The 72,089-nt window shown below is 39.2% G+C and overlaps 1 protein-coding gene across 1 annotated transcript; it reads right to left on the minus strand.

Moving 5' to 3' along the window:
• Positions 1 to 9,560: 9,560 nt before the first annotated feature.
• On the minus strand, positions 9,561 to 39,184 carry RAD21 (RAD21 cohesin complex component). Its single transcript, XM_045861414.1, has 14 exons — positions 39,063 to 39,184; positions 31,720 to 31,894; positions 26,316 to 26,445; positions 25,077 to 25,176; positions 23,165 to 23,271; positions 22,278 to 22,484; positions 21,768 to 21,893; positions 21,033 to 21,155; positions 18,780 to 19,003; positions 17,499 to 17,658; positions 16,914 to 17,062; positions 13,531 to 13,680; positions 11,973 to 12,056; positions 9,561 to 11,273 (listed from the first exon to the last, which is right to left on the minus strand). The coding sequence occupies exons 2-14, from the start codon at positions 31,861 to 31,863 to the stop codon at positions 11,082 to 11,084; spliced, it is 1,896 nt and encodes a 631-aa protein (XP_045717370.1). The 5' UTR covers positions 31,864 to 31,894; positions 39,063 to 39,184; the 3' UTR covers positions 9,561 to 11,081.
• Between the last annotated feature and the right edge of the window lie 32,905 nt (positions 39,185 to 72,089).

Below are 72,089 nucleotides of genomic sequence, written 5' to 3' on the forward strand. Positions count from 1 at the left end.
TTGCAGGGGTCCTGTTTTAATGTGCTGTTAGTACCTAGCGTGTGTCTTGTGTCTGATACATGTTTGTCGAGATGAAAATCTCCCTCTTCATGAAGACTGCAACAGAGTTTCAAAAAGTTTGGGGAAAGTTGTTTCTTCTGCCCTAGGGTCTCATCGAGAAATGCCTGAAGTGCTGAAATTTCTTTAAATTTTAAGTTCATAAAACTTAAAATAGTTACTCTAAGACATCAACCTTAACTATGAGGTCTCCTCTTGCCTTGCTAAAGTTGACTTTTGGATTAAGGCCTAACATTATCTCCATCTAATATGGTATCTCTTCTTCTCAGGGAAGCTGTCTTACTATCTTAGTACATTCGTGAAGCTTTCCAGATTGCTGAGTATGTGCACATACATGACCCACCCCCCCACCAGTGCTCGCCATGATCAGGGGCTTGCTAGTGTAGGGCCTAACATTTCATAGGCCACTGCTCTAATCAAGCCAGTACGCAGTCTCTCCTATGTCAGCCGAGTTCATCTAAACACCTTTAGGACTGGGAACGAAACTCAGGATTTATTAGCTGCTAATATCTTTCAAACAGCACAAAAAGGTGGCATTCTCATTTCCTCGAAAGCAGTTTCACACCAAGAATTATTGTGGGGATTTGGAATCCCAGATCAAGTATTCTCTCATGTTTAAACTAGAAGAGACTCTCTTCCTAACTAGTCAGTAAGTTATTACCTGAATCTAAGGTGTTTGGCTCTTTGCTTTGATCCAAACACCTCTGCAAGGTGGGCTCTGAACCAACTTTGCAAGAGCAAACCCACCCGAGGCTCCAGACCCAGCCTGGGGCTTCTCCACAGCAGGCGAGCAGGACGCCTGCGTGCCAGTCCCCGAAGGGGTGGGTAGTCGATGTCCGATGAATTATTCTCCCTTCCTGGGTGGTTTTTCTCCCTTCCTTGTTTTTCAAGACAAGGTAACAAGCCTTAAAAAAATGTAAGAATTGATATTCTGTTCTTAAGACTAACATCCACATGAGTTTCATGAGTTATTTTATTTCCATCCTTTACCATTGGTGACGCTGAATACAGTAAAAAAGTATCACAGTCACTCATTAGACTGAGGAGTCTGAGGTTACAGACAAGTCCTCCAGAGTTCCTAGTCAAGTAGTCAAAGAAGCACAAGTAAGCAGGTAAATTAAAGCACATTGTGATAAGTTGCATAATCGAGATAAAATAAAATATTGAGGAAATGAAAAAAGATAGGCAGAATAACTTCACTGGAGTGGGGTTATTTCTTTGGAGAAACTCCTCCGGTGCCCCTGACCTAATAAGAAACGTAGCTCCATGGGGCCAGGACCCCTGTCTGTTTTGTTCCCATCAGTATGCCCGGCCGCAGAATCACACCTAGCTTGGGGTAAAGCACTCAAGTATTTCTGGCCTGAGTAACAACTAATAAATACAGAGCACTTACCGTGGGCCAGATGCTATGCTAAGTGCTTCTTGCATTACCGTGGGCCAGATGCTAAGTGCTTCTTGCATTATGTTATTTAATCCTCACAGGAGCCTTATATAGAGTTTTTGCCAAAGAGAACCAAGACTTAGTGAAGTTAAGACATTCGCTGTGGTTTCCGGTTAGGGGCAGGGCTGATACTGAACCCACCTTTCTCATAGTCCATCCCCGTTCCTTCACCACTGGGCCAAACTAACTCGATAAAGAGAATCCGTGGCTGTTTGCTTATTGCTATTGGGATTATCATCCATCTGTTGGCTCTCTTACCCATTTTCTAGCCCATAGGACACTGTCAGCAGCTGGGATAGTTAGAATGGGAAGCGAGAACCCCTTTGGCCAGATGCCTCGGGGAACAACACTGTACCCGTTTGCTCAACCTGGAGAGCTTCATCCCATCCTTGAGTCGTATGGGAATTTCCCACTGAACAGTTCTTGGCCAACAGAGAACTAATTGGGCTCAGAGCTGATCAGGAGGACTCTTCCTCCCGCCAGTGGGCTCTGGAGGATGGCTCAGGGCTCAACGTGGCCACTCCGGGAATAAGGTGGAAGTGTGGTATGTGAAGATGTCACTGGAGGCGCGCCTGCCTCAGAACCTCAGGAACACATGCTGAAAATGCGGGTTGCCAGGCCAGTGTTCAAGCCTGCAGCCTCACAGTCTCCCACGGGACTCCTGTACTCTTAACTCTTGAGAACCACTGAATTTTCTGGCTTTGGGGGATTTGAGGGCATGCAGCTTTTGTCTTGAGGTTTACATATTTCTAGCCCTGCTTTCAAGCAGAGGTTTCCATTAGGTTATATGCTTGTGTGATGCTTATACAGCAGTTATCACACAAAATATTATTAGCAGAGCATGGCCTGAGGCATAAAACTCAAGAATTCTCCCTGTGGGCCTGACGAGTCAAATACAGGCCTTGTGGAAAAATAAAGATGGTGTTTTTCAGATGGCAAGCAGCCAGGCTCAGGGGTTTGAGGCAGCGACGGAGAAAAAGTGCAGGAAGTCTTGCTTCAGTGATATAAAATTGCTTTCCTTAGAGTCATCACGCTTGGCCCAGCAGAAGCCAAAGACCTGAGACGGATGCACTGAATCTGTCTGCAGACATCCGGCCTGCCTGACATTGAAAACAACTTTGAATCGTATATCACATTCAAAAATCAAGTCTACTCATGTAAGAATCTGGATTCCTGGTCTCCCCTGGTAAACCCCGCCTGTGGCAGCGCTATGGCCTCCCTTCTGAACTAGCAGTTGCTGAGATTTTCACATGCACTGCTCCCCCCATCCCAACCCCCCACTCCATTTATCCAGCCCACCACTGTCCTCCCCTCCCCTCAACTGCTGTGCACCTGGCCACTCCATGCCTTTCCGTCACCTGCCTCAGCATTTCCACTTATGACGGAAGCAGGAAGAACACAGAGTGGGGAGCAGGTGGTCCTGGAAGCAGGCTCTTGATATAAGAACCTTCTGTCTTGCCCTGGCTGGTGTGGCTCATTCGGTTGGAGTGTTTCCCTTCCACCAAAATGTTGGGCATTCCATTCCCAGTCAGGGCATATGCCTAGACTGTAAGCTTGATCCCCAGTCAGGCACCTGTGGGAGGCAAGTAACTGATGTTTCTCTCTCACATCCATGTGTCTCTCTGTCTCTGTTTCTCTCTCTCTCCCTCCCCTTACTCTGCCTCTAAAATCAAACTCATTTTTAGAAATTCAAAAAAAAGAAACTTCCATCTATTTTCAATGTCTATTTTCAAACTCTTCCCACTATTTTCAATGTTCTTAGGTTAACTTGCTAGTTGACAATACTGTAAGATTATTTCGAGGAAGCAGCAGGAAAGCTAGATTATAAGGAAGGAGGAAAGGTGGTCCACATAAATTTCTGTTTTGAAAATTGCCCCGTCACCCGCTCATGTTGGTTGCCCCTGGTGCTGGACTGGGAGGTGCCTGGAAGAGGCTGAGCTGCACACTGAGGCTGGCGGCTGCCGGTGCTGGGCTCGGACCGCTTAGCAAGTAAGTGGTGCAGACAAGTACAGATGCTGCTTGCTTGCTTGGGGGTTTGTGAACCTTTGAGAGATTTTACAAATGTCCACAGCATGAGCCAAGACAGGTCATTTCTTTTCTTTTTAAAGATTTTGTTTATCTATTTTTTTAGACAGAGGGGAAGGGAGGGAGAGAGAGAGGGAGAGGAACATCAATGTGTGGTTGCCTCTCACATACTGCTTACCGGGCACCTGGCCTGCAACCCAGGCATGTGCCCTAGACTGGGAATCAAACCAGCAACCCTGTGGTTTGCAGGTCAGCACTCAATCCACTGAGCCACACCAGCCAGGGCAAGGCAGGTCATTTCTATGGAAAAGGCACTGGGCTTGGGCAGGCCCACGAATTGGGTGGGGCAGTCTCAGGGAAACACCAGGGCAGGTGAACAGTGTTAGCCAGGTGATGGAGACTCAGATATAATGCTCAGCACCTGCCCGGCAGGCTGGGTAGCTCGGGAAGACTCAGCAAAGGAACTATGGCTTCTGCTATCACTCTGTCTGCGACATGGCCACCCCTGCAGCCCTCACCCCGAAGCCAGACAATTCCTTTCCTCCTCTACGTCCCAGCACTTTTTGAGCTGCTTCCCCCGTGCAGCAGCTCAGAGGAGGTGAGTCCACCCAGTAAATCCGAGCATGGGCCCTTTAAGAGGAATGCTTGGGACTCCAGAAGCTCTGTCTCTTAGCCACCATCCCCCCTGGTTTTCACAGCCAGAAGTTATGGGGGCTTTTCTTCTTGGGTGGGTGGGGAGGGAGCCTGGTGTGGTGTGGGGCTGGCACCCCTTGCCTCATGGGGGGGCATTCACAGCCAAGATATTTCTCCTGATTTTTAACTGCCACATGTGGGTGTGGGACCAGCCCATTCTGTGTCTCCACACCTCCCACCTGTCTCAAACGGCCACTGCGCTCTGTTCAGCTGGACGTCAGGCATCTCTCACAGGTGTTTTTCTGTAGTTTAGTTGTGTTTTTGATGCTGTTCTGGGAGAAGACGAGCAGTGTTTACCTACTCTACCACCTTATCAGAAACCCCGTGTTTCATTTTCTTTATCCATTCATCCACTGATGGGCACTTACGTGTCCATATTTTGCCTATTGTGAATAATGCTGCATAAGTACGAGAGGGCAGCTCTTTTCAAGATCCGTTTTCCTTTCCTTTGGATTATGTGCCCAGCAGTGAGATGGGTGATGCCTATGGTAGTTCCTTCTCACGTTTTGAGGAAACCCCACACTGTGACCACAGTGGTTGGCCGATGTACACCCACCTGCCATGAACAAGAGCTGTGCTTTCCCACCTGCCCTCACGTGTCGCCCTTGTTCTCTCTCGCCGTTTTGGTGACAAACATCCTGACGGACGGGCCAGACGGGACGGGTGTGAGCTGATACCCCATTGGGATTTTGATTTGCATTTCCTTGATGATTAAAGATGTTGAGCAGTTTTTCATGCACCTTTTGGCCATTTGTATGTCTTTGGAAAAATGTCTATTTATTATCCATTTTAAAATCAGATTGTTCACTTGCTCTTGAGGCGTAGGAGTTCTTTATATATTATGGATGTTAAGCACTTATCAGATACGTGATTTCCTCCTACTCCATAGATTGCCTTTCCATTTTTTTAATGGTTTTCTTTGCTGTGCAGCTTTTTATTTTGATGTAGGTTGTGGTGTCAGTTATTATATCTTTTTTATTTCTGTATTTATTTATATGGGTCTTCTTTTTTCTTGATGAATCTGGTTAAAGGTATATCCTTTTTTTTTGTTTGTTTTTGAAGAAAAGCATTCTGATTTGGCCCCCACCTGTGCATGTTGGGTGGGAGGAGGGCTCAGCAAAGGAACGACGGCATCTGCCAGCACTTCTGTCTCCAGAGCGAGCGACCCTGGCCCCCGCTCCCCTCCCAGCCCTCACCCCGAAGCCAGTCAACCCAGCTCCTTCCCGTGTGTGTGTCTGGTTCTTTCTGAGCTGCTGCCCCAGCTCTGGAGCTCAGAGCCAGTGAGTCCCTAAGTCCCTGTAAGGACCCATCAAGAAGAACACCTGGACCAGCTGACCTCCATCCCTCATCTGAAATCCCTGCTAGTTTTCACAGCCAGACGTTTTGAGGATTTTTCTTCCATTAATACATCTTTGCACTGATGATTTAAAGTTGTCTTTTTTTTCTTGGTGAGTCTTGCTAAAGATCTTTCCATTTTATTTATTTTTAGAGAATCAGCTGTTAGTGTAATTGATTCTTGCTATTTCTTTAGTTTCCATTTCCTTCTACTAAGTTTAGTCTTCATTTGTTCTTTTGCTAGTTCCTTGAGGTATATACCATTAGGCTGTTTGAGATTTTTCTTGTTTCTTGATGTTGACATTTATCACTGAATTTTTTCCTTAGAATGGCTTTTGCTTCCTTCCATAAATTTTGGTCTGTTTCCTCATTTTCCTTTGTCTCGATATTTTTTCTTATTTCCTCTCCGACCCATCATGCTGCAGTGGCGCAGCCGAGCTCCGCAGTGCATCACCGAGCCTGCTGTGTCCCCCTCCTTCCTTCCTGCCACTGCCCCGCTCACTCGCCGTGTTCTCTCCAGCGTCTGGTCTTGCACGTACGGCCATTTTTGCCCTACATATTTCTTGTCTTAGACACTCTATACATCCTTGTCTAACGTTCCAGCCTGCAGAGAACTTCGTCTTGCAAATGAGGCTTACTCTGTCCATCCTAATTAATACTGCAGCCCATCATTCCTAACATATTAGATTTTTGACTTACAGTTATCATTGTCTCCATGCTAGAAGGTAAGCTCTATGAAGACAAAGAACTTTGCTCTTTTTTTTTTTGCATTCTTGGACCCAAAGCACTTTGCCTAGGTTTAGGAGTACTGATTGTGTGACCTTGTAGTGCTAATATGGTAGCCACTAGTCACCACTGTGTGGCTAGCAGACATTTGAAAGGTGGCTTAACCTGGAGTCGTGGAACACTGGAGACGTGGAAGGCAAAGAAGCCAGTCACCAAGATGAGACATTACAGTACAGGGTGTCAAACTCGTTTTCACTGGGGGGCCACATCAGCTTTGCAGTTGCCTTTGAAGGGCTGAATGTAATTTTAGGACTGTATAAATGTAACTACTTCTTAGCAGTTCTAAGCGAGAGCTCGGTGCTGCCGTGGGGTGGAAACAAGGAGTCGGGCTGGATAAAACAAGGTGGAGGACCAGATTCGGCCTGCGGGCCTTGTTTGGCCACCCCTGCATTACAGGGTCCGAAGGACTAAGTAGAATTAGTGGTTGTAGACGGACTGAGGTGCCGTGTGGTCCAAGTGGAGCTGCCCACATCACAGGACATGCTCTAGGACCGGAAAGGTTAAGAACCTGACCTGGAAACAGTAATGTCATTCCTGTTGTACAAAAGTTAGCTGCTCTTCAAGTTGCATTTCATTAGGCTCACAGGATTTTCACAACTTCTGGAAACAGGTGTGCATGAGCTGATTTTATCTTAGAAGTGGGCCCAGAGAGAGAATCAAGTTTGAATTTTAGGCTCCAAAATCCAATTAAACGAGAAGCTACTCCCAGACCTCTGGCTCCCTTTGGTAGTAGCTCTGTTGGAGGAGGAGATAGGGTTCTCCTTTCCAAGTCTCTGCCTAGGCTTCCATGTCCTAAATCAAATACTCATGGTTCTGCTGTATCTAAAATGAAACCGCTTCACATTATGTACTATGTCAAGCCACCTTTCAAATCTTGGCAAAAGCTTTTTATCACCTAATAAAAATCCCTTCAGGACTACTCCCAGGTACTTTGGCACGCTGTGTTCTAGCGCCCAACATTCTTATATCAGGTTATAAGTCTTTACTACTAGTTTTTGCCATGGGTGGTGAGCCCTCAACCAAAGGATCTTTGGGTCTGAGAATAATTGGTACTTAGTAAAGAGTTTGTCCTATTACAAACAGCATTAAAGTATTCATGGGTTAAGCCCTGATGTGTCTTAGGACACTGAGACACTTCTGGCCAAGATGGAGGCATAGGGAGACACACTGTGCCTCCTTGCACAACCATAAGGACAAATTTAAAAACAAAAAACCAGAACTGACAGAAAATCGAACTGTATGGAAGTCCAACAACCAAAGAGTTAAAGAAGAAACATGCGTCCAGACCGGTAGGAGGGGTGGAGACGGGCAGCCAGGCAGAGAGGACTCACACAAGGCAGCGGATGGCGGACCCAGTGAGGTGGCAGCTGGTGGAGCAGGAGGTCCCACGTTCAAGTGCAGATAAACCAGGAGGAACAAGTGGGGAGCGAGACAGACACACAACCCAGGGCTCCAGTGCAGGGAAATAAAGCCTCAAACCTATGACTGAAAACACCTGTGGAGGTGGAGGCAGCAGCGGTAGAAACTCCCAGCCTCACAGGAGAGTTCGTTGGAGAGACCTACAGGGTCCTGGAACACACACAAGCCCACCCATCTAGGAATCAGCACCAGAAGGCCTAATTTTCTGTGGGTAGTGGGGGAAGTGACTGAAAACCAGCAGAGAGCCAACAGCACTGTTCCCTCGTGGACCCCTCCCCCACATATAGCGCAGTGACGTGGGCTGCCCCACCCTGGTGAACACCTAAGGCTCCACCCCTTGCTATGTAACAGGTGCACTGAGACAAAAAAAAAAAGGCCCAAATGAAAGAACAGATCAAAGCTCCAGGAAAAATACAACTAAGCAACAAAGAGATAGCCAACCTCTCAGATACACAGTTCAAAACACTGGTAAATCGTGATGCTCACAGAATTGGCTGCAAATTAGATGAAAAAATAAAGGCTATACCAAGTGAAATAAGGGAAAATGAACAGGGAACCAACAGTGACGGGAAGTAAACCAGAACTCAAATCAATGCTGTGGACCAAAAGGAAGAAATATCCAGAACAGAATGAAGCAACAAGAATCAAAAAAATGAGGAGAGGCTTAGGAACATGCAGGATATTTTTAAACATTCCAACATCCAAATCATACAGGTACCAGGAGAAGAGCAAGAAATTGAAAACTTATTTGAACAAATAATGAAGAACTTCCCCAATCTGGCAAAGGCAACAGACTTCTAGGAAGTCCAGGAAGCTCAGAGTCCCAAAGAAGTTGGACCCAAGGAGGAACACACCAAGGCACATCATCATTACATTAGCCAAGATTAAAATGAAAGAGAATCCTAGCAGCAGCAAGAGATAAGGAGACAGTTACCTACAAAGGAGTGCCCATCAGACTATCAGCTGACTTCTCAAGAGACCTCACAGGCAAGAAGGGGCTGGAAAGAAGTGTTCCGAGTCATGAAAGGCAAGCACCTACGTGCAAGAGTGCTCTATCCAGCAAAGCTTTCATTTAGAATGGAAGGGCAGATAAAGTGCTCCCCAGATAAGGTCAAGTTAAAGGAGTTCATCACCACCAAGCCCTTATTACATGAAATGTTAAAGAGACTTATCTAAGAAAAAGAAGATAAAAAATATGAACAGTAAAACAACAAACTCATTAAGTGAACCTAAAACAAAACAAAAACAAAAACTACAACAGGAACAGAATCACAGAAATGGAGATCACATGAAAGGTTATCAGCAGGGGAGTGGGAGAGAGGGGAAAAGGTACAGAGAATAAGTAGCATAAATGGTAGGTAGAAAATAGACAAGGGGAGGTTAGAGGAAATGTAGAAGCCAAAGAACTTACATGTACGACCCATGGGCATGAACTAAAGGGGGGAAATGTGGGTGGGAAGGAGTGTGCAGGGCAGAGGAGAATAAAGGAGGGGGGGAATGAGACAAGTGTAATAGCGTAATCAATATAATGTATTAAAAAAAAAAGCTGGGGGGGGGCGGAGACACCAAGACAACCGCATGTAGGTCAAGTCATAGGCTTGAAGGCAAAAGCGGTATATTCCAAGTTACTGAATGCCCTGGCTTTTAGTAAGCTTTTCAGATGGACCCAAGAAGTCTCCAAGACAAACTTATTGGCTAAGTTTGTTTAGGGCCCAAGGGTACACACCCACAGGTGTGGCATAATTTGTATGCACTTGTGTTTTCCAGGGCAGCACCACCAACTGAATAACCAATACTCCAACAATTTACAGCTTGTAACACAACTTTTATTAGAAAAGTTATACATAACATAGCATCAACTATTTTCAGGAACAATATTAAAACCCAATAAGCAACAAAAAACAGACTAACAAAATGTGTAACAAGGAACTAATGACTTTTCTATAATCGAACATTCAATTATCTACAATGTCTTTTTACAAAGGGAGAAAAATGGTTTTACAGGCACATTATATTGAAAATAAAGCTGCAATAGCAATTTTATACAATTACCATTCTCAAGAAAATGAATCATCAAAACAGTAATTACGCGTTCACAAATTTAAAACATTTCACTTAATTTTAAATTACCGGATATACACTGAAGTCTGAGTTTCCAAAGTGATTTTTTTCCCCACAAAAGTGCCAACACTTACGCTAGAACTTTCAGTGTAACCTTGCTCTAAAAAGTTAAGACATTTTGATAATCATAATAGTCACATAATTTCTGGTGCTATCTGGTCTGTTAATAATAAAGCCTTTATTTGGATGTTTTTCTTCACTTAAATTATAGGGAACTGGATACAGAATTTCTGTTGCAAAGCTATTAAAAGTTCCAAACACAGAGTGTGCAGCGTTGGAAAAAGAGGTCAGTAATAAAACTTATAATAAATATCAGAGAAGCCATTATTTTTACAGCATTGTCTGCTTAAAGGTTAGGTCAACCAGGTGTAGGATTTCCCATCAGTCTGTCCTTTTAGTTGGCATAGCAATTTCTAGTTCCATGATTCGAATACTCAAATATATTGAAACATCTTTTTAAAACTTTGATTTATAGCTCTTGGAAAGTTATAAATGTTTAAGTTCATTCTACTCTAAAAAAGTCTATTCCTGCTCATTTTAGAGCCTCCCTAAAACAACAGATTTCAGGATAGTAAGGTTCATTAAAAAGACTCATGGAATGATTTATAAAATAAAACACTTCTAACCAAGTCCTATTTATTATTTTGTAGCTGAGGGGATGGGTTATAACACGATTTCCCACACCCCCTTGGTCATGATGGAATTACACTTCAAAACAGATCTCGAGGACAATCTCTGTTTGGGCACCAGGCCTGAGCACAGTGGTTGCCAAGATTGCCAGTGTTACTGATGGGAAAAGCCAATTTCCTTCTAAGACTCACACCGTAATTCCTTAAACTGTCAGGCATTTTTCCTGACACGTTTTCCTTTCCAATGGAGAACAAAGATAAAAATCCTGACTGTTGACTGCTACTGAACATTATTGCATGCGCCAATATTGCACACATCTGTTCTGAACTGTTAAAATAATCTTCTGAGTCCTTGGGGTGCTTGTTTTCTCCATCAGAACACAATCCATACAAGCACAGTTTCCCTTGTAAGATGAAACTGATAAAATTAAAATACTGGAAAAAATGAATAAAAAGGCGAAGACTTTGTACAGACAAAAATCGGGACTTTCTTAAAGGGTTTTGTGTGCCCTACACATGGGGGCAATTTGTACACACTAGTGAAATGGACACTAGCTACAGTGCTTCTAAGCTGCTCAAATAATGTGGAACCTTGGTCCGGGCGTTGCGATGATGTCACTGTACGGTTCCTCCTGCGTCAGCTCAATAGCTTGCTGCTTTTTAAGAACCAAGAAACTGTAGAACTTTGCAGCAGCTTGCTTTCTGTTCGTGTTTCGACATAACTCAAGCAAACTGATAGATTCAGCTCCAGTTTTAGCAAGAGCTCGCTGAAATTTAAAAAAAAAAGGGAAGAATTAAATGAATAATTTGTAAAACAAGATGTCAGTTTTGGATACTGGAAAAAATATATTGTACATCCATTCTGTTGGGGGAGTAGACTTCTTTGAATAGTAGGAGTGATTCTCAGATTACTCAAGAAGGTTAAAGAGTGTATCACAGTATGTCTAAAATCATAAACCTAGGAATATTACTGACTCATTTCTTGAATATCTAAATTGACACAACAGTAAATTCTAGCACTTACAGTTCTTAAAATGTCCACTTAATCCAACTATCCTTTGAGTCTATTTTAGGAAACTTGGAGCAACTTCCCTGGTGTGTCCTATGCTCAAGGTCTCTCATCTGTATCTGATACTTTAAGGCCCAAGGTAAGTGATATCTGACACTACAACAATTCAACAAATTTAACGATTCAAGCAGATAAATTTGCTCAACCAAAAATAAGATGTAGATACACAAAAGAGCACCATACATCACCACCACAACTCTGCTGTGCAAGATAAACCACGGGAAAGCACTCACCTGGATACCTTCCAGGCTTATTCTTGGTCTAACAGTTCATGTGTTAAAGTACTTTAAAATATGTAGTTCTGGCAAATGTTTCTGGTTCTATAGTACATGACTACTGTTTTGAAAGGGTAATCCCACAAGCAGTTGCTGCGGGCTCTGAGACTGGGGTGGCATACCTGCAGACCGTGAAGCATCTGCTGAGTCCTTTTGTTCCATCTTCTTTCTTCTTGATCCTGATCACCCCCTGAAGCATCTTCATCCTGAACGAAGATGACCCCACACACATTAAAAAATAAGCCGATAAAACTACTCTGCTGCAAAATGAAATATTTCTGTATCTCCTGAAAGCTCTAAATTAATTTAAACCACTTCATTTTGACTAACAGAAAAATTATACTTGATGCTGCTGAAAAATCACTTAGATTTAGTACAAACTTTGAAGTCTGTCTTTCTTAAATTACAAAAGAAAGTCCTCTGTACCTGCAAGCAAACATTGGGCTGAATATGGGATTCTGTACTGGTCTAGAAAGATGTGGTCTACACAGCATGGTCCGTGGACTATTGCTGGCTGGTTATTTGGCCCCTGTCAAGATAAGGAAGGAACGTATGCTGGGATATATATCAGCTATGCCACTAAACACACTGTTTATCTCAACTGCATTTGTATGTTTGATTTTTCCGGAGCATGATATTCTAGATGATTTATATTCTGGCCAATTCCTAATCCCATTGTGGAACAGTACCAAGAGGCCACAAACTAGCAAAGATGAGTAAGTCGTACTAGTCTATACGTGTTTTAAAAGAAAGGAGCTATAACCCATAATACAGACTTTACTTCAGCCACCTAGCTCCCAGGCTATACTAGATGTGTACACCACATTCCAAAGAAGCAGAGGTAAACAGCTTTACACCTAAGAGGAAGCACAATGACTTTTAAATACTGATTCAACACTAAGTCTGAGAAAATGGCACACACTCTAATACATGGGCTAGAGTAGCTTTGGGGCTAAATTCTGACTTCAAAACAATGTATTGCTCATATTAAATTCTAAGCACTAAGTACCTATGAAATCTATGGCTAGCATAATGATAAATTAGAAGCACAAACAGATGGTGATGAAAATGTGTCTAATCCAATCCATAACCTTTTAGTCTTGGAGGAAATTTAAAAAGCTTTAACGCTACCCGGAAAACACTTCAGTAAAGGTCTAAATAAAATATTTGACAACATCCAACAGAAGAATATATTCTAAGTCTTACATTAACCTCAAGACCTTAAATAGTACTTCTATACTTTAAAAAAGGAAGTCATTCCAGCCTTTACTCAATCTATTTTAGGAAAGTCACATCCCTCTCCAGTCTAATGAAAACCAAACCCACTCATGAAGAATGTTTGATTATCTGATTTCCAGGCCACAGATAACAGTAAGAATCGACTACTGACCATACGATAATAAAAGCAGCTACAAACCATTTAGAAGTCTAGGGGAAAAAAATCAGTGAAGGGCAGTCCCCATGTCCTTCAAAAGCCACTGAGTTACAGCACACATGAAATTTAATGTTCATAATGATACTAGATTACTAAGCATTTGGTTAAATTTTGCTCATGCTTGAACATTTTTTCATCCCTCTGAAGCTCAGCATTAATGAACTGACTTCCAATATGAAAAGTAAGAAAGCTGGGAGAAAGTTGGCTAAAAGTGGAATGGTAATTTATTCCGAATGTTACTTTACCTCTTCCTCTTCATCATCTTCTTTCTCCTTCTCTTTCTCCTTCTCTTTTTCTGGCAGAAGATCTAACTCTGGAATTAACTGACAGATATTTGGAGGCTCTTCTGGGGGCAGCTCTACAGGAGGTATTTCCATCTGCTCTACCTGCTGAGGCTTAAAGCAATAAAAATAAGGCAATTTAAGATGCACATTTTAAGGATAGTTTCTTTTAAACATGCAAGTACACAGTTGTTAAAGTTTTTAAAATGAAAGGAAATACTACAGTCATATGACCTCACAATCAAAAACTGACTATACAGGGTGAGGTAAAAGCAGGTTTAAAGTTATTGGTATGAAAGATAATACAGTAATCAACAAATAAAAATCTAAGAATAAACTGTTACACATACAACTGTAAACCTACAACATTAAAGTATTGCCGTTCACAAAAGAAGTAAATCCGTTATCTTACCCTAGAAATGTGTTTACACTTACTTTTCAGGAGCCAAATACTTAAATGTCTCTGTGAGAACTACTACCAATGGTGAAAACCCCCAAACTCGGCAGTACCATTTTGGAAAAACACACAACCACCCACTGACTCCAGGGCAGGGCGGAAAAGCTCTGCCACCCATCACCCATCAAAGCCACCACTCCTGCCTCAAGACCAGCACAGCTAAGCTTGGGCTCTACATGAGAGCCTTGAAGCTCTTGCGGCAGCTGATGCGAATGAAGAGACTATTGTGGGGTCCATCTCTTTAATTTCCTTCCTCTCAGGGTTAAATATTAACAGTTGACAGCATTAAAAAAACAAAACAAAACAATCTTGAACAAGCTGAACAAATGGCAAGGAACAATTACCAGGAGAGTGGTACTTATCCCCCTTCTTCTTCCTGAGCTCATAGAGAAATATGCGCTTTTTCAATGATTTCTTACCACCAGAGGGCACAGAATATTCTGCCAACACCTCTTGATGGAGGCTGTACCAAGAGCCCACAGACTGTTACCAAAGAGCCTCCTTTTGCTCAGGTTCATTTATTTTATAGATTTAAGGTTGATATGCCCTAAACTAGACTTAATTCCTTTATACTTATTTTAGCTTTTTCACCCTTAGTGTACTTAACGGTAGGTAGTCTTAATGAAGTAACTAGATGTTTACATTTTTTCAGCAATCTGTACAGTGTACTCTGATTACTTACTAAGCCTGAAACTGCCTAGTATTAGAGATAGGCAGAAAATGTTTGCTAAGCATTAATTAAACCAGAACCTGGAACAGAATAAAGCGCCTAAGAGGAATAAACCCACACATACACAGTAAATTAATTTACAACCAAGAAGCCAAGAACATACAGTGGGGAAAGGAGTCTCTTCAATAAATGGCGCCAAAAAAACTGGATCTCTAATCTCCTATTCCAAACACTAAAATGGAATCACTAAAGACTTTGAACGTTAAGACCTGACACATAAAATTCCCTTCTTATGTTTAGAAGAAATTATAAATGGGAAGCTCCTTGACATTGATCTTGAGAATGGTATTTTGGATCTGGTATCAAAAGTGAGACTATATCAACTAAAAAGCTTTTGCACAGAATACCATCAATAAAATGAAAAGGCAGCCTACAGAAGAAAATATTTGCAATGCATATATATATAAATATTAACCCCTTCCCTTATCAGATAAAGAACTTTCATAACTCAAGCAAAAAATAAATAAACCTGATTAAAAATGGGCAGAAGATTTTCCCAAAGATACATAGATGGCAAACAGGTACCTAAAAAGATGCTCAGTATCACTAAGCATCACGGAAAGGCAGACCAAAGCCCCAATAAGCTATCACCTTCACAACTGTCAGAATGGCTATTATCAAAGAGACAAGAAGTAAGTGTCGGCAACAATGTGAACAGAAGGGAGACCGTGTGCACTGTTGGTGGAATGTACACTGGAACAGTAAGAATGGAGAACAGTATGGAGATTCCTCAAAAAAAATAGAAAACAGAACTACTGTATGATCCACCAATTCCACTTATGAGTATTTCTATGAGGGAAACAAATCTACCACCTCAAAAAAATACAGGCACCCCGTAGTTCACTGCAACACTATACACTACAGCCAAGATATGGGAACAACCTAAATGTCTGTCAATGAATGAAGACGTGATATACATATGCAATGGAACGTTATTCAGCCACAAGAAAGAAGGAAATCATGCCATTTGCAACATCATGGATGAACCTTGAGGCTTTATGCTAAGTGAGATAAGTCAGGAAAAGCAAGACAAGCACTGTGTGATACTGCTTGTACGCGGACTCTAAAAACTGAAGACAGTGGTGGTTACCGGGGTTTGGGAAGTGGGAAGATACTGGTCAGAATGTAACTTTTAGTTATAAGGTGAGGTTCTGAAGATTTAATACACAGTACGGTGATCACCTGTACAGTTAACCCTGTAATCATGTACTTGAAGTTGCTGAGAGTAGATATTAAAAGTTCTCATAACTATGTGAGGTAATAAATGCTAACTTACTGTATATATCATTTTACAATATATACATATATAACACCATTATGCTTTTCACCTTAAGCACAATGCTATGTTAATCACTTCTCAGTAAAACAGAATGCTTGATCTTGCTCATAAAGGCTGACCAAAAAATAAAGCGGTCAGACACCTGCAACTAGGTAAGTGACAATCTGGCCCCCTACTTGGCCTACAATGCACAAGAATCTACTAGCTTACTTTTAAAAAATCTTGTATTTATGGACTTTAAAGAGAGAGAGGGAAAGAAACATCGATTTGCTGTTCCACTTATCTATGCATTCACTGGGTGTCCCTTACATGTGCCCTGAGCAGGGACAGAACCAGCAACCTTGGTGTTTTGGGATGATGCTCTAACCAACTGAGCTACCCAGCCAGGGCTCTACCTGCTTATTTTTAAATGCAAAAATTCTCTTTAGTTAGCAGAAAGTTTGTTTCATTTTACTCACAAAATTATTTAATACATGTAGAATTCAACAAGTTCAATATACTGCTTTTATTATTTTATCTAGAATCTCAGGTTCACCCTGGACTAATGTTTGAGAAAGAAAAAGAAACCACAACTAAGTTCACAGTCACGGATGTCACCTTAGCAAAGGATGCTCACTTTACGCCACTCGCCACTCTGAAGCAAGACCACCAAGAGGAGTCAGAGAGACTAAAACCCCTAGAGCATTCTCTCTCACTTAGGGGACACTGTGCTCATATCCTCTGCTGCCATTCTTCCTCTCTGACCCATTCCTTTGCATTTCCTGTCTAAACCAAGACAATTTTAAAAAGCCTCCTTATATATAATATTTCCTAGTTCTGGGGATTTGAAATGATTTTCTGAATATCCCCAAACACTGTGATGGAGAAATGTGCTTACTTACAGGGATCACAGGCTCTGGGTCGATCTGTCCCGCTTTTCGCTTAACTCCCTGAGGTGGTGGTGGGGGCATGGCGGACTCATCCAGGTTCGTTCTGCTGGTCTCCATCACTGACTCCTGGAGGCGGCTCGGCTCTTCCAGAATGGGTTCATCTGCAACCAGCCATATGAGGAGACTTAGGTCATCTAGTCTTAACCAGCTTTTTAGAACCATTTACTTTTAATACTAATACACTAAAACACAGGTAATTTCTCTATCAAAGAAGTTCGAATAAAATTTTACTTCCACAAAAATTACTCAGTTTATAACATTACACTTAAAAGTGGGAAAGGGCCTTAAGAGAACAAGTCCCATCTCCAAGCCAACGCAGGACAACCCGTTAGCATACTAGCACGCAGCCAGTCATGAAGCAGAAAGCTTCATATCTAACAAGGTGATCACACAATATAATAAGGCATATATTTCCCTGTCCAAAATCTTGAATATACTCCCTTGTTCCTGGTTTCTTTTACTGTGGTAATATACAAGCAAATTTTAAGCCAAATGTTTACGTAAACTTCATCAGGGAACTATTCCAACGGGACAGACCGATGACTTCACGCTGCTGATGCTGCTGTTGCTGGTCGTCTCTGGGAACCTCCGGATTTTCAAATTCTTTGAGGAATTCATCCAAATTATCAGCCTCTCCTCCTTTCCTTCGTTTCCTAAGATCTTCTGGAACTAGAGGTGTAAGACAGCGTGTAAAGAGCTATAAAGAAAATTAAGGAAAAAAAAAAAAAAACAAAAACAAAAACAAGAACCTCAATTATAAATCACATTAATTAAAAACCCACCACTGACACTTCCATTTTCTTTTAAGTTTTAATACAACTGTAATCAGTTTGTATATACACTTAGCAAAGTTTCTACTTAATGTTACAACATACATTTCATTCCACCTTAAACTTATTTTAAATATAGAACTTCAGATTATACCTGCATTTATAAAAATTGAATATAAATTAAATCTATTTGCCTGAAGTTGATTTTCATATTGATACTTAAAACTCAATCCAACTGTAATCGTATCAAACAGCTTTACATAGTGCTTTTATCATTCACTATTAAATGGTAATCTTAACCTATCATTTTAACATTTTAAATGACTGCATAATGTTCCACTGAGATTACATGTATATATACACAGATATATTTCACACCTGAACCACTTTTCAACATTTTAAGTTTCTTCAAAAAAATCTTTTAACTATAAATAACAATGTAATGAACATCTTCACAGAAATGATTTTCCATATTTTGAATTACCTCCTTAGGAAAAATTCCTATAACAAGACCACTAAGTCAAAAAATATAAATATAAATCTTCCAAATGAATACATGATCATGTTTTTAATAAGTAGCAGTTTTACCATAGTCTTGGTGCTTTTAAACACTTTAGATTTAGAACACAGTGAAATATAAAGTAAACTCAGTTGGTTCTATGCACACTTCAATTTTAGAAAGAGTAACAGCCTAACAGCACTGCGACCCTCATCAGGTGCCTCAGAAGCTTGCTTTGGAATACTCTGGACTCGAAGTGAGCAGGCAGGCCCTAGTCTCATAACGCCAGTAATTCTTTATTGTGGGAAAAGGAGAGCCACCACATGCTTTGGCTAGAAAGCAACATTAAAGGACTGCAGACTTGAAGCACAGTACACACTAAGGCAACAAAGCTAACAGTTTATCACGGGAGGTTGAGTAGAGAGAGATATTGGTACCATATAGTTAAAAAAATATTTCAGTTAAAAATTATTCAAAGAAAGGTTTTAGAAGTATTTAAAAAAATGGTCAAAATGTATAGGAAATAAAAAATTCTACCGACTGTATTACCTTCAGTAGTCTGTTATTCCACAAAGGCTGGGCAGGTAGAGAGAACAGCTTTTCCACTCCCCCTGTCTCTTTCCACATCATCAATTTCTTGGTGGGTGGTGCCAGATCCAAAGTGGTAACAATGTCAGAATAATCACTAAGTTGAGCTCTAATTGTCTTACTATCCAACTCTTTGACACTGTCAACAATTAGCTTCCGCTTCCTCTTGGCTTTTGTTTCTTTGACTGAAATGATAAAAGAAAATAAGGTCATCTTCCTGAGAAGGCAGAGTAAAACACACAGTGACCAGACTTGGTCTCATCATCCCCAGCTTTTCTATAAAACCACTAGAAAAGTTAAACCTTGTGAGGGCAGAATCTCTTTTAAATGAGGTTTCCTGAGCAACATGCAGAACAGAGGCTGTCATTCAATAGGTGTGCAACAAAAAGTTGCTGAATAAATACATACATACATATTTAATACAAAATGAGTACAAATAATTTAAGAGCACATACATATTGACCCATGTAATCTTACACTGTAAACCACACAGAACGAATCACACTTGGGCTCAAGTTCTAGGTCGCCTTATTAGTTGAATGAAAGTTCACTAAGTTGATTTCATGTTAGTTACCTCTTCATTTCTTATTTGCAATATGGCCGACTACTTACAGGGTTGTAAAGTACTTTAGTCAACTGTTTGGCATAGACTGTTTTGCTCCATAGATGGTCGCAATTACTATGATTTTTATTGGAAAAGTGACAATTCATACATGGCAGTTGTACAACGAGTTGCTTGATGAAGTGAAATAAACCCAAACCCAGTCAGATGGACCTGGAACTCCATCACAGACATTCACAATGATTTCTAACCCTCACTATGACTTTGCAAAGTAGTGAGCACTGTCTAGGTTTCTGAAGATACAGAAAAGCTTGTAAAATTAACTAAAATCCTTAAGATTTCATCCTGTCATACATACATGTTATACCCCATGGTTTTTCACATATAAATCATGTGGTTCGAAATCCAAAACTACATTAGAGTGACATCCTTTGTCTAAACTGTCCTCCAGCTACTGAGAAGTCCTGTGCCTGAAAGTAAAAGTTCTTAAAACAGCTGGCAAAGCCTGATTATTCCATTTTAAACACTGCAGTTTATCCCCTTTACCTCAGTTAGAGTTATCTGTAATATCTGTCACTGATACAGTACATATTTTACTTACTCATGTTCTAACTGGTATTTAAAGATAAATCTTTATCCTTATGGAATTCACTGCTTCATTTTTAATTCCTCAACAGTTAGTTACATAGTAAGTACTCTTCATAAAACAGAAATCAAGTCACAAATAATTTCTGATGATCAGATTTTAAGTAGAAAACCCAAAAGGTTAATCCTGTTCTATTTAAAAGAACATATTTTGCCGTGTATACTGAGCATCCATGTTTTTTTGGCCCAAACATTCAGGGAAAAAAATTCAGAATTCTGTTTTAATTTTTTAATTCAGTATTTTATTTCTTCATATTTAGAAACAAAAACCGATCATCATATTCCAGGGTATTAATTTGCATCAGATATTGTTATTCTAGAGTTACAATTTTCATGTGTATGCATAAATAAAAGAATTAAAAACATTTACATAGATATGGAATTAGTACTATCCATGTATAATGTGCATCCTTTATTTTTCCCTCAAAAATTTGGGCAAAAAAGTGTGCATTATTCATGATAAAATACAGTATATCTGGAAATATAGTGTAACTGATTTCAAGTATTCTATTCCATTGTACCCACATTCCATTTAGAAATCACATATCTCAAATTGCCTCTTTTATTTAGAAACAGTACCTGTAATTAAATGTTTGTTATGTTTCTTAATAAACACCAAAGGAAACAGAATGCTTTTAGAACCTCTGATAGTTCCATTTTTTTAAAAAGTATTTTTAGGTTTTCCCAGATTATAGCCCAACTATATAGAACTTTGGAAGATATATGATTAGTACGTTTTGTATTTTACTGTAAAATACCTTCCAGTGTTTTCTAATTGTCACACATGTGACCTGCTAGCTTTGGGAACCCTGAAAGACTAAGATACATATTAGCAGAAAACTTGTTCTATACTTTATTTTGTAACAACTTGTACAAATGCTTATCAGATAATCTATAATAGATGACTATGACAAAGGAGAAAGAAGAAAACAGTTATCTAAAATAGGGCAGCAGTTTAGTGGACAAGAGTTAGAACCAGCACCTTCTGAGTCACAAAGAATGCTCACCAGTGATATCAATAGGTTCCAAAGCAAAGGCTTCCTCTTCATTTGGAACAAGTGTTGTCTGATCAGTCATAGTTGGCATTGGTTCGACAGGATCCACCGAATCAGGACTATCAGGCCCACCCACTGTAAAAACAGAAATTGGTCACAACAGGCTCGAGTATTTAACATATATTCTAGAAATGGGGGAGGGGGGAACCACTCTTGAGAAACTGGAAAAAAACCAACAAAACAAACAAACAAACAACCCCACTGGTACTAAGAAAAAAGTTTTTAGTTCTGAAGAAGTCCTTCTAGTGTTGAATTCTATTGGCCAAAAAGAGGGGCAAAAGGAGGGGCATGGGGTTAAACACCTCAGAGACTCAAGAGACTCAGAACTAATGGTCAATCACAAGCACTGTTTTAAAGATTTATAGCTCTGGCTGGTGTGGCTCAGTGGATTGAGTGCAGGCTGTGAACCAAAGGGTTGCCCATTTGATTCCCAGTGAAGTCACATGCCTGGGTTGCAGGCCATGACCCCAGTATGGAGGCGTTCGAGAGGCAACCACACACTGTCTCCCTCTCTTTCTCCTTCTCTTCCCCTCTCTCTAAAAATGAATAAAAATCTTAAAAAGAAAAAAAAAAAAAAGATTTACAGTTCATTAAAAGTTAGAATTTTTAAGTTTGTGGTCTTCTGTATTAAGCATCTTTGTGAGTATCACACAGCCAGGCCCAACTCACTGAACATGACATGCTTACTTGATACATTATCATCCTCGTCCATATCATCGTGTGCAGGCTGTTCTGGCAACATAACGCCCGTCTCGGACAGCGCAGGAGGATCATCAAAGATACCACCATCATTATTACTAATAAGTTTGTCATCTGAAATAGGGAATATAATTTAGTTAAAATTTGTAAAAGAAATGCTAAGAGAATATCCAATCACTGGGAAGATAAAATTGTACAATGGATTAAATTAAAAAATTTAAATTTATGTTCAATTTCCATCCGTTTCTCTTCAACGTAGTATACTAAATATAAAACAGTATGTAAAAATATTTATTCCTAATTTATACTTTCTAGTTCATCTCTAAAATGTAATTTTATTTTACATAGATATCAAACACAAATACAGCAGTTTTAAGAACCAGTTAAATTTAAAAACCCTGAGAACTTTCACTGGACTAGTTACTTAAGACAGAATTAGCAACCGCTGTAAGAACTGAGTATAGACATTGTTAGAATACCTACTTCGTTGGGACCTACCTAATATGCCACCATCATTTCCTTCTCCGAAATTGTCATCCTTATATTGGTCTTCATATTCTAAATGGTTAATCTTCTCATTCAGATTGCTGGTGCTCTGTTCAGGCTCCAACAGGAGGTTGGAAGCACTAGTGCTTACTAACATGTCATCATCCTCAAAAGCGCTTCCTTCTCTCATTATCTCGCGATCATCCATTCCAAAGTCACCTGAACAAATTTTAGTCATTAGTTGAAAAAAGCCAGAACCATCATTGTTACAAAAAAGTGTATGATTTGTAATTATGATGTTACGTTTGCTTACGTTTGAATATTAAAACATCTAGTTTAAACTTTACATTTTTAGCATCTATAATCGATAAATGCATTCTGGGGTGTGACTAGCAAATTCAAAGGCAAGGTCCACATTTAGGTTATCCTAAATATGATAAGTAAATCTATATACATATGCCTGTTAGGTTGTATTAATAAACTTTATTGTAATAGGTTTCATCAAGCCAAGAATTTTGCTTGCTATTAGTTTTGAATACTATTTCAAAAGAATAGGTACACAGTGCAACTGTTCCAAACACATAGTTTAAAAGGTATACACTGCTTCAACAAAATGTTGAGACTTTTCATACAAGTCAATATATTTAAGTTCTATCACCGTGTTTTGGGAGGAGGAACAAGAAAAGAATGAACTCTTAAGTTTGGTGCAAAAATGAAAATGATGTTTAATATAGTAGTTGGAGCTAATTCTTTTCCTGAGGAAAATATGTGAGATAAAATTTTAAGTCATTCTGTCATTGTGAATGTAACATGTGCCTGCTTTTCTTCTTCAAATTGCTAGCAGTGCCAAACATAAGTACAACATTATCACTAGTGACTAGTGATGTTTCTCTTATTACCAAAATCATTTTCTTGTAGAATACTTATGTTGCCAACTTCTTCTCTCATAGTTATCTCTTCCACCCTACTCTGGTTCAGGCTGAATTGCTGGGCCACATCAATGTCACTGTAAAAAAAATTTCAAATACATTTTAGTAAAGTCTTGTAATATATTTATAAGGTAAAAAAAAAAATCCCAATTCTCTCAATAAGAAAAAGCATACATGTAACCTATCAAGATGTAGAATCCTTAGTATTTAATACTAAATGCAGTCCAAGAATCTAAATGACCTAAAAGTTAATTTAATTTGTATTTAAAACATAAAGCCATCAGTGACCAGCAAGCAAAATATGCTGAAATCACTACATAAGGCAACATGTTATAGAGAAAAAACTTAGAAGTGCATGGAATGGACAGGCACAGGTTTTTATCAGGCCCCTGCAACTTACAGGTTTGTGAACTCTGAAGCTACCTGGCTTTCCAAAGACTCGCGTCTTCCTTGAACAAATAACCTTTCATATTATGTTAAAGAGACATATTAACCAAGTGTCATATGCAGACTTTGTACAGACCCTAACTCAAACAAGCTAGAAGGGAAAAGAAGGGCCCTGTGTGTCAACTGGGACATTCAAATGGTGACTGCACATATATTAAGGAATTGCTTTTCCTAAAAGTATGATGTTATGATGGATATGTTTCAAAAACTCCTTGCCTCCAAAGAAGACATACTGAGGTATTTATAGATAATTTAAGATATGTGTTATTTACTTTTAAAATAATACAGTGGGGACTGGGAGGTGAGCTGGGGAAATATGATGAAATAAAACCAGTAATATATTGATAATTAAAGAAGCTGGCCCTGGCTGGCATTCCTCAGCAGGCTGAGTGTGGGCCTGAGAACCAAAGGGTCCCTGGTTCCATCCCCAGTACAGAGCACATGCGATAGCTCTCTTTCTCCCTTCCCCTCTCTCTAAAAATAAATAAATAAAAATATTTAAATAAAAAATAAAGCTGGACATGGGAATCATAACACCAATCCCTCTACTTCCAGCTATGTCAAAAAATTTCCATGATAAAATATAAAAAGAAGTAATGGAAGTATAAGAAGAGGAAACAAACAGTAAAGCAGCTAGATAATGCCTAGCACTAATTAACACACAAAAAATCAAAATAAATCAAACTTAATTAGGAGTCATAGATCAACTTAAAAAGCAGAGAAATTCTTCACAAGGTAAGTGGGACTTGGAACAGAGAGTTCTTGGCTGTCAACGGTGCTCATAATCACTCAAAACTCAGCCACAGTCCCGTCACGACACCGGGGGCGGGAGTGTGAGGACTCGAGGAGAGAAGCGACGCACGGCAGCACTCTGCGGTGATGGCCGTGTCTGTACGGCCTTCTGGTCTGAAATGTGTGCTGGAACAGTGCCCTTCCGTGCTCTTCATACAGAGTTATCGCGTATGCTTATTGCAAATACAAAAATTGTGGCTGAGTACAGCTTGTCCAAAACCAACCAAACCAAACAAAATCAACTACCCCAAAACCCAGTAGATAATTTTAATGTAGTCCCCTGAAGAAAAACCATAAAGCAACAGTTCAAGTTTACTGATACCATTATGTAAAGTACACACTTGAATTGGACAACTTTTCAGTTTATATAGGCTTTGGCCAAAGCACATGAGTATTTTTGTATCTCAGCTGTGTTAAAGTTGATATCTTCTATATTATTATCCTACAGAAGAAGCACTGTTAGGTTACATTTAGAAATACAAATACTTTCATGTAGGCTTCACAATCCTAAATGAAAGAATATGTATTTTAGCTAAATGTTAATTCAATGTCAAAATATCTCAAGGAAAACTGTACATTTAGAAGTCAATAATTTTTTTTTTGTAGACCAAGTAAACAATTAAAAAAAAAAAAAAGGACATACTCTAAGTCAGGCAGCGGCTGATCGAAGTCATGAAATTCTTCAGGTAAAGTAATGGCATTGTAAGCAGCTTCTCGGTTTTCCTCGGGCAGGTCGACAACACCTGGAAAAGAAATGAGCCGATTCAAGGCCTGGCTACATCACAGATCACCTAGGGATCCAAGGAACGTAAAGTCAGCATAATTTCCTAAGGTTGTATTTGAGAAGTTTGAGATCGTATGGGAAGCTCTTGCAACACAAGTAATTTTGGTATCCTATAATCATGAGCCATACTACTTCCTTTACAAAAAATGTCAAAGTGCTAATTCTCAAAGCTAATACGTCTTTAAAAAACAAATCATTGAAGAGTTTTTTAAATTAGCATGACATTTTTGAGGAAAAGTGATGCTACAAGATTTTAAGTTTCTTTATATTTTCCAAGCCGTCTATAAAAAACACACACTGCTTTAGAAGACAAAGGTAAATGAAAAAGCATGTTGAACAAAATGTACTTAGTAACTGTATGTTAGAAATCAATGATCACATCCTCTCCCTAAATATTTTACTTTTTAAATAAAATCTCAGATCTAAAAAATGTCACTAGTCATAAAGTACTAGAATACAGCCTTAACAGAATCCACTGTACAAGGCATCTTTCCTAAACATTCAGTTACTTTCATTAGAATCAAGTTTCACCAATGCTTTTAAAAAAATTATAGAATAATATGTGAATTCAGATAAATACCCTAATAATTTTTCAGATAGAAGTCTGGTTGCTAGAGTCCAGTTTTAGAATTGATTATCACCTAAAACAAAACAACAAAAAACTACAGAGAACATTTAATAAAAATTCTCAGCAACTTCAGTTAAATGTGAATTTGATTTTTAGGTCACATTATATACTAAAATTACTTGGGAAAAATTAAAATCCTGTGACTTTCTTTTCTGCACTTTTGAAAAATCATATAACTGGTTTTCAACAGTTTAACCTCTGACTGAACTCCACGTAAGTTTCTGCAAAAGGGGTTGAAAGAAAAAGGCAGCTCCAAAGAACAAGGAAGGGGTGACTGTCATAACTACACAGGTGGAACAGAAGTGGGTTTCCTCCCTGGGACCCCTGCCTCTCCTAGCCTCGCCCTACTTTGAAGGGTCCTTTGTATTATAATTAAAATAAAACAAGATTCTATGCGGATCTAGAATATTTTTAGCAGTTTTTCACAAACACTAGAAACTCCAAAATCAAAATTAAAAAGTCAGTAATACCTGGCCGAAAGGCCATCTTTATCTTAATGAATGCTTCATTACAGTCTGCAAGGAGATATTTGGCTTTTCTGTGATAGATTCGAACTACTCCCAGTAAGAGGTGTCCTGATGTTCGGAGCGCCATCTTCACCTGTGAATAAAACATTCATATCAACCTAATTTATAAAGTTCACTTTCTCACGTTTCTCATAATTATGGGTAATTATACTTTAGAGCTTGTCTTTGTTCAATTTATAGACAGTTTTTAATTTATCTCTTCATATATTTTATCATTTATTTAAAGTCATTTCCATCACCTATATTTTATTTCTTACCGCCTTTACCTGTAAATTCCCCAAAGTATCCAAAGGATAGACCGGCAGTAATTCATGAATTTAATGCAGACATGGCAGTAGCTATAAAGCAGGCACTAAGGTGTTCTGTGGGAGTACTTAGCACACCAGGGAGTATGTAGAACTTTTAGTTCAATCCAAAGTCACTGCTCCTTGCTGGCTAACTGCACTCATTTTGTTTGGGAATCAATGTTCCCAGCCTTGAAGGATGACTTTCAGTTCTCTCTGCTAATGTTTATTCTTGAGTGGGCAACTCAGCTCAACCAAAGACAAATAACTGTAGAGTACAAGGTCTGTCCAGAAAAAATGCAGCCACTGTTAATGTAGTAAGAACAGTTTGCACAAAACTCATATAACCTGGCAGCCAAGGAGAGCGGACTGGAATGCACATCGGTGAATAATGATGACTTTGCTCTACTCATCAATGGGGACATAGACATTGTTGAGTGCACATGTGTACTGTATGGTCAGTACAGTCAATATGACTGAGCTGGTACAGCAATGGATCAGCATCAATTTTTGCATTAAGCTTGAACATTCCTCTGTGGAAACTATATGGATGATTCAGAAGGCCACAGTTATGGGCAACTGGGGATTGGCAGCTTCATCACAACAATATGTGCTGGCTTGGCATCACATCTTGTGTATTTTTTTTGGAGAAACATCAAATCACCCAGGTGAGTCAGCACCCCCTAAAGCCCAGATTTGGCACCCTGCCACTTGTGGTTTTTCCCAAAACTAAAATCACCTATGAAAGGGAAGAGATTTCAGACCATCAATGAAATTCAGGAAAATACAAGGGGCAGCTGATGGTGATTGGGAGAACTGTGTGAGGTCCCAAGATGCCTACTTTGAAGGGGACTGAGTCATCACTGTCCTATGTACAATGTTTCTTGTACCTTCTTCAATAAATGCCTCTATTTTTTATATTATGTGGCTGGATACCTTCTGTACAGATCCCACAGGTCAGAGAGTTTCTAAGGAAGATTTTCCCATTACAGAAGAATGGCCTCCCTGCCCTGGCTGGTGTGGCTCAGTTGGTTAGAGCACCGTCGTCTCACAGCCGAGGGGTCACAGGTGTGATTCTTGGGGCGCATGTCCAGGTTGAGGGTTTGATCCCTGCTCAGGGTATATACAAGAAAGCAACCATCAGTATTTCTCTCACACTGATGTTTCTCTCTCTCTCCAAAGCAATGAGAAATTGTCCTTGGATGTATTTTTAAAGAAAAAAAGAATGCTCCTCTCTTCCTTCTTCCTCTCCTGCATTGTGAGTAGGTGGGGTTTTGAACTGCTTGCAGTCACCAATGAGGCTATAAGTATGAGGACCAGTAGCCAAGAAACTAAGAATGGTGAATCCTTGGATGATATCATTACTGTGTAAGCACTTTTCACCGAGGATTTCACAGCACAAAGGTAAAAAGCTTACTGATAAAGGGTAATGAATGGCAGCAATGTTTTTCCCCACAGGAAAATACACTCCTCAGGCCTGCTTTTCCTCAGGGCAGATTTTGACCAATGTTTACTTGGGTGAGATGCAGTAGTTGGGAAAAGAATGAGAAGTAAACACCCAATGTGAATAGAAGGATTCAAAATCCCTCTGGCTATGATAAAGAAAAATTTTTTTGAGGGAATAAGGCAACATGAACTCAAACTCTGCCAGATCATATCAAAAAGTTAGCAAATTCTAAGTTAGCAAAGAACATCATTAAACATTTGCTTAAATTTTAAGTAGGAAACTACAGTATTTGTAAGACAATGTTATTTTTAAACTGTATGTGCATGCTCTACAATACCTGGAATTCTATTTATGATGACTCCTAGGCTCTGTATTTATGGCCACTTGACATGACTTACAGCATAAACTATGAAATGTACTGCTATAAATTCTTAGGTGTCTAAAACTATAATAAATGCGGTGAAATCCAGGACTTACTGACTAATGGCAAATGAGAATCTTTTATAATGTGGTCTTAGGAAATTTACAATTAATACTGAGTTCAACTTTACCTATCAACTTCACCTAAGAAAGGAAGAGAGGAAAAAAATTTTGCTTGCTATTATCTCATCCAGAATTAATAGCCTTTAACAGCAGTGTCTGGGTAAAGGCTTTCTTTCTGGATTAGTCTGGTTCGGAGTATGGCTGTTAGCTCATGTTAAGGTGCATGTATAAGAAAGAACACATCCAAGGAAAGCTCTGCAGAGGTTGCCAGTGGCTGTTCCAACCAGAGAGGAGGGAGAGAGAAGGCATGCAGCTGCAACTGAGCCATGTGTCTGTATGTCTGACACTTGTTCTAAACAACTAAACCAGCATCTCCATCTGCACACCAAGAGCAAACGCTAGAAATTTTCAGGTCGCTTTACCCTGTGGAAATATCTTTATATTCGATCACAATAAAGCAAAATCAATAAAATAAAAACCCACTTAGAAATGGTTCTTAAGAGTAAGTTATTCAGTCTCTCACAGTACACTCTATAACCTTCTACATTATTCTTGAAGCGAATGAATACTTTGCTTTGCGGCTGTTGGTGCATACCTTCATGTCCCAGGTTGTCTCGAGACAATCTGCAGTGTTGCTAACAGGGTGCAAAGTGCTGTGAACATACCACGAAAAGAACTGTTGCCCTTTTAAGCCCAATCACCCTCAATATTTGCTATGGATGTCAAAGATTACCTATTCATATCAATTTCAATAAAAGAGCTAAATTTCTCCTTTTCCATTAATCTGTCTCAGTAAGCATACCTATAAAAAAAGTAAAAATCATGTTCCCATACAATTTGACTGGCAGTGCAAACTGGTATAATCACCTCACAGAGCAAACTGTTAATGTATATCAGAAATCTAAAATATAAGTTTATTATCTGGCTCTTCAACCACATTCCTAAACATCAACGTTAAATAAAGACTTACAGATGTGAACAAAAGGTTTAGCAAGCAATATTTACTAAATGGTGTTTTGAAAAGAGGAAAATAAAGACAACCTACACAGCCTACAGACCTACCACATAGATGAATCTTTAATAATAGCATTTGGTATTATAATTTTTAGGCTTTTATATATGCATGCACTTGTGTGTGTGTGTGTGTGTGTGTGTGTGCGCGCATGCGCGCATAGCAACTGCATCATATTGTTTTGTGATGAGACTATGTTTGGAAAAGGCTCTGTCTATAACATTATCTTAACTTTCAGTGGCTGCACTGCATTAAGACGAAAGGAATTAAAATTCAAAAAATTAAAAAAACAACAACAACACATGTATTATATATTAAAAAAAAAAGACTGATAAAATAAACCCTACACAATCAAAACAATGAATTTCAAGTCCGTAATTCTTTATCTGAAATCCCAGGGGACAAACATGTTTTGGAACTCAAGAGTTTTCTGAATATTATAAAGGTAATGCAGTGCATATGCTGTATGCTACAACATTTTCAGGAGCATCTACAGTAGTTTCCCACAGTCATGCATGTTTAGTATTTCTACAGTGAATTTGTGAATATGCAAATGACATTAACTCAATTTCAGTTAAGTCTATTTCTGTTTTTATCTTTTGCACTTAAATTCTGTGGATAAGAAACTATGACACTGAAATGCCACCATTAAAAATGACAATAAAGCTAGGAACACAGCTTTTCCTGAATGCAGTTTTGCTATAAAGCATGTTAATTAATGCAGTATTTGTGTACATGCATAAAAAGGGAGAAAAATAATACTTAAATTCATGCATAAATGAAAAGTCTCACAGGCATCAAAGTACTGAGCGTTTCTCTAGATGGTAGGACTACAGATCACTTATTTTCCTCTGTAAAGTTTTCATTTTAATAAATTTTTGAAGCAAATATTGTCATAGAAATAAAATGACAGAAATATCTTCAAAACCAACAAATTCTACTAGCTATAACTCTAAAACCAGCAAAAATCCCACATACAGAAACTTTATGATTTATTGAAACTCCAAATACAAACTCTCACTTTCCCCATCTAAGGCATATACTTTCCCACTTAACTTTCCTGAACAAGTCTCTGCAACATCCACACTTTAATCCTCTGAGAACACCTCACTCTTTCTGCAATAAAGAACTACTCTTATTTATTTAACACATTAAGCCAGTATTGTCCAAACTGTCAATTCTAAGAAGAGTAGCTGCTGACGTTAGTTCAGACAGCTGTGATTTGGAATGTTTTCACAACAGGACGATTAGTGCATATATGTATAGATACAAAGTCCAGGAAAAGACATTCAGAACACAGACGTTAGGTTTACAAAATATTTATATAAAATATGTAAGGACTTCTGTTATTTTGAGATTATCCTTTGTACATTTTTGAAGTCAACATGTCTAGTCTTCAATGAAATGTTGATGAATTGCATCTTGTGCGTCTTAAAGGTCCTTTCTTGGCAGCACAAAAACTGCATTATTACTCTTAAGCTATACGGTTCGTGAAATCCAAGGGTGGAAACCACCACTTCAGAACAGTTCTAGAGGATGTCAATAAAAGCCTCTCCAGGAACAGAGCAGTCAACAAGGCAGACAAGGTAAGGGGACATTCATGAGGCTTCCATTCTAGTGGGAAACAAGACAGGAATTAAATATTTAGGGGAAGGGCACAGCAAGCATGAAAGTTCTGAAACGAGGAAAATGCTTGGTATCCTCAAGAGCAGCAAGCGGTCCCGTAAGCTTATGTGCAGCAAGCGGTATGGAGACTACCTGTTAGGTAGGTAGATGGATCTGCCCCTGCAACCTTTTCTAATTAATGGGTCCTTACTTCAAATATTTTCTAAATTCGTACATGAGGAACACTCACACACATATTTTAATATAAAAACACCTAGAAAGCCAAATAGAAAATATTTGGGTACTGCCTGACCTCATGCTCATGTACCCTTAAAACAGGCAAATAAAAATATCTTTGTGAGAAGGGACTATCAAACTGGAATTATGGATAATTCATGGATTCTCTTTGCCTCTAATATATGTAGATACCTATCTCTAAAGTTGTTTTATAGAATTCTATTTTACATACCAATAAACAATTGACAAAATGAGTAAAAATATCAACATCAAACGTACCTTTGGTGAGATGATACTCTCCACACTGCTCTCTAAATTACACTCAAACACATGGGCTTTGGTTAGCTTCTTATCCCAATGGGCCGCTAGCCAAATTTTGGCCAGCGGCCCTCTTTTACTGAGGACAAAATGTGCGTAGAACATTGTTCTGGTTGACTATGAGACAAGAGGAAACCTGAAAGGGAAAAAAAGTTAATATAAATACTGTATGAGAATTGAAATATTTCATGACATAAAAAATCTGAAAGTTTCCTATTCCTTTTAGTATGAGAACTATAAAAGGACTGAATTCAGTATGCATTAGAAAAATACAACCTATTGCTTTTATTTTTGAGAGAGCAAGAAAAAACCTCCAAATATTAAAGCTGAAGGGAAAAGGGACAAGAGTCAAATTATAGTCATGCCCTGCTGTAATCTTAAAATAAAAGTGCTACTTTTTTTAAAAGTAAAAATTGTCACTGGAAAACTCTTATTTTGAAAGTTCTACCAAGTGTTAATTTCATTCCTATCCTGATTACTGTGGTAATAGTCTGCTTCTGACCAAAAGCTAGAGAATATATTCATGGCAAGAAAAAAACCCACTCAGGCACACGTATTTAATCTGTGGAAATTTTCATTCTTGAAACCCCTTAAAAACGGAGACTAAGCTTCACACAGTAATGAGCAGCTCAGGATGAGCACAAGCAGTGTGCTAAGCAGGTTACATTTCACCAGAGCAAAGACAAGTAAATGGGTTGGACCCATGGCCAGTAGTTTAGAAAGGCTGAGGCTTAAAAAGGGAGTGTATTATATACAGTTTCTCAACTCAAGAACTTGAAAAGCACTTGTCTACTTATTTTAAAACTAAATCCAAGACAATGACACAGTATAACATTTATCTTATGACGGAAATGGTCTTAGCAGAAATACGAGTATGTTATTCACATTTTATTTCTTCCAACAAACCAATGTATTAATTGAAAGAAAAAAAGGCAGCCTGAAATTCCAGCTTGGAGAGTATCTTAACTGTGTAAATTGATTTTTCCCTTATATTATTTTTCCCTTTTTCATAGAAGATTTTTAAGTCTATTTGCCAAATGAATTTCTATCTTTTTCTAAAATGTCCATGGGCAGAATATCCAAGTGATGCTTTTACCGGAATAAACACAAGAACACCTGTAACACATAAGAAGTGCTTCGAAACCAGGACACTGATGGTGGTACATGTGCAATAGTTCTTTGCTATTTTATCACACGTGTAGATTTCTGCGTAACCATCATCAGAGCAAGTGAGATACAGAGCTATTTCATCATCACAAAGATCTTACCCTCTCTGTCCCTGCCACACCTATTCCTCAGCCCTGACAACAACCACTCACTCTCTTTTTCATCTGTAATTGTCATTTTGAAAATGCTGCATAAATTGAATAGTATAGTGTGTGATGTTTTGGAATGGCTCTTCAGACTCAGCATAATGCTCCTGAGAGCCATCCAAGTTGTTGCATGTACCAATACTATGTTCCTTCTAGTGGAACATACTATTGTGGAACATTCCATGGGGTGGATATACCACAATTTACCTCTTGAAGGACATTTGGTTGTTTCCAGTTTTTAGCTACTGCAAATAAAACTGTTATAAATATATATATATATGTGTGTATAGACTCTTTGTGAGCATAAGTTTTCAGTTCGCTGGGACAAATGTCCTGAAGTATGATTTCCGGACAGCATTGTTAAGTGTATGTTTAGTTTTTAAAGAAACTTCAACACGACTCCTATCAAAATCCGACAGATTTTTTTAACTGGTATTGACAAGATTTTTGTCTAAAATTTATATGAAAAGGCAAAGGAACTAGAATAACTACAATTACTTTGAAAAAGAATATATTGGGAAGAATTAATTTACCCAGTTTCTACTTATTAAATAGCTACAATAGTCAACATTGTATGGCAGAAAGACACAGATAAATGGAATAGAACAGAGAACCCAGCAATAAAACAAGAGAAGTCAGTCCAATTGATTTTTTGCAAAGATACAGAAGCATTTCAAAGGAGGAAGAATATAATACTTTTTTCAACAAATGGTGCTTGAGTGACTGGATATTGTTCATAGGCAAAACAAAAACCAAAAAAGCAAACCCTGACCCAAAACTCAAATATCATATAAAAACTAATTTAAATCACAGACTTAAATGCAAAACTATAAAATGTTTAGAAAAAGTCATAAGGAAAACCTTCAGTACCTAAAACTTTGCAAGAATTTTTAGACATGATACAAAAATCATATCCTGTGAGAGAGAGAGAGAGAAAAAAAAAGAAAACTGATAAACTGGCCTTCATCAAATCAAAAATTCTGGTCCACAAAAGAGTCCGCTGAGGATACAAAAACAAGATACATAAGGGAAATAAAATATTTGCAAACCCCATACCTGACGGGGACCTGGATCTAGAATATATAAAAAACTCTCAAAACCAGAATTTAAAAAATCCAATTAGAAAATGAACAAAAGAAATAAAAAATTTTACAGAAGAGGATATACTGATGGTGAGTAAGAACAGACGCTGAACATCACCATAATTAGGCAATTTCACTACACACCTATTACGAGAGTTAAGATAAAAATTAATGTTAACAAGTGCTGGTGAGGAAGGATACAGAGAAGCAGCATCCCTCATTCACTGCTAGTGGAAATGTAAAATTTCTTTAAAATTGTTTCAACTGACTTTAGACAGAGAGAGGGAAGGAGAGGGAAAGAGGAATGGACAGATGGACACTGATTTTTTGTTGTTCCACTTAGTTATGTATTCCTTGGTTGGTTATCTCACGTGCCATGACTAGGGGGGTCAAACCCACAACTCGGGCCCTACTGGATGACGCTCTAACCAACTGAGCTACCCAGCCAGAGCCAAAAATTTCTTTTGAATTAGCTTAAAAAAAAAAAAAAAGATCCAGAGTAAAAGCCATTTCATTCCTATCAAAAATGTTTGGGAGGTGCAAGAGTAACTCAGTCAAGTTTGCATCATCTCCATTTTTTTTTTTTATCATAGTAAAGGTTCCTGAAATTCTCATTTTCTGAGCAGATGCTTCTAGGGGATCATTAATTCACACTAGGAAAACTTTCTCAAAAGAAAAAAAAAACAAGTTTCATTAATTGCCTAATGTTGTGAACTCTTTATCTCAAATACGGAATTAAGAACTAAGGTATACTAGACTAGGAAAAATTCAGATCCAACACTATAAGGCAGAAACATTAAATTATAGTGCCTCAAGCCTATATTGTATCCCACTCAGAAATATTTTACTTTAATTTTTTTTAACACTCATGGGAGGAAGAAGATGTTTATTGATTTATAAAGAGGAAGGAAGAGAGAAGAGGGGGAGGGAGAGAAACATGGATTGACTGGTTGCCTCCCCAACCATAACTGAATCCACAACATTTTGGTGATGGGGACAATGCGCCAACCAGGTGAGCCACCTACCTGGTCAGGGCATAAGCAATATTTTATAGATCAAGATATATTCTCACAATCAAAGACAGTTTCCTATGTTGCAAATCAATGCTTCTACTTGAAACCTTAAAGTTTATTAGCACAAAAATTAAGCTGCTTCTACAGCATGATAAATAAAATCAAAAGGTTTTTGTAGAACTCCAACATGGCAGTGTGTTCTTACAAATACAGTCATTATTGTATGCCAAGTCCTAATTTTCACTACACAAGATAGTTGCGCTCCAAATAAAAACTCCTTAATATTTAGCTCCTAGAATATTGCCTGCTGCATGACAACTACTAAATATGGGCTTAATGAATAAGGAAATGAGATATACCAAGTGATCTAATAGTTGCCATATGTAAGTAATTCTGGAGATTTTAGAAATTAAAACTACTGGCACTTCTAAACAGGTGTCAGTAGCTCGCTGCCAGTACTTCAGCTGCTAGTCAGAGTACTATGCCTAAAATATCCCAACTATGCAGAGGCAGAGATTCCTAAATAGATGCTTTCTTGGCATAGGATGGGATTGGGGGACTGGGGGGCGGGGGGCGTGGCGGTGGTAACTAAAGCGGAGTGCTGCTAAAATTATTTTGAGAAACAATTAGGAAGAGGAAATCACCCTAGTAACTAAAGGAAGCCTGAGGTACAGTAGTGGACCAACTCTTGGCTTATAACTAAATACACAGAAAGTGTCATTGTTGTTGCTTTTTAAGCCATTTCCCCCTTAGTAATAGCAAACATTAGCTGATCTTTAAAAAGTTAATTTCCAGAGGTTTTGAAGATTCTAAATTCTGCTCTTTAAAAAAAATTTAATTACTTACTTGTAGAATGAGGGGAAGGGAGGGAGAAAGACAGGGAGAGAAACATCAATATGTGAATTGCCCCTTGCACACCCGGCAACAGGGACCTGGCCTGTAACCCAGGCATGTGCTCTGACAGGGAATTGAACCTTCGACCTTTCACAGGTCTGCGCTCAACCCATGGAGCCACATCAGCCAGGGCACTAACTCTTCACAGAATATCTTTTGACTTCTCAGTTTTTTTTTCTAAAGTTGCAAACAACTTTTTTCGATTGATCTTAAAAAATTTAAATCTGATGTGAAATGTCAGGAAGATCGATATTTTAGAACATAATCAGAGACGCAAACCTCCCCTACATTTTCTTTAAGAGCTTTTCAAAAAGCCAAACACAAATTACAGCTCACGTATTTATGATGACCCTAGTCATTACAGCATTTCACCCACCTGTTAGAAGCAAGGCAGTAGTACTGGTAATTGTAGAAATTAGTATGAACTCTTTGAAGGGCAATTTGGCATCATCTTATGAAAATTTCAAACTCATACTTTCTAACCAAAACTGCACTGTCAGTAATATGCCAAAGATGTACTTTGAAATGCTTAATACTAATAACTAAACATTTGTTTAAATCTTACTAAGCTCTAAATATTTTGTGTCCACCCTGTTCATGACAATCATGTAAGGTACATTTATACTGGCCCATTTTACAGGCCAGGAAACAAGGAAAAGGAAAGGATAAAAACTGTTCCAACATGAATAGTTAATGCAAGCTGAACTTGAGCTTCAAAACCCACACCTGTAACACTGTGTTGCCTTGTCAGTATGACTTTTAATAACAAAATATTAGAAATACAGTGCCCTACCTGGGCACTAATAAGGGACTTTTAACAAATTAACACAGCCATAGAACACTGGTTACCTTTGGAAAGTGGGTCTGCTGGGAAAGTGAGGCCTACCTTTTTGTAATGTTTGATTTTTAATTTTTATCCTTGGGACATACACATCACCTATTCAAAGTGAAATTGTGCTGGGAGTCAAGAGCTGCTTGATCTGCATAGTTCAATTTTCCTAACTACAAAAGCTTGGAAGGTTGAAATTCAGTGATTTACTACCCTTTGAAAATGTCAATACCTAAGATAAGATTAGAATGAACTATCTCTTTGGGGGCTGGGGCAGTGTTTCAGGGACAAAAGGTATTTCCAACCAACCCTGCACCGTAGAGCTCCCCTCGCTTTTGGTAGGTACAAATATTCTTTAAACAAGGGTTTTACAATCAGTCTTAGGTTCAAATTCACCTCCTTCCTTAGTTGTTTTGTTACTTAACATCTCATCTATAAAATGGGAATATTTACCAAACAGGATTATGAGGATTAAATAGAACACATATGTAATACAATACCACTGTAATTGAAAATAATTTCAAAAAGCATCTCACACAACATATACTAATCAATATGATCATACCTAATAATTTTGACATTACAATTTAACAAAAAACACAAAATCTTTACTTCTCAAGAATTTTAAGTTTCTCTTTTGTGCCAAACTATAAAGAGAATATTTCTCAGAATTTTTGTATTCCAGTAAGTAGGAATTTATAAGGAAAGAAATTCTCAACTTGAACAATACTTTTAAGACATACCACTCTAAGTAGCAAACAATTCTAGAGGGTATTATTGTGTGGCCTTTATAAACACAATAAAAGTAAATAAAGGTCTTGCTCTCGCAATGTAATTCTGACTTGTGTAGAAAAAGCACCATGCCCATTAGTTATGCACTTGCTGTCATCTCAACCCTCTACAAACTATTAAGGAATTCAGTATTGGATATAACATATGCCTCATCAATGTCTTTTCAAAAACCTATCTAGATGCCTCCAACATTAAACAAAGAATTTAACGACTCTACAACTTAGGGACGCTTCTCCAGCCTGTCACCAAAATTCTGTCGACTCACACAGCTCACTGGCATTTACCTTCATTTTAAAGGACAGAATTTACACCCCCTGGACATAGTGATTGTACTAAACCGCGTAACGGGAGCAAATATTAACTTTCACTTGCAAAGAGAAGTCGATAAACACAACCCTTTACCAGAGACCCTTCAAAACACAAGCACGTTTCTGAACGCTGAACATAGCCTAACAAATCACAAGGTGGCCAGAAAGACCCTCCAGCATTTCCTCCTCTCAAATTTGAAGAAGGCCGCTAAGTCTGGCAGCACAACGCGACACTGTCAGCCCACACTATGGCAGATCATTTGCAAAACCTTTCTCAGCGAGAAAAAAAGACACCACTCCAACGCATCTATACAACACTCAATAGCTTTCATTATTAGAGAAGCATGGGGGGGGGGCGCAATTATGCTTATTCCCCAAGAATCAGAGGCAACTTCCCAAATCGCGTTTTCTATTGGTCTGTCCAGTATTAATGCCCCAACATAAAAATTTTCCTTTACATAAAAGCAGAGGGGGAGCAGCAGCACTCCCTGGCCAGGGGCCCGCCGCCGCCCTCCGGCCCCACCGCACCCTTGCTCGCCGGACGACTGCTGCCCCTCGGAGCTGACACCGCGGGCGCCAGGCCCGCCGCCGCCTCCTCCCGCCCCGAATCCCGCGTCTTCCCAGCCAGCCATTTTTACCCCAGGAGGAGGCGGCCCGGTCCCCAGAGCGGGCTGGTTCAAACCTCCTCCTCTCTCTCCGCGGCCCAAGGTTTTCCTCTTCCTCTCACCGAGGGCTGCCTCGGGGAGATGCGGCTCTCCGGGAGACCCGCAGAATAACGGCTTTGGGGGGCATCGGAACGGATCAGAACCATTTGTTACCGAACAGGCGATGTGCGGGCCCAGAATGCGCGGGACCCGGCCCAGGGCGGGCCCGGGGCGAAGAGGCCTGGGCAGGGGGCGCCGCCGCCCGGGGGCTCCCTGGGTGGCAGCACAGCCAGCGTCCAGGGGTGCGCCGAGGGCTGCCTTCTCCCGCCCCCCCCCCCCCCGGAGTTCGACTCCCCGCTCGCAAGACGGTGGGGAAGCGGTGGGGGGGAGGGAGCCGGAGGATAGGAAGGGGTCGGCAGAGTATCTTACCTAGCTCTCCACCGGGAGTTGAGCCGACTGGGTGGCCTGGGGAGGGGAAAGGGTCGGGGGAGGGGGCGGGGAAAGGGGGGGAGCCCCAGTGAGGTATAGCTTCCGAGCAGCTCTCGCTGCCGCCACGGCCGCCGCCTCCTTTCCGATTCACTCAAACAAACAAGATGGCTGCCGTTACGCCGCAGCTCTTCCTGCCGCCCAAATTCTCGGTTCAAATCGGCAGGATGTTTACGGTCAAAATGGTACCTGTGCGCCTGCGCAGCTAGCGTAAGACCCAAATGTAGCGACGCAGGCGCAATGACCATTTCCTTTTCTTTGGAACCGCCCCCCCTCCCGGTTATATAGTCCCGAACTGAGCAAGCGCAAAGGTGATCTCTTGCTAGAGGGTCTCCGAGGGTTGCGAAACTGGAAAGTAGCGCACGCGCAGTGCTTGCCAAAGAAGTGATTATTTGGCTTTTTTTCTTGCGGTTGTTTTTAAAGGAAAGAACTATCGTTGTGCAGTTTCTGTACCCCTAACACAAGAATTCATTTTAATGATTCTGTAACGACGAAGTTAGCATAAAACTCTTAAACAAGTCCCATAAAATGTAGGGGCTCATGCATTCAGTCCACCTGTTTGTATACATGGTCCTCTCTGAACAGCATCATGCAATAGCTAGGGTCTGGGATACGATGATGAATACAACAGAGGTATTACCTGCCTTCACAAAGCTTGCAGTATACCTAGGGAGGACTCTTGAACTTTCTGCAAGTACTTATTTGTGTCAGGAAGAAGAAACTGGGTATAGAGGGAGACCTCATAGTGGGGACGTTGGGAAGCAGGAGAGAAGTCTTTCCTGAGTGACTGATAGAAGAGTTGGGGATGTGACAGCTCAGCTCCAGGAAGTGGGGACGGCATGTCCAGAAGTCCTGTGGCAGCTGAGAAGCTAGAGGAAAGGAAGGAAAGCCCATGTGTTGAACACTTTGGGAGGTGTCGGCATTTAAAAAAGACCATCCAGGCATATTCAGGACTAGAGCAAATGCCCACATGTAGTTTGTGTTCATTTGAGGTACTGTTTTTTAAAGAGCAAAGCCAATAAAAATTGGTGACTGATACTTCATGGAGTTGTGGTAGAGGAAGTTGCAAAGTTGATTCCTCAGGTTCGGGGCTTGCACGATCAGGTGGACTGGAGTGGGAAGCCATATACTAATACAGGGCCGGTGGAGGAAGGTTATGAGGGTTTTGTTTAATTTTGTTTTGTTTTGTCATGTGACCCATCTCAACCTCAAGCTTCTATTCTCTCATTGGCCTCACTAACTGATCTCTCCACCTCTACTCTGTCCTTCAGTTAATCAATTATCTGCAACACAGCCCAAAGAACCTTTGCAAAACACGTATCTAATCATTGCCCATCCCCTTCTGTAAAATCTTCCACAGCTTTTAGGCGATTACTCAAAACACTTGAGATGATACAATGCTCTAGCCTCGGCCTCTTGCCCCAGCTTCCCCGCTTGCCCCCTCTTCCTAACTGTGCTTCAGTCACTCCGCCTTTTAAATCATCACATGCAGTGTGAGCGCTCGCTGTTCCCTGTGCTTAGAAGTCTTGCTTTTCCCTCCCCTCTTCTTTTGGCTAATTCTTAGTGTTCCACATTGTAGTCCAAAAGTCACTTCTTCAAGAGAGTCTTCTTGAATCCTCTCTATTACTAGGGAAACACTATTACTCTATAAAAGGGTCCCCTCCCTGCCCCAAATTTCACAGCTTTATAAAATGGCCCCACCAACTACTACCTGTATGGCAATGGGTAAATAAGTTAGTTCCAGTTTCTCATCTAAGTCTTGTTGTGAAGATTCGTGAATTAATACACGTAGAATGGTGCATGACAATGTGTATATAATCTAAGAATATTACTATTTCCATTGTCATTATCATAATTATCCTCCTCTGTAAATTCCTGTTCTTGGAGACTGGCACCCAGAACTAGACCAAATGCTCCTAACCAAAGAAGTAGATAGTGAGAATGTCATCTTTTGATGTCAACAATAATACTTTTAATCCAACCCAATTGTGTGTTAGTTTTTTAACTGCCTGTTTTGTAATTTCTTAAGAGATGGAGTAATAAGTTACTTCTCTGTCATAGTTTCTGAATGTAGACACTTTTTAAAGTAAAGAAACATGCAGGGAAACAGACACTTAAGCACATGCATTTTTCAGTGTCAGTAACAAATACTTAAGTCCTGGGCCCTTCAAGGGTTTTAACAATACACAACATATCTCACTTTAACTCTTAAGTTGCTGCAACAGCAACATAAATGGACAAGAAAGTGGGCAGTCTTGTGTTTCACTCACTCTGGTGTCACTGTTTTTGGCTTGGAGTATGGTATAAGACCTGAATAGACACTTCTTCAAAGAGAAACTATAGATGGCTAATATGCATATGAAAAGTTGATCAACATCACTAATCACCAGAAAAATGCAAATCAAAACCATAATGAGATACCACCTTATCCTGTCAGAATGTCTATCATACATAAATCAACAAACAAGTGTTAGCAAGGATGTAGAGAAAAGGGAACCCTAGTGCACTATTGGTGAGAATGCAGATTGGTGCAGCCACTATGGAAAACATTATGGAGTTTCCTCAAAAAATTAAAAATGGAACTACATTTTGACCCAGTGATCTCACTTCTGGGAATGTATCCAAAGACACCTGACACTCTAATTTAAAAGAATATATGCACTCCTATGTTCATTGCAGCATTATTTGCAATAGCCAAGATCTGGAAACAGCCCAAGTGCCCATCAGTAGGTGAGTGGACAGAAAAGGTGTGGTACATTTACACAATAGAATACTACATGGCCATAAAAAAAAAAGAAGGAAATCTTACCTTTTGTGACAGCATCAATGGACCTGAAGAGTATTTTGCCAAGTGAAATAAGTCAGACAGAAAAAGAGGTGCCATGTAATATCACTATTATATTATATTATATTATAATATTATAGAACAATATTATATTGTTCTTTAGATTCTAAAAGAACAAAGTAAATGAACACACAAAACAGACACAGACTTGTAGATACAGACAACAAAATTACGGAGGTCTGAGGGGAGGTGTGTTGGGGGACATGGTAAAGAAAAGGTAATGGGACTAAGAAGTACTAACTGGTAGTTACAAAATAGGCATGGGGATGTAAGGTAAAGCACAGGATACAGGGTCATGCAGAAGTAATATCTGCTTGAGAGTGAGTGGTTGGTAGGGCAATAATATGGGTGTAATAATTTATAGTTTTAATTTGAACATTTCACCTAGAATGCCATGTGGTGTACTTGAATGTGATATTGTTATGTTACAGAATTACATGCTTACAATTTTGTGATAAAAGGTTTTGTAATTAAAAAGGGGCATTATTTGTGCTGGACCGCATCTTTAACAATACTATAATAACTATGGTGCCAAGTGGGCACTTGAATTATCATAGGGAACACTTTGTAACCTACACGTATGTCTGTCCAGTGTGCCGTACACCTGAAACTAATTAAAAAAGGGTTCATTGCAATAAAAAATAAAACTCAAAAAATGTTATGGAAAGGTAGAAGCTGTAGAGTTACGGGATGAGGGCCAAAGGCACAGAGATAAGGGAATCCCGTGCAGCAAGCACTTCAAAGACGCCGCACGGACTCAAGAGTGGACTTGCAGTGAATGCGCCTCCCGTGCAGTCCTGTGTGCGCAGCTGGACGTTCAGCTTGGTTAACGTGCTCTGCATCCTCCTGATGGGGGCAAAAAATTACTGTGCTGGGGGAGGGCTTAACTAGTGTAACTTCCATAGTATTTGGAAATCATTCCCCTAGCAACTAATCACGTGATGAATTAACATTATTATCAGCCGATCGTATGTGAGGAATTAACATTATTATAGAAACACTCACAAAACACTAAAGTTGAGGTTTCATCATCAGTGAGGTCTGATATATTCCCAGCAGGGTGGCAGAGCGTGATGCTTTTTCAGTCTTAATGGGCTTACAACTCATCTTGAGACCTTAATATGCAGATTTGCAGTCAGTAGTTTCGGGTGGGGCCTAAGAGAGTGGTGCAGGGGTGTCTGTGTGTGTGTGTTTGGCAAGCTTCCAAGTAATTCTGAGGTTGCTAGTACAAGGACGACAGGAGCAAGGATTTGGTAAAGAATGAACTTTGGGACAAGGTATACCTGGGTTTGCATCAGGAGGCTTTCATTTCGTGGTTGTGTGACTCAGCTGCTTACCATCTCTGCAGCTCAGTTTTCTCATCTGTGAGATCAGGCTGTTATGTCCACACCCTCATGTCTGTGGTGTTCACACATGGGATGACATATTTGATTCATCTAGCATAGTATGTGGCACACCATTTGAGCTCAGTAAATTAGAGTTATTATTATTTCTTAATTTTTAAAAAGATTTGTGTTTTTACAGAGAGGGGGAGGGAGGGAGAAAGAGAGGGAGAGAAACATCAATGTGTGGTTACCTCTTACGTGGCCCCCACTGGGGACCTGGCCTGCAGCCCAGGCATGTGCCCTGACCGGGAATTGAACTAGTAACCCTTTGGTTCGCAGCCTGAGCTCAATCCACTAAGCTACACCAGCCAGGGCTATAGTTACTATTTTAATATTATTGTAATTACTATTAGTATTTGATTATCTAATGGCATACTTATTTTTCCATAATATACTTACTATTCTTTCTCTCTTGAGATCTACTGATTGTCTCCTTCACATCCATCTTTATTCTCTATTGAATTCCATAACTAAAACTGAGAGTTGCCTCCCCGTATTCCATCCCCCCTTTTTTTCCAGTATGGCACATGGCACCCAGCAAGACTTATTGAGAGGGTCACTTCCTAAGTTATATAAATGTCTAACCACTATGCTCCACTGCTGAAACTAATATTAAATGTCAACTGTAATTGAAAAGGTAAAAAAATTAAATAATAACTTTAAATGGAAATAAGTAAATTTCCAAAGCTTCAGAGAATGTTTTTTAAACAGCATTTACTCTAGACCACTGGGAATTTATAAAGTATGTTTATATGTACCCATCCAATTCTACACATTCTTTGTGTTTTATTCACCAACAATCACTTGGACATAGGATCTGTCACCCTGCATCTTGCTGTGGGCACAAGCAATTGAGCTTTATCTACTATCTCGCTCTGCAAGGACGGATTGGAGTGAGATCTAACTGGTATTCCAATCGATGCACCAGTTAGTGTCTGTGGCCCCCACATTTTATGTCACTTTCCTGCCATCATTTCCCATTGCTCTCATGCAGCGAGACCGTGAGTACCACCAGCAAAGGAGGGATACCCGCCGTGGAGGATCCCAATGGCACCCTTTATCTACTTGTTCGTCCTGAGAGGAGCTCTGCCGCCCTGTGCGTCTGCCCGTAGTCATCCATTCAGCAAGCATCTATCTGATAGTGATCATAAGATAGTATTATCTTCAGCGTTTCCAAAACTCTCCTTTCACCTGCATCCTCTTCCAGCTACGGCACTGTTTCTCCTTTCTGCGTACGGCAGAACTCCTTAAAAGAGTTGTTCATGTTTTCCATCTCCAATTCCTTCCTTCCCATAATTGATCTTTCTACTGTGGTAAAATATACATAACACAAAATTCGCCATTTAAATCATTTCAGTGTACAATTCACAAGCAGTTAGTACATTCACAATATTATGCAACTAACACTACTAATTCTAGAACATTCTCATCACCCAAAAAGTGAGCCCCATACTCGTTCAATAGTCATTCCCTAATCCATCCTTCCTCCAGCCCCTGAAAACTTCTAATTTATGGATTTTCCTATTTTGGATATTTTATGTAAATGTAATTATATAATATGTGACATTTTTACCTGATTCTTTTTTTAAAATGTTTTTTAATTGACTTTTTAAAGAGAGAGAGGAAGAGAGGGAGGGAGGTAGAGGTGGGGAAAGAGGGAGAGATGAGGAGGGAGGGGAAGAGAGAGAGATACAGAGAGAGACATTGATTTGTTCTTCCACTTATTTATACATTCATTTGTTGCTTCTTGTATGTGCCCTGATCAGGGATCAAACCTGCAACCTTTGCCTATCGGGACAACACTCTAACCAACTGAGCTACCCAGGAAGGGCCCCTGATTCTTTAACTTAGCATAATGTTTTCTAGCTGAGTCTACATTAGAGTATGTATCTGTACTTCATTCTTTTTATGGCTGAATAATATTCCACTGCATGGCTATATTTTGCTCATCTGTTCATCAGTTGATGGGCATTTGGGTTGCTTCTACCTTTTGGCTACTGTGAATAGTGTTGCTATGAACATTGGCTGGCAAGCATTTGTTTGAATACCTGTTTTCACTTCTTTTGGGTTTATACCTAGGAGTGGATTTGCGGAATCATATGTTAATCATTGAGGAACAGCTGAACTCTTTCCCCAGTGTCTGCAGCATTTTACATTCCTACCAGCAGTGTATCAGTGTTCCAGTTTCTCTGAATCCTCCCCACCACTAGTTATTTCCTGTTTTTTTTTCTTTTTAAATTCTACCCCTTCCAGTAGGTGCGAGGTGGTATCTCATGGGGTTTTAATTTACATGCCTTTAATGACAAATGATATTAAGTATCTTTTAATGTGCTTGGTGGCCATTTTTCTTCTTTGGAGAATGTCTATTCAAATTCTTCATTCATTGGCTTGTTTGTCTTTGTTGTTGAATTGTGTGTATTCTTAATGTATTCTGGATGTTTGACCTTTATCAGATATATTATTTGCCAATACTGTATTTTCTCTACTATGGGTCATTCTTAACAAAGGATAGCACAGAAACTAAAAATCTCAAATGTTCTAATATTGAATTGTGTGAGTTGAAAGAAGTGAGTTTTTAAAAAAATGTAGTTTGCCTATAGGCTCATTATTAGTAGAAATGAAAATTATTTGAAACCCTTGAACAGAGGCCATTACTGATACCCAAATACTTTACCAAACATTGAAGTATTTAGGTGGACAATTAAGTTCTCAGACTGATATTCAAAATATTTTATTGGAAACACAATGGAAATAAATGTTAAATGGTATAGGGAAGCCCACCACAACAAAAATCTAATGCTTGAGTGTTTCCTGAATCCTGGGCCTTTGCAAAATAATATACTGTATATTATTAAATTTAGTGCACTGGATTACCCAGGCTTAGAAATTTGGCCTTCCGTGCCTGAAATTACAACTGGTGGGTTGATTTATTTTAGAAGCCAGTAGAGTCTTGACATTTGTGTGAGATAAAGCGACCCCACGAGGAATTCCTAGGACTCACCCAGGGACGACGTGTCAGTCGGGGTATAGTCAGGAGACAGGAACCACTCCATAATTTGAGAGAAACATTTCAATATAAATAATTAGCACCTGCTAATGAACTAATAGCAGGAATTAATTCCTAAGGGATAAATTATTAACAGTTAACTAATAACAGGGGATTACGACTTAGCAATAAAGAGAACTGCATAGAATTCAGGAATAGCGGGTATAGAGAACAGCTCATACACCTACAGCTGAGGATAATAGCCATGGAAGGAAAGGGCTTGGATAAAGGACAACACTGACATCCAGACCCTGCTAGAAAAGGTGTGGCTGTGGCCTATTTAATGGCAGAGAAATTTGCTTAAGTGCCACCAGTCAGGGCTGGCTGGAGACCACCTGTTGGGGCCCCAGTGAAACTAGCCATTGAGGGGGACTCAGTCCTCTGAGATGCTGGTGAAACACACCAGGAAGCCACCCTCTGAGGTGCTAGGGAGACTCCACAGTGGTGCTGGCAAAACTTGCTGGAGCATGAATGCCACTGGGTGTCCCATATGCTGCTTGCTGTCAAGAGCTGCAGCAGCAAAAACCACAGGAAAGAACCAGGAAGAGTAGCCTCTTCCTCTGGCAATGTTTCTTCTGCGCCCCCTACCGACAAAGCTTAACATTGCACCAGCTGACAAATACTTCCTTAGTGCTGCTCCTGTCATCACAAAGCAGGACCAAGAAAGGTGCCTTTGGAGCTGAGACACAATGCATTGCTAACTGGCACAGATGGTTATTTGTAACTATTTGAGGAACAAATCCAAGAAAAAGATGGTTGATTAGGAATCGTTTCAGAGGTGGTCATTTATGCAATGCACGATAATAGTGTGATTAATTTGCAGACAAAAGCTTAGTAATGGCTGGACAAGGAAATCTGTAATAATTAAAAATTAGATACATTGAGGGTTATTTGAATTTGTGAGCCAAAAAGTTCCCTATACAGGAAATTCTTTCTTGGCACAGACCCAAAGACAATGTTCACAGCAGGTGCTATACAATTAAGTAGGAACCAATGTCAGATCTTGTAGATAAAGTGTTCTAATAAATGAAGAGTTGCAGATATCAGCAAACAAGTGATTTTGTTGGTTTGTCTTGTCTTGGGATGCTGTGGTGAAGGGGCCTTGAAATCAGACCAGGTCTATTTTTGAAGGCCCAGAGAAAAGACACATGTTTCCTTTTAGGGGTATTTCGATTAAGGTTCCCCCTCCCTGAAAGTAATACATGACCTTTTTCTGTAATAAATAACCGTGGTTTCAGGAATGAAGAATAAAACATTTATCTCACTGACAAATCATCCGGAGGAAGCAGCTCCCTGCAGCCTCAAAGACCCACGTCTTCTACATCTGTCTGCTCTGTCGCCCTGGGAATGCTGGCCTCCGGTTGGAACCCGGCACGCGTGGCTCCAGGCACCTTTCGCCATTTAAGACAAGGAAGAAAGGAGCTGCCACGTGCATCTGTGCGGACACCGCTGGTCTGCAACAGTGTGACAACTACTCATTGAACCATCATGTGTGTGGCAATGTGTTAGGCGTGGCGTTGAATGATTAATTCAAAAATTGTACATTTCTGGCACTTTAGTAAATCTTGCAGATCCAAACAGGAGGCTTCTCCTTCCCAGGGACTCTATGCCAGACTGGCTCTGCACAGAGAGGGGAGTTTCTCCAACCTCTGCCCACTAACAGCAGTTCCTCTGACCCCAGTCCTCCTGGTACATTCTGTGAGATCTCTCTCTCTCTATCTCTATCTCTATTTATTTATACACACATATACTATATAAACACACACATATATACATATATACACACATGTATATATGTATACACACAATGTATTTTGGGGAACACATTATGTAATGGTGTTTTGTGACAGAATTCACTACTATAAAATCCTTTTAAAAATAGAATTTCAGCCCTGGCTGGTGTAGCTCAGTGGATGGAGCGTGGGCTGGGAACCAAAGTGTCCCAGGTTCAATTCCCAGCCAGGGTACATTCCTGGGTTGCAGGCCATAACCCCCAGCAACCGCACATTGATGTTTCTCTCCCTCTCTATCTCCCTCCCTTCCCTCTCTAAAAAATAAATAAATAAAATATTTTAAAAAAAAAGAAAATGCTTATAAAAAAATAGAATTTCTATTGACGGTAGCAAAGATTTTATTTTCCCTCTCTCCCCTTCTTTCTTCTCTCTTCTAAACCTAATAAGCTGTTATGTTAAATAATACGAAACTGACAGTTTCAGGGTACTTCTCTTTGTTCTTGGGATCTGATTTCCATTTGAGCAGCAGGCAGTTTATTGTTGACTTTGATGGCCAAGAGAGTCTCTCTTTTCTTTTCATAACTGTAGTAACATAATATACATTGCGAACCCACAATGGATGTTTTATAGCCAGCTGACTTTTGTGACTTAATTTGAGTTTCCCGGTACAACATATCTAGAAAATTCCACAAAAGTATCATACAGGACACACTATGCAAAACCTCAAATCTTGAGATGCAAAGTTTTTCTTGCCTCTCAGGAGCAGTTTGAACACACATCAATAGGAGGCACAAACTATTCGAGGCAGAGGGTTGGGCTGGAAAGAATATTTATTCATCATCTCCAGAAATGCATGTTTATGAGGGCTTCAGAGGAGGAATTTCTGGGACTGAGTAGGTTTCTCTGAGTCTTGGAAGAGGAATCTAGAATTGTTCATTTTGTTTGTGGCATCATATAAAGTCGGGCTTGACTTTCTGATGTCTTTTAGTGCTCCTGTTAGATGCTCAGTTTTCCTGTTGTAAAATGAGGATATGATATTAATATAAATAGAAATAGTATAAGATACATATAATATTGGTCTGGGCTCTGTTTTAGATAATAAGAGACATCTGAATAATCTAACATGAATGAGATAGATTGTAGAGAGCAGCTGGCTCTAGCTATGTCTCCAGGAGCAATTCCCAGGATATCAACTGAGAACCACACTGAAAGGGCTACCTCTGCACCTGTCTGGGTGCTGGGGAATGGGGAAGGCCTTGTGGGCACGCTTGGCTCCCAAATCACACCGCCTTAGCTACGGGCTGGAGTTAGAAGCTGCTGCACCCCCGGCTTTAGAACTCCAGAGCCAGACCATGGCTGCTAAATCCACTCACGCAAAAGGGATGTTACCTGTTCCTGCATCACCACCCCTCCTTCCTTTTGTTTACTGAGTCTTTACTAGAAGAAGCAAGTAAAATATATAATACATGAGAACGTGGTAAGCACAGTGGAGAGAACACGTGCAGGGAATGGGAGTAGAGAGTATGGGGCAGGGAGGAAAGGACCCCGGGGAAAGTGATATTCACGGGAGGATTAGAAGGAAGGGAGAGGAGGAGCCATGCGGGCCTTTAGGGAAGGAGCGTCCAGGGAGGGAACAGAGAGTGCGAAGGGTCTGAGGCAAGAGCTACCCTGGGCATTTGAAGGACCAGCAGGAAGTGTGTGTGTGGCCGGAGTGGAGGGAGTGACTCCAAAGCAGAGATTTCTTCAGCGATTTCTGAAGTCATTCATGGTTTGATGTGTTACATTGTTCATGTATTTTAAGCTAGGATATTTGAAGATTTGGATGGAATGCAAACCAATACAGGGTTCTTGAAATGAAAGAACAGCTTTAGTTTAACACCAATCTACTTGAAGCTACTTGCTTTTAAAGAATATTCTGTTCTAGTAAAGATGTCCTGTCTAGTTTGGTGGGGTTTTTTTTTCCCCTTTGGTTTTTTAGATTTTATCATCATAACAATTTTAAAAATACATCTCTGTTTTTGACGTGACATTTTTGTGTGAAGAATTAATGAATTCCATGATTGAATCCCACCTCCTGGAGGATTCTTAGAACAGGCCTCATCTTTATCACAGTGCGGCGATTCCATGTGAAGAGGTTCTGAGTGTATGAGTACGTTGTCAGACACATCACTGAAGTGTGTCTTCTCGGGGGACAATAACCGGCAGGCTGGCCTTGGCACTCTGCTTCTCTTTAATGGAAGGCTAAAAGTGAGAAAAGAAACTCATTTCTGTAGGAAAAAGCAACTAACATTTATCTTCTTCTAACAAAGTGCTCCCTCCTCATAAGCAATACACATGTTCTAAGAATACTAGTTTTTTGTCTGTGACAAAAGTGATCTGACTGTAAAAGCCACTGCTTTGTCATTATACACATGTATCGGCCTAGGCATGAAAAGGAACACTGGGCTGGAACGGTTGGGTTGAAGAGAACAATATGCAGAATGCATCTGAGAGAAAGAAGGCAGAAGAGAGGGGTTTTTCAACCTTGGCGTTATCGCCACTTTGGATGGGACAATCCTTTCCTGTAAGGTGGTGGGAGGTTCTCTTCCTCACACCAGCATGCCTGTTCTCGTCCTCATGGCTTGCTGTACTTGGCCAGGAATAATAGTCTTCAAAAGTCACTCTCAAGCTAAGGAAATGTAACAATGATGGTTTTTGTTTTCTTGTTTGGTTCAAAGGCTAGTGGATTAATTTGTATCCGATCCTATATTTTTCTAACTCAGTACTACTGCTACTAGTAGCAATTGATATTTAAGCAGTGCTTTGCCAGCCACTGTTCTGAGCACTTTGTTGTATTTTAAGACTTTATTTTTTAGAGCAGTTTTAGCTTCAGAGAAAATTAAGAAGAAGTTACAGAGATTTCCCATACACTTTCTGCTCCCACACATGCACAGTCTCCCCCATATCAACATCCCCCACTAGAGCAATACACTTGTTACTATAGATGAACTTACATCCACACGTCATCCCCCGGAGTCCAAGGTTTACATTATGATTCACTCTTGATGTTGTACATTCTGTGGGTTGGGACAAATGTATAAATGACATGTGTCCATCATTATGGTATCATACAGAGAAGTTTCACTGTCCTAAAAGTCCTCTGTGCTCTGCCTATTCAACCCTTCTCCCTTTCAACCTCTGGCCACCACGGACTTTTTTCATGTTTTCTAATTTTTCAATTACAGTTGATATACAACTGGACTATTTTCAGGTGTGCAACATAGTGATTAGACACTAATATAACATACAAAGTGAATACCCTGAGAAGTGGTACTAGTGACCATCGGACACCATAAATAGTAATTGCAATATTACTGACTATATTCCTGATGCTGTACTTTACATCCCTGTGACTGTTTTTATAACTGGAAATCTGCATGTCTTTTTTTTTAAATTTATTTTATTTTTAGAGAGGGAAAGGAGGGAGATAGAGAGAGAGAAACATCCATGTGCAGTTGCTGGGGGTCATGACCTGCAACCCAGGCTTATACCCTGACTGGGAATCGAACCTGCGACACTTTGGTTCACAGCCCGAGCTCAATCCACTGAGCTACGCCAGCCAGGGCGAAATCTGCATGTCTTGATCTTGTCCCCCTTTTCACCCATCCTCACAACCCTCCTCACATTTGGCAGTCATCAGACTCAGAGATACCAAGAACAAGCCGCTGATCTTTTTTTTTATTGTCTCCATTGCCTTTTCCAGAATGCAATATGTTTTGAATCATACTGTAGGTAGCCTTTCCAGGTTGGGTCCTTGCACTTAGTAATATACATTTAAATTTCTTCCATATCCTTTCATGGCTTCGTAGCCCATTTCTTCTTTAGCACTGAATAATATTCCATTGCCTGGGTGTACAACAGTTTATATGTTCACTTACCTACTGAAGGAAATCTTGCTTCTAAATTTTGGCAACGACAAAGAAAGCTGCTATAAATATCTATGTTTAGATTTTTGTGTAGATATAAGTTTTCAACTCCTTTATGCAAATACCAAGGAGTGCAATTGCTGCATTGTATGTTTTATAAGAAACTATTACCTGGCTGGTGTAGCTCAGTGGATTGAGCCTGAGCTGCGAACCAAAGTATTGCAGGTTCGATTCCCAGTCAGGGCACATGCCTGGGTTGCAGGCCACGGTCCCCAGCAACCGCACATTGATGTTTCTCTCTCTCTCTTTCTCCCTCCCTTCCCTCTCTAAAAAATAAATAAATAAAATCTCAAAAAAAAAAAAGAAACCATCAAACTCTTCTGGAGTGGCTGTACCATTTTACATTCCTACCAGCAATGAATGTGAGTTCATGTTGCTCCAAATCCTTGTCAGCATTTATTGTTATCAGTAAATTTGGATTTCGGCCATTCTAATAGCTGTGTAGTGGTATCTCACTGTAGCTTAATTTGCATTTCCCTGATGACATATGATGAGGAGCATCTTTTCAGATGTTATTTGCCATTTGTATATCTTCTTTGGCAAGCTGTACATTAAGATGTTTGGCCCATTTTTTAACTGAGTGTTTTCTTGTTGTCGAGTTTTAAGAGTTCTTTGTATATATTTTGGATAACAGTCCTTTACAATAGATGTCTTTTGAAAATGTTTTCTTTTAGTCTATGGTTTGCCTGTTTATTTTCTTGATGTCTTTTACTTAGCAGAAATTTTTAACTTTAATGAAGTTCAGCTTCTTGATTACCTTTTTTTCATAGATCATGCCTTTGGTGTTGTATCTAAAAAGTCATCACCAAACCCAATGTCCTCTAGATTTCCCCGTATCTTCTAGGAGTCTTATAGTTTTCTGTTTTATATTTAGGTTCCATTTTGAGTTTATTTTTTGTGAAGAGTGTGAGTTCTGTGTCTAGATTCATATATTTTTTACATCTGAATGTCCAATTCTAGTACCATTTATTGAAAATCTAAGCACTTTTTATTTAACTTATTTAATCCTATGAAACTTTATATGTTAAATATCACTATAATCCTCATTTTACAGGCAAGAAAAATGACAGCAGAGAGACTTAGTAACTTTTCCAAGATTATTAGGAATGGGTGTACTTGTACCCTGAAGTCTGGCATCATAGATTGTACCTTTAACCATTGGGCTAACATTGGTAATTCTTGCCAATAATTATAATGATAACAATGACAATGAAGATGTTGACAATCACTTCTATTTCTTGAGCATTTGCTCTATTAAAGGCACTGTGACAGATGGCAAGGGAAGCTAGACCTGACATCCATTTAGTTTCTAGAGAGAAATACAATGTTGCATGCATATATTATTTATATCAATATATAATATTATTTATTCTAATATAGGTACTATTTCCATAACATTTCACAGATGGAGAAACTGAGACTTAGGGAGATTTAAGTATCTGGTAGTAAGTGGCAGACTCATTCTTTGAACTGACGTCTGTCTGACTCCATAATCTATGGGCTCAACTGTCAGTTTATACCTACTTAGCCTTTGGAAACCACTGGTTTCACCAGTGGTTTCTGCTCCATCCTGCAGGTCTTTCCTAGTACTAGCAAGATCCTTTGGGAATAAAACAACTCTTTGAAGCCCAAAGATGGGATCAAAACATAATAACTTTTAAAATTGCGCAATTTAAGAATTTCTAGTGGTTTACAACTCATTCCACATTGCATCTATTATTACTCTCATGGTCTGTTCCAAATACAGGGCATAGAGAAGCAGTCTTTTTCATGAAAAATGGGGTAGCTAGATGAGGCTTTTGGTTTTCTAATGGGGAAGTAGAGGATGCCAGCAATAACTTCCCATGTTTCCAGTAAGATATGTTATTGGCGGTTGCATACATATAGCTGAATCCATAACTTTATAGAAAATTATAGTCAGTTTCTTCATCCCTGAAGTCAAAAGTTGCCAAGCAGGAAAGCAAATTGACTTTCCTGTAATTTTCTTAGTTCATTTATGTTGAAGAGCCTTTTGCTATCTGAGGTTTGCTGAATGTAGCTCAGGGGCAAATGAATCCTTCACTTTAAAAAAGCATGAAACATCTGGAAGTTAGTTCTTATCTGTTTAATTAGTAGCTCATGGAGCTCCAGTTCTGTAGAGTTTGTCCTAAATTCAGACGCCAGTTCTGTAGAGTTTGTCCTTTTGCCTGATGAAAAAAACCCTTCACTGCTATGCTGAGATTGGTTTTGCCCAAGTTTGCAGTTTGCTCAGTAGTTTATTAGGTGATCCTCATTTTATTTTACTTGAGGAAGATGTCTCTATGGAATGAAGTCAATGGTTTTAACAGAGGTATGATGCAGACAAGAATAAGTTGTCATCTAATATCAGAGGTTGTTGATTCAGTTATAAGACTGTCAGGCTGAAGTGACCTGATATTAAGAGATACTTTTCAAGAGCATTCCTCATCGCGTAAAAAATGAACAATGTTTCATACAAGTTCTCCCCTTATTAACATTTCACCTGTTAGAAGTACAAGCAAATGGTGAACATGAAATTCTCTATTGAGGCTTTTCTTCAACATTTTCTGTGCAGAATTTATTTCACTAAAAACTTGCAAGCTCAAACATGCAATTCCAATCTACAAAACTGATGATATGGAAGAACCAAACGTAGAGCAAAATAAAAACATACTGAATATTAGCTGTATTTGAAAGTAGTCCAAGTTCATATTAGTTTCCTCTTTTTTTGCAGCATCCTATTTTTAACCAACACTCAGCTTATCATCAATCAAAGCTCCTCAGATTTTTAAAGTATTATTATAACTGCTGCTGCTAAGTCACATCTTCCTGTACTTGTGCAATTGTTTCTTACACTTATCCTTAATTTTTTATTGGTACATTTTTGGTTCATCTTAGTTTATGTAAATCTCTTTAAGTTTTGATTTTGTCAATAGTGTCATCTGGAATATTTTTGGTTATAACTATTCAAGTCATTGACAATCAACAATGAAGCACATAAGAAATAGCAACTGGAGAACATCAAGGACAGGGTCAATATCTAGGTAAAGTAAGTGGATTGATTCTGTTACCATGTGTATATATACATGGGCTCAACTTTAGCATGAACATATACTTTTACACCTTCCAAAGGACTAATCATATACCTGTATGACAATGGGTTGATTAGTAAAATTGGACTGCTGTAACTAATGTTATCATCATGCTCCCCAGCTGGAATTCTATATCCTGTTATCAAGATACCTGGGACTTCAACTTAGTAATCAGAAAGTTGCTAAGAATGTGACACCAGCATCATGGTGGAGTGAGGAGACTTCTTAGTTTCTCTCCTTAAAGTTACAACACACTGAGCAACTATAACTCAACAAAGGATTCCCTGCTCAACACAGAGACATAGCTGAGAGATTCACATACTGAGACATCAGAAGGCACACATATCAGAATAAGCAGGGGAGGCAGGGTAGGACCAGGGGAGGGCAGGTAGGAAACAGAGATGGGAGCCGCTGACACAGTGCAGTGCTTGCTGCAGCCCCAGATGATGTCATGGTGGTGGAGGTGTCAGGCTGCAGCCCACACTCAGCAGCCTGGAGGGCTAAGCAGCAGAAGCAACATTCTGGCCTGCGTGGCCAGTGCCCATTGTGGCTGAACCCAGTGATGGGGCAAAGATGTGTAACAGAGATGCGGCAGCTGTGGCCTACCAGCTGCTGTTACCAAGGGGAAAAGAAAGCCACAAATGTGGGGACCACCTGCTTTCTCCCTCCCTCAATCACAGTAGAACTGGGCAGAGGCATTTGGAACACTTCAGATAATTAGAGAGCACAGGAAATAGAGTAGACCAGATGGAAGAGAGAATTAGTGATCTTGAAGAGAGAAATCTAGAAATGACTCACGTAGAAGAAGAGCAAGAACTGATAGTTTTAAAAAATGAAAACACTCAATGAGAACTATCTGACTCCATTATAAAGAGCAATGTAAGAATAATGTTTATACCAGAAGGAGAAAAGGAGAAGGGAACCGAGAGCCTATTCAAACAAATAACTGATGAGAACTTCCCAAACCTGTGGAAAGAAGTGGACCCCTGAATCTCAGAAGCTAACAGAACACCTAATTATCTCAATGCAAAAATACCTTCTCCAAGACACGTTGTATTAAAAGTGTTAAAAGTTAATGACAAAGAAAGAATACTCAAGGCAGTCAGGGCAAACAAAGACCTTAACCTATAAAGGAACTCCATTCGATTATTATAGGATTTTTTTTTAAGCAGAAACCTTATGAGCTGGAAGAAAGCAGAATCAGATATTCAAAATATTGAAAAGAAGAAATCATCAGTCAACAATAGTATATCCCACAAAGTTATCCTTTAGGTATGAAGGAGAAAGCAAGGCTTTTCTGTACAAACAAAAGCTGAGGGAATTCACTACCATAAGGCTTGCATGACAAGAAATGCTGAAAGATGCTCTTCTACTTGAAACAGAAGATAAAAGAATACAAAACGGTAAGATGACAGACAGAAGCAGGAAATTGCAACTCTATTTCAGAATATGGTATTCAAGCACTTAATTATAACATAAAGGCTAAAGGAGGGAGAGGCATTCATTAAAAGATTATGCCTTCTGCAATTTGGAAATGTACACACAGCATAAAAAGGGATAATTTGTGACAACGAAAACATAAAAGGGGAAGAGAAGAAGGACTGAATTTGCATGACAAACGAAGAAAAGACACAGTCAGAAGAAAAAGGGCTGTTGTATGTATGACACTTTTTTTGGTACATAAAACCAATGGTAACCACTAAACAAAAATCTAGAACTTAGACATGTAACATAACAAAGGAAGAAATGGAGGGAAAAAAACACAGAAAATGACCAAACTAAAACAGCAGACAGAAATCCAGGGAAAGAAACAATGGGCACACAGAGCAACAAGAAAAAAAAAGTTAAAATGACTGGAGGAAGTCCTCACATATCAATAATTGCCCTAAATATAAATAGACTGAACTCATCAAACAAATGGCACAGAGTAGAGAGATGGATTAATAAACAATACCCAATATTGCCTTCAGGAGACCCATCTTAGCTACAAAGAAAGAAAAGGCTCAAAGCGAAGGGGTGGAAGATGATACTCCAAGAAAACAGAATCCAGAGAAAACTGTAACCATTCTTATATCAGACAAAATAGATTTCAAAATAAAAAAAGGTAACAAGAGACAAAGACAGACACTTCACAATGATGAAGGGGAGACATCAATAAGACATAACACTTATTAGTACATAGGCACCCAACCTGGGAGCACCAAAATATACATAAAGCAATCACTATAGACCTAAAAAGAGAAGGTGAAAAAAAAACCCCACAAACAATTGTAGGAGGAAACCTGAATACCTCATTGACAGCTATAAATAGATCATCCAAACAGAAAGTCAATAAGGAAATATTGGACTTAAATGACACATTAGACAAAATGGACATAAATGACATTTATAGAGCTTTCCATCCCAAAATGACAGAATACACATTCTTCTCAAGTGCACATGGAATATTATCAAGGATAGACCATATATAAGTTGGGGCACCAAACTAGTCTCAATAAATTTAAGAAGATTGAATCATACTAAGCATATTTTCCAACCATAAGGAAGAGAATGACTATCTAGTCTTTGTTGGAAACAGAAAATAATGTTTCCTAATAGTGACGGAGAGTCAGTGGGGAGGATGGATGACTGGTTTCTCAGAACAAGTCTCAAACCCATTAAACATCATGAGAAAATTGCTTATGCGTTTTATCAGGTGGACTAATTTCTTCCCAGAGACAGGTTTAGAATAATATTACAAAATAGAATTCTGTCCCATACCAGGGTTTGGCCATTTTTTATTTTTGCAGAGATAATGGGGTCTTGTATATATAAACAATCCTGATTTTTTAAAAAAAATGTTGCTCAGTACAGTCTGGTGAATGAACCCACATTTATCTCTCCATTCTTGGAAATCACAGGTTTGTACTTAAGGAGATATTACCGAGAGAGGATTTGTGTGTGTGAATGCTCCAACCTCTCTACCCGCAGATTCAAGACCAGGAAAACTGTGCCCCGAGCACTGTGAGCATTTATGACAAGGCAGATGTTGCAGAGCACGCTGAAACAAGACAGGAAGAATGCAAGTGTTAATGACATTACATTTCAAGTGGGTAAAGGCCAGTTAAAAAATATGAAGATCTGAAAGACCTATAAGATGTTAAAATCGTGGGGAAATCGATTTTGCCTTAGCAGAACGATACCCCCACAATGTATCCTGGGCAACAGAAGAGGTGGTTAATGAGAAGGGTTTCTAATACAACTGGGTTTTAATGCCACAAATCTGATTTGTCTTGGAAGCAGATCCTTTTTTGGAATATTTATTATTTTAAATATATATATATAAATAAATAAATAAATATATATATATATATATATATATATATATATATATATATATATATATATATAATGCCATTTAAACCATTTTAATTTCCAATCTTATATGAGACCTTGATTTGGGCCAAGCTCGAGTTTGATGAAAGCAAGGCTTTTTAGGCAGGTACACCCCAGAGGCTGACAGATTACTGCATACATTCACTTAGCCCAGAAATCATGCTTCATTTGTTTTCGCTCAGTAGGCTGTTAGAAATTTTTGTTGGATAAACTTATTCGATCAAAGAGGAAATGTCTTCTGAAGTTCTTTTTAATCTCTCAGGGGCTAACCAATATATGCTGTGTCAAGTCCCAGTCCTTGGATGAATGAATGAGTGAGTGAATGAATGCAATGATCTACTGGTCACCATCTGAGAGCTGAGGATTCTGAGGCCACACAGGTGGTTTCATTACTATTGCCATATTTGTCTTGCCTTTAGCAACCATTCAATACATTTTTGCTGACTTAAATAGAAACTTCTTTATCCCTTCTTGGGATGCCATATCATTTCACATTTCCTTTTCTCTTTTTAATATATAATTTTAACTAAAATATTTTAGTCTGTCAAGAGATTTAATGCTCCATTTCTTTTCTATTTTTTAATGGCTTCACAAAAGCCATTAGAAAGACTAGAAGGAGTATACCAATGGTAGAATGAGATGACGTGATTGTTTTATGATTTTTATATTTTTCTACAACTAGTATGCATCACTTTTTTATATAAAAATCACAAATATTTTACATTAAGAAAGTTTACTTAGTTTCTTCTCAATTGCTAAGTGTTCTCATACCCGGAGAAGAACATTCACATTAATCTCCAAACCCTGTGCCCACACTGAGATAGACTGCATTGGATATAGTAGGAGAACTATAGAGTTACAGGAGGAATTCAAACAGCCAGAATAAGACAGAACTAGATTTTATGCTTGTACAACATCCATTACACAGCCTACCTTTTTTAAAGCCACATAATTGGTGCGATATATCCTAGGAAGAGCAAAGTATATAAAATACTGGTCCTGTCTCCATGGAGCTTGTATGTAGGCAAGTGTCTATATTATCTTTTAAAACAGGCACTGACTCCCCTTACACCGAGTCTTGAAGGGTTGAGAGTTGTGAGGTAGACACGTGAGGAGGGTTTGGTTCAGGGAAAAGGCAGGGAACCTGTATGAACGGGAAGCTAATGTCGCCAACAGCCATGGTAATCATGTGGTCAGTTTCAATTTGGTGGCCCTCAAACTTCTGGCTGCACTTGAGTTGCTAATACGGAAAGGAAGTGACTCTCTCAGATAAACTGCCAATTGTCAAAATGACTCAGATCCCAGCTGTGCAACGGAAGAACCTCCTGCTTGTACCCCTTTTCTCAAGCCCTTAGAGTCCATTGACATACAAAAATTGTGAGGTGAGGCAGACAATTATTAAATGTAGGTTCTAGAGGCAGACTGCCTGGATTTGCATTTCTATTTCCACCACCCAGTACGTGGCCAAACAGGAACAGATGGTTTGCCTTCTCTCTGCTTCAGTTTCCTCATCTGTTCAATGGGGACATAGAGCAACGACTTCAGAGGCTGCTTGGGAACACTGCCAAGTGCAGTGCAAGAAAGATCATTGTGCACCTCCAAGCCTCATCTTCCAATTGTTTATGTCAGTCATCCTGTCTCGTGGTGGGTGCCAAGACCAAGAGTGGGGGCGGGGGGCACCTGTTACTACTAGACTCTTAAAACCTCACTCATTTAAAGTCTTGCCATGTGGGGTAGAGAAGATCTAACAGTTTGGCTTCCTAATTAGACGTTTTCTTCCTTGGAAGATGACTTGTTAACTGATGAGAACATCATGATTGGCTTGATGTTTGTGTTTCTTATTGCAGATTGACAGGTGGCTCTGTTGCTTTACCCGATCAGAACACAAAATTGTGGCTCCTATTTCATGGCATCTGTTTGAAGGCCAAATAGAGCTCCTCTAGCAGTGTCTCTCTCTCTCTCCATAAAGCTTATTAATTCAGTGTGAGCCTTTTTCCCAATGTCAGCATTATAAATAGGCTCTATCATATATTTTAAAAATTTCCCCCAAATGGGAACATTTCGACTTAAATTGAAAAGCTAAAAGCCAAAGGTATTCTTCCAGGAGTTATTTTAATTATTAAGCACCTCTCAGTAGATATTTATGATTCTTGGACTGTGGAATCAAATTTTTGTCTTGCTAAATAACTACTTGAGATTATAATATCCAGTAGAAATAATTTATTATACTAATTAAGGGACATTGCAGTGACATATTTAATAGTAATAGGAATCAAACAGCATTATTAAGGATGGGGTGAGTATATAAAATAATGCTATTCATGGCTAAAATTTACCTTGATTCACTTTCTAAAAATAACTCAAATATTTCATTTCTATGGTACTTTTATTACAAGTCTCTATGAATATCATTTAACCTAGGTAGGATATTTCATTAATTAAGCATAAATTGTACTATGTCAAGGCAGGAAATCATAATGTGTTAAAAGATCTGAGAATAATAAAAATTAATCTAAGCAAGATGCCAATCATACCAATAAATGACATGCATTATAGAAAAATGTGAACGTCAAATAAAAAAGAAGAACCGAATTCTAAATCTCAGACAAGGTGGATGGGTAGAGTTAAGTTCCACATAAAGAATGACTTCAGTTCACAACTATAATTAGACTTAACTTCAAACCAACAAACCTCAATTTAAATTCTTACCCTGAGCTGCAGCTAATATGTCTCCCTCTCATGATGAACACCATCAAGAATGACAATGGGGGAGGAGTTGAATCAGTATGAAGCCCCCCTTGGAACGGAATGCTACCCCTGAGGAAAAAAAAAAAGAAGACAAATTAAGTTATTGTGGATCCGATGTTTTCCCCCTTGATATTTTAAAATGGTGAATATTTGACTGTGAAATTGATCTGATATAGACTTCCCTCCCTGTGACTCTGGACCACACACACTTGTTGGTAGGTTTCCAGCCTTCTGGCCTGGTGGGTCTCGCTCAGCTGTGTGTTCTCGGCACCAGGCACAGTGCCTCACACATTGCAGGGGAGCAATAAATGTCTGTCGAATTAAGAACTAATTATATGACAGAGGCATTTAGAGGCAGGGCACCTGAGTTTAGTCCCCAGTATGTTCTCCGCAGAGTGCCCTTCTTCCCCTCTCTTTTGTTTAACCAAAATGTTTAGATTATTTTATTAGTATGGGGAATGGACACATGCAGATTAAGCAGTTCCTGCCTTTGTTTATTTTTTTCCAACGACAGCGATAAACATGGCTTGAGCAGTTATCACATGCCTGGCCTTGTGCTAAGAACTCTGCCTATATTGCTGGTGTTCAGTTCTTCCCCAAGCCTATGATGGAGTATTATTATTCACTTTAAAAAAGTAGACTTCAGGTTTTAGAACAGTTTTATGCTCCCAGCAAATCAAGTGGAAATACCCTTCCCCACCTTCCCCACACATGCACAGCCTCCCCAACTGCCAATGTGCTGTCCCCGCACGGTACATTTGCTACAAGTGATGAACCTGCACTGACACAGCATTATACATAAATATATATATGCACACATACACACAGGTATGCATACATTAGCATACTCATTACTAGCTTTGTGACTTTGACAAACTATATAATAAATTTTGTCTTCCTAGATGCAAATAACCTTTCTTTTTCAAGGCAAAGAACAGGAGTTACTTCTCTCAGTCTCAGGAACTCTAAAATCTCACTATGTGTAATTGTAAATCTTGGTGTGGGACTATACTAGAGTAATCCCAGGAGCCAGGTGGGAGGGCTCGGGGAGCAGTTACCTTGAATTACCTCAGGGCTAGTGGGAGAGACCTGGGAATACAGGTTCCCAAGGTACATCCCTGAAACCAAATAGAAAAGCTGACTCCCACCACAAGAGAGGAACAAGAGGAAGATTGATCTTCTGCCCCACCCCCCCAAAGTGCAGATAAACAGGAAAATGAAAATCATTAAATCACTGAGTTAGTGTTCTATTGAGAAAATGTGGAGGACCGGCCATGTTATGTTCAAAAATGGTACCTTACCCAGAAATTACATTTCTAAAAATTTATCCTGAAGAATAAAGTGGAATTGGGTATAAAGGCATGCATACAACGCCGACCTGCTTGCAATGTGCCTAGCGTTCCGCTACGCAGTTAACGTCTCAGTCATTACAACCACGCTGAAGTTGGTAATTATGATCCGCATTTCCCGGTGGAAAGTAAGGCTCAGAGAAGAAACTGGCCGCAAGTCATACATTTATGAAATGTCTAGATCAATCCGAAATCTGATGACCCACTGCTGAGCTTTTTTCCTCTAAATATTAGTCTTTTGGGTTCCACCTTCCCGTGTTTGACTGTGTGTCTTTGAAAGTAATTTTGTCCTAAGCAGCAGTATCAAGGAACTGACGGTTCTGATGTTTATCTCCTCCAAACCATTAGAACACATTCTACCCACAATTCTCTGAGAGAGGCTGGCTCTCTGTTTTACCTACGGTGGAAAACACTGTGCTAGGACGGCCCACAAAACAATGGTCTGAAGGCAGGACGGTGAGTCCTGAGTCTCACCAGCCTCAGGGCTGGTCACGGAGGGAGGGGCTAAAGACCTAAGGGCCTCTTGACCTCAAATACTTTACCGGAGGCTTTGGATTCCTGGGCGTCTCCTGTTCCTCCACCTCGGGCGGCCAAGAGCAACGCCTCCTGTAACTTTCCCCTTAGTCAATCACTTATGGGAAACATCATTCATTTCACCAATGAAATTATTTTTTGAGGTATCCCAAAACTTTTTTATTATTTGTTTTTAAAATTAACTTAAAAATTTTCATTGAATTTATTGGGGAGACATAAGCTAATGCAATTATATAGGTTTCAGGTGCACAAGTCTATAATATGTATCATCTGTATATAGTGTTCCCCGACCTAAGTCGAGTCTCCTTCCCTCAGCATTTATTCCCCCTTTGCCTTCTTCCGACTCCTCCCACCCCTCTCCCTCTGGTAATCACCACACTGTGTCTGTGAGGGTTTTTTGTGTTTTTTTTGTTTTTCTTTTGCTTAATCCCTTTACTTTTTCCACTCAGCTTTCCAAAACCCCACCCCTCTGACAGCTGCCTCTCTGTCCTCTGTATTGATGAATCTGTTTCTCTTTTGTTAGTTTATTTTGTTCATTAGGTTCCACATATAAGTGAAATCATATGGTACTTGTCTTTCTCTGACCAGCTAATTTCATTTCTTTTTAATACCACTTATGCTAATTAACACACCCTCTGGTGTAGATATCAATAAGCATATTTCAAGGACACATTAATCAACACTTAATCACCACTTCTTACACAAATGAAAAATTATTTTTAATACTGCTTATGTTAATTAATAAACCCTCCGGTGTAGCTATCAGTAAGAATACTTTGGTGCCAAATAATCTACTCTTACAATGTTGATTCCTTTTAGAACATTTCAAGTGATAATTAATTGTCCCTAGGGTGTGGGTTAAAGATGATTTGCAGTATGCTCCCAAGTACAAGCCTACGCACACACATGCACACACTTGGGCACACACGGACACCCCCACCTGCTTATACGGATGCAATTCAAAGTAAATTATCATGTAGACCACTGAACAGCCTCAGAAAATAGGAACAACCGGAGTTTTTATTCCAGTATAATGATGATAGTAATAATATTTATTTAAATGTTTACTAAAAATGGCTTGATTTTTTTAAAAAACATCTTGATACATTCTTGGATTTCTTCATTCTAGCCATTTGATACTTGGGGCTGGAGAATTCTGTGTTGTGGAAGATGGTCTTGGGCCCTGTAGGACACTCAGCAGAGCCCTGGGCCTCTGCTCATTAGGTGTCCATAGTACACTATTTCCCCCGGCTGTGCCAATCAAAAATGTCTCTAGGCACCACGAAAGATCCACGGGCGCCAAATTGCACTTAACCTGAGAACAACTTAGTGTGATAGCTACAAAGCTATTAAAAATATGTTATAAAGAAGTTTCATGACTAGAAAGGTGATCATAATATTTTGAATGAATAAATCAGGGTATAAAATAAAGGGTACGTATCTCCCTGACTTATGAAACATAAAAATGGCTATGTGCATTGAAGCATAATAACACCTAACCTTTTGGGGGTACTTACTCTGTACCAAGCATTAAGCTTTCATGTGTTTTACCTAATTAATGCTCAGACTAAGCTTAGAAGGTTGGTGCTGTTATTAACCTCATCTGACAAATAAGGAAACTGAAGCTCAGAGAGGTTCGGAAATGTTGAAAGATAATATGAACAGCAGGCATGTCTGAGTAGTGAAATTTGGCTGGAATTTATTTATCTCTATATTCCCCAAACTTTTCTCGATAAACATTTACTTTCTTTAACCAGAAATTTTTAAAAAAAGACATTATGAAATTATAAACCTTTGTTTTAAAGAATAAAATGTATTTTTTGAGCTTTCCTATTTTTTTCATCTAATAATCTATATTCTTGGCCTTGTTCCAATGCCTTTTTTTAGTAACACTTTCTTCCTAATTATTTCAAGCCTATAATGAAGAATCTTCCCCATTATTCTAGCTCAGATGTATATTTAATGCTTCAACTTAAAGCTCTGAATCACTGAAGAACTCTTTCTAGAGAAATAAGGTACCCAGTACCTAAAAACATTTTTTTTTTGTTAACTTGGAATTAGCTAGAAATCTCAAAAATCCTTGTTGAAGATCTTTTGAAACTATACCAGCCAATTTCCCCTCCTTGGAAAAGGATGTTCACAGGCAGACAAGTGAAAATAGCCTTGCTGTTCTCTGAGGGCGGAGCTCCCTTAGGCTGTGGAGGCTTAGGTTTCTGAATGTTCTTATCAGGACACAGTACCGATGCTGAGGAAATAAGACTCGTCTGACCACTGGGTGCTATTTTTGTGCTGCTTCTTGACTGTTTGCGGATTATTCAAAATAGCAAACATAGCGTTTCCTGAAAACTAATTAAGGCATTCTCTGTGTACTGCTTATTCGTGTTACTTCCCTGGTATGGCAGAGGGAAGTCTCCATGACCGGCCTGGGCTTGTTCTTCCAGACTAAACTTTTCTTGGTGATTCCTCCAAGTTCCTGACCCTCATTCCGTCTGCATTAGCTGCCCTCTCTTCCTTGCATTTTCCAAGAATCCAGCAAACTACCATCAGAGATTTATCACAGTATCATTAGTGGAAACTCATCAAACTACATCTGGTGCTTCTTTCTGGAAGTAGGGTGGGTTTCCGTGTCGAACAGGAATTACCCTTGAGTAGTAAGTACCACCAAACTCACATTGTTTTTGTGTCTTTTTAATAAAAATTACCACATGATATTTGATTCTAAACTTCAAAAGTCAAGTTCCAAATTATGGAACATTCAGTTCTACCTTCCAGTCCCCACCACACACACATCAAGAAGATATTTTTCAAAATATACATCAAACAACAAAGATGGTGAAGGGATGGTGAAAGGGTCTTAGCCAAAGAACCTTTATGCATGAGCCAGGGGCACAGACAAAGATATGGGGACTGACTGAGGGAGGGCAGAGGGTGGGGCTGGGTGGAGTGGGAAAAGGAGGGGAAAAAGCAGGAACAACTGAAATAGCACAAACAATAATAAAAACAGTTTTCACATGTTCAATACTCTCTTCACTCAGTGCCTTTCCTTTGGAATAAGTCTGTAAGAAACACAAGTTAGGTAGACACCTTTAACCAAAGGGGCTTTAAAATACACATGATAGCATGTTTGAGCAACCTGAGAATCAGTGAGGTCTTTGTCCGTTGGTTTCTGCCTCTGAAACAAACCTTTATCAGCAGCCAGAAAAGTTATGTGGGGTCTGCAACTGGGAGTCTCTGGCCATCTTTGCCCACTACTCATTCCCTTCTTTCCTACTGCCCATTCCTTTTTCTGGCTAGACATAACAAATTTGGAGCCATCTTGGTGTATGCGATGGGAGTGGGGCATAGGGGAGGAGTATTTTAGCTCAGAATACTCAAGTGTATTGAAATGTATCTTCCATAGAAACAAAAAAATATCAAATCAAAATGCTCCTTAAGTTTGTTCCATCCATTTGTTTGAAATTATTTGCTAAAAGATGCTATGAAAAGCGAAACAAAGAACATGTTGCCAGATCTGCAAAGCAGCGTGTGGCTGAGTCTACCAATTCCACATAGATACGAAGGTAACAGAAAAGAGTGGCTATCTTTATAGTATTATTTTACCCTAAACTAGCAAACAAGTAGAAACCACTCCAGGTACTGCTCACTGTTCGTCATCCCAGTTCACACTTAGCACTTAACCTGTCCTAAGTGTTGTCAAGTGCACCTACAGTCAAAGTTCACAATTCAACCAAGAAGCCAGTTCTCTGCGAAACCTTTGAGTCTAACCACTAGATTAATTTAAAGCAAGACAGATGTTGTTGTTTTATTAATGAAGTACTTCCAGAAATGTATACTATTTTCCAGGATGAGTATTTTCCAGGACTGGGAAATTCTTCTGTTCTCACTGAGCATGAATTTGAAAGGGTAGAAGGGAAAGAGTGGAAAGTCAGTAGGAACAATCATATTAATGCAAGGAGGGCAAGAGTAACAAGAAAAAAGTCATACCGGCATCTAGCATTTTGCCTGGCAAGTACTCCAAAATACTTTTTGAGTGAATGAATGAATCAATGAATCAATGAATACATCAATGGATGTTGGTGTTTGGCCCCTCACTTCCACATACATTAAAATCAGGGTAATTGGTGCACATAATTAAGATACTAGGCTGTTTAAATATTATACAGAAATGAATTCTCTCCATCATGGCCCTAGTGTTTTGTTCTTTTTTGTAACAACAAACTATAAGTTGAAGTGCCATGTGTTTCTTTTTATCTGCATGCCTATCTAAATTACCCGGCTCTCTGTCTGTTACATCGTCATCATTTCTCAAGTGTTTTTTTATTCTGTGTCTGCTGGAGGCTGTCAGTGTTGTGACTCTGTTAACTCTTCCTGTGCAGAGGGAGGCCGTGAAAAGTCCTAGTGATGCGTAGATCAGGGGTAAGAGGCAATGACCTTCATTTCCCCATTCATTGGAAAGGAGGCAAAAGAATGAGCAACACAATGCTTTTAGAAATTCTTATTCTTTTTCTGATCAACTGGATATAGGTCAGACAGAAAGAGTCTTATAGTCAAAGAAATGGCCATTTTTTTTGCCCAGGAAAGACATATACTTCACTTGTTTATTTCTCTCCTGGGCAAAAGAGAGAGAACAAGTGAAGTGTGTTCCCAATACATTTCACTCGGTTCCCTCAACTATGAGCACTGCTTCAAGTTGAAGTTAAATATCACCTGTTTTCCCTCACTAGCAAATTAATGTTGTCTTTTTAACATTTAATATTAACTTTATTTAACTTTGAATGTTATATCAATGAAAACAAATGCATTTTTTTGTTAAAATCTTACATTTAAGATCTGTATAGCTTGGTTTTACTTCTCAGTCAGGACGGGTTCTATCAAGGGTGCAATAGAAAATAAAGAAGGCGTGTATCCCTCCCTACTCAGAACTTAAGGACGAGAATCCCAGCTCTGGGGATTCCCCACCTCCTTCTGATAAAGAGGCATTCTGAAATCGTTCTTGTGCAGACAGACACACAGCGTGTGTTGGGTACTCGCTTAAAAATCCACTTACATAAATACTGTGGGTGTCTGTCTGGACCGAGCAATGCAGCCATTGCATGCTTGGCATTAACGTAACTGGAGGCTTCTAAATGGCTTCTTGTATTCACTCATAATTCCCAGTGAATGAATTTACGTATATTTTCTACCAAGCCCATGACTTTTTGGCCGAATTTTCCAAGTCAGATAAATCTCTCCTATTGTTTACACTGGTGCCCACGCCAAAGAGGAGGGAGTCAACGCAAGGCCATCTTGAAGCGTACAGCCGCCGAGTTTCTGGGTCCTACCTATTAAAAAGATGTAAATGTAGGAACCGGTTTGATGACTACAGGTTAATGGATAGCTTAAATATTTATATTTTATGTCTACGTATAGTAACTAAGTTCCAAAGAAAATTAAAAATCGATGGCATGTCAAAACAAACGAATCCGAGCTTTCAGACCTGGTGTGGACGCAGCGCACGGATGCGGCCGGACCACCGCAGAGCATTGGTTACCAGCTTCCTCCTGGGCCGCCGAGGCGGAGCTCTGCCTAGAGAACCCCAGGGAGTTAGGGCAGAATGAACTCAGCTTGACTTCTCTTTTTTTCTTCGTCCCCATTATTTTTTTATGACACAAATAATGAAGCATCTATCTGTTAAAATTTAGATACACAAATGAATGAAAAACTCGTGCCTTCATTACTCAACCCCCAACCCTCCAAAGGAATTACTGCTAATGATTTCACATCTACTTACCTAACCTCTCTTTTAAATACATATGCAAACACATTTACCTATAATTTGTGAAAAAAAAAGATATATGACTCAGCTAACTTATAAATCTCTTATCATGCTAGCACACAGATCTACCTTTTTAAAAATTAGGTCCATGGAATTATAAATATACCATAATTTGCTAAGTGTGTCCACCCACTGTGTTAATTAGGAATAACCTCTGCCTATTATTACTAAGACTCAAAAAAATAGTGGCACAAAAACAGTAGAGATTTTCTCTTTTTTATAACAAGAGTTGGGTAGTCCTGGGCAGCTGTGACAACTCCCTGGTATCTCCAGGAATGGACTGTTTGTCTAGTGTTCTGTGCTGAGTGTGGTTCCCATCCTCGAAGTAGCATCATATCCCTAAAGGGCTATTGGAGCTCCAGCAATCACGCTTTCTTTTCAGGCCAGAAGAAGTAAAAGGCAAGGAATAAAAGTTAGGTGTGAAAATACTTTTATACAAGTCTACCTAATAATTTCTGCATATATCTCGCTGATCAAATCTTAACACATAGTCATGCCTTTCTGAAAACTCATAAGGGAAATGTAACATTTTAGCAGGTCACACAGATACCTCCAACAATTCAGGTTCTACCAGAAGGAGAAAGGGGAGATGGGAGGTTGCGTGGATATCTAGCAGTCTCTACCATATTATTGATAGATATACAGATTGTTTACAATTTTCACTATAAAAAATACTGCTGCAAAAAACACTCATAAGCATGTTTCTTCTTATGGTATTTGCTTCCTTTTTCCCTGTAACTCCTGTTTTTGACTCTGATTCCATTAATTAGCTTCCATTATATTACATCTTTTCATTATTTAGAACTTTACCTTTGCTCTTGGTTCAAAGGAGGAAGTGTCCTGTGCTCTTCTAAGTCTGACCCACCTTTCTCCACTTCTTTGGGCTTGGTGGTGAAAACAGAATGATAGGCTAAGACATTGATATTTGCACATGAAAGAACAAAAAGGTGAAGGAGCCCCCATCTGGTCATCTTTATTATTTAACTGGCTGAGGGTACAGCCTCCTTGTAACTTCTTAATCTCTGAGGTCACCTGTGCCTTAGTTTTTCCATCTGTAAGAGGTTGTTAATTTCTGGTACTTACTTCATGGGGTTGGTGCAAGACTTGAATGTAAAGCACTTGCAATGGTAGCTGGCCTGAAGTAAGTGCCATGTGTATTTATAGTTGTTAAATATTGTCTCAGAAAAATTTAAAAATTTTTATGTTCAGCGTGTTTATGTTTATGTTCAGCATGATGGCAATGGAGGCATAAAGAGAATATGAGTGGTATTCAGAGTCCAGAAAAGTTTTTATGAGGGATTTGAGATGGTCAAGATGGAATGATTACAGAATCCTGAGCAACTTTGAAAGACAAAGACACCACAAGAAAAGAAAATTATGAGCTAATATCCTTGATGAACATGGATGCAAAAATCCTCAATAAAATATTGGTACCATGACTAGGTAGATTTATCTACCTGGAATGCAAGGATTGTTCAACTTATGCAAATAAACCAATATGATATACCAAGTTAACAGAGTAAAGGGTAAAAATTACATGATCTTTCAACAGATGTAGAAAGAGCATTTGATAAAATTCCAAATGCTTCCATGATAAAAGCTCTCACCAAATAGGTATGTAAGGAAATTACCTGCACATAATAAAGCTCATATATAAAAAGCCCCAGCTGACATGACCCTCAATGGAAAACAACTGAAAGCTTTTCCTATAGAATATGGAACAAGGGAAGGATGCCCACTCTCGCCACTTCTATTCAATATCACACTGGGAGATCTAGCCAGAGAAATTAGGCAGGAAAAAGGAAGGAAAATTGTTCAAATCAGAAAGGAAGAAGTAAAATTGTCTCTTTTTGTAAATAACATGATCTTATATGTAGAAAATCCTAAAGATTCCACACACTTATCCCCTGTTAAAATTAATAAGTGAATTCAGCAAAGTTGTAGTATATAAAACCAATATACAAAAATCAGTTGTGTTTCTATACAATACCCATAAAATATCTAAAAAATAAATTTAGGAAGTAATCCTATTTATAATAGCATCAAAAACAAATAAACACTTAGGCATAAACTTAACCAAGTAGGTAAGTACCTGTACACTGTAAAGTACAAAACACCGATGAAAGATATTAAAGCAGACACAGAGAAATGGTAAGACATTGCTTGTTCACAGACTGAAGAAATAGTACTGCTAAGATGTCCGTACTACCTAAAGTGATCTACAGATTCAGTGTAATCCTCATCAAAATTCCAATAGCATTTTTTTTACAGACATAGAAAAACATCCTAAAATTTATAAGAAATTGCAAACGACCCAAAATAGCCAAAGCAATTTTGAATGAGAAGAACAAAGCTGAGACATATTTCCTGATATCAAGATGTATCACAATGCTACAGTAATCAAAAACAGTATCATACTAGCACCAAAACAGACATATAGAGAAATGGAACAGAATAGAGAACCTAGAAATAAACACGCATGTACCATCAGATAATCTTTGACAATGCTGCCATGAATATACGATGAGAAAGAACAGTCTTTTCAATATGTGGTGCTGGGAAAACTGGATATCCATATTCAAAAGAATGAAAATGGACCCTTATCTTATACCATAGACAAAAATCTACTCAAACTGGATTAAAGATTTAAGTGTATGACCCCAAACTATAAAACTTAGAGGAAAAAAAACAGGGAAAAATCTTCTTGACATTGGTCTTAGCAACCATTTCTTGGGTGTGACACCAGAAACACAGGCATCAACAACAACAAAAATAGACAAGTGAAATCACATTGTACTAAGAAGCTTCTGCAGGTCAAAGGGAACAATCGACAACATATAAAGGCAACATAGGGAATGGGAGAAAATATTTGCAAACTATACATCTGATACAGAATTAATGTTCAAAGTATGTCAAAACTACAACTCAACAGCAAAAAAATAACATGATTTTAAAATGGACAAGGGAAATGAATGGGCATGTCTTAATGGCCAACAAATGTATGAAAAGGTGCTCAATATCACTCACTAATCATTAAGAAAATGCAAATCCAGACCACAATGAGATATCACTGCACACCTGTTAGC

Source organism: Phyllostomus hastatus, unplaced genomic scaffold (assembly GCF_019186645.2).
Source record: "Phyllostomus hastatus isolate PE091 unplaced genomic scaffold, TTU_PhHast_1.1 phas_scaffold_21, whole genome shotgun sequence".
NCBI lineage: Eukaryota > Metazoa > Chordata > Mammalia > Chiroptera > Phyllostomidae > Phyllostomus > Phyllostomus hastatus.

Coding starts and splice junctions, on each gene's coding strand:
- RAD21 (XM_045861414.1), bottom strand. CDS start 31,863: ATGTTCTACGCACATTTTGTCCTCAGTAAAAGAGGGCCGCTGGCCAAA. Junction 26,446..31,719: donor AGAGTATCATCTCACCAAAG/GTACGTTTGATG, acceptor TTTTATTCACAG/GTGAAGATGGCGCTCCGAAC. Junction 22,485..23,164: donor TCTACAAGAAAATGATTTTG/GTAATAAGAGAA, acceptor AAATTTGTTCAG/GTGACTTTGGAATGGATGAT.